At 33.3% G+C, this 72,089-nt stretch overlaps 3 protein-coding genes and 3 pseudogenes across 4 annotated transcripts in view; 2 read left to right on the forward strand and 4 right to left on the reverse strand.

Moving 5' to 3' along the window:
• Positions 1–13,458: 13,458 nt before the first annotated feature.
• SMC5 (structural maintenance of chromosomes 5) lies at positions 13,459–37,904 on the forward strand. Of its 2 annotated transcripts, XM_016314531.3 has the most exons (31): positions 13,459–13,813; positions 14,183–14,251; positions 14,802–14,979; positions 15,065–15,218; positions 16,463–16,536; positions 17,710–17,859; positions 17,945–18,049; positions 18,293–18,438; positions 19,480–19,591; positions 19,789–19,947; positions 23,687–23,811; positions 23,900–24,044; positions 24,130–24,195; positions 25,667–25,795; positions 25,868–25,966; positions 26,080–26,245; positions 26,348–26,493; positions 26,638–26,701; positions 29,576–29,700; positions 29,903–29,980; positions 31,252–31,324; positions 31,463–31,566; positions 33,076–33,192; positions 33,265–33,342; positions 35,620–35,719; positions 35,800–35,854; positions 36,604–36,652; positions 36,754–36,841; positions 36,933–37,005; positions 37,422–37,525; positions 37,638–37,904. In XM_016314531.3, the coding sequence occupies exons 2-31, from the start codon at positions 14,211–14,213 to the stop codon at positions 37,697–37,699; spliced, it is 3,165 nt and encodes a 1,054-aa protein (XP_016170017.1). In that variant the 5' UTR covers positions 13,459–13,813; positions 14,183–14,210; the 3' UTR covers positions 37,700–37,904. The 2 variants fall into 2 exon arrangements, with proteins under 2 accessions (XP_016170017.1, XP_088353315.1); XM_088497189.1 differs by lacking the exon at positions 13,459–13,813 and having other exon boundaries at positions 14,172–14,251.
• Positions 37,905–45,349: 7,445 nt separating this feature from the next.
• LOC107611397 (3-ketoacyl-CoA synthase 5 pseudogene) lies at positions 45,350–46,960 on the reverse strand (annotated as a pseudogene).
• Positions 46,961–48,045: 1,085 nt separating this feature from the next.
• LOC148549698 (secreted RxLR effector protein 161 pseudogene) lies at positions 48,046–48,447 on the reverse strand (annotated as a pseudogene).
• A 4,438-nt stretch (positions 48,448–52,885) lies between these two features.
• LOC148549699 (uncharacterized) lies at positions 52,886–62,210 on the forward strand (annotated as a pseudogene).
• Positions 62,211–63,381: 1,171 nt separating this feature from the next.
• LOC107635709 (protein REDUCED CHLOROPLAST COVERAGE 3-like) lies at positions 63,382–64,284 on the reverse strand. The gene is made up of 4 exons (XM_088495755.1): positions 64,258–64,284; positions 64,017–64,150; positions 63,821–63,905; positions 63,382–63,672 (listed from the first exon to the last, which is right to left on the reverse strand). The coding sequence occupies exons 1-4, from the start codon at positions 64,282–64,284 to the stop codon at positions 63,382–63,384; spliced, it is 537 nt and encodes a 178-aa protein (XP_088351881.1).
• Positions 64,285–71,497: 7,213 nt separating this feature from the next.
• LOC148549700 (uncharacterized) overlaps positions 71,498–72,089 on the reverse strand; it is a 2,466-nt gene continuing 1,874 nt past the window's right edge. Inside the window, exon 2 of the mRNA XM_088495756.1 lies at positions 71,498–72,089. This exon is cut by the window's right edge and continues 695 nt beyond it. Coding sequence (XP_088351882.1) covers positions 71,498–72,089 — 592 coding nt within the window.

The raw sequence follows: 72,089 nt of genomic DNA on the forward strand, positions 1-72,089 counted from the left end.
ATCATATGGGATAAATGAAAAAATCGAAGAGAATATAAAACATAGAATCCAAGTAAATTAGTTAAAGTGATGGGGTGCGATTTGTTTTATATGCAATAAAAAGATACTATTTTATTGCACTCCTAGTTGACCAATCTATCTATTATATAATCTATTAAAAGAGAGCTCAAAATAGTATTATAATGAATGTATGACATATAAGTTTTTATGTTTCATATAAAATTGTCATATTTATCTATAGCAACAACATAAGAAAAATTATTTATCTTAGATCTACATTTATACTACCATAGAAAATAAGATCTATATAATCAATTTAGCATTAATCTTATAATGTCATATATTAAATTATCTAATTCTGCAAAAACAAAAATTAATTCATATCAATAGTCTAAATTCTAATATTGCATATCCTATTTTGAGAATAAATTTTATTAATTATATATTATCTTTGTTATTTATATATCACTTTTCTTTCAATAATTTTATACTTTTAATATTGTTTAGTTATAATAATAATGTTAAAAATGCATGATGTCATGATTTAAGAATATTATTTTCAATTATTGAAATATTATATTCATATTTGCATTAAATCTAATAAATTTATTCTTGCACTATAATATTTAAGTTTGCTAAACATATGTATTAAGTGATGAACTCTTTTAGATGCTAGAATTTATAATCTCCTTACAATTTTATTTAGATTTGATATTAATTTTAAAATTTTTTATTAAATAATTTCTTATGTATAAAATTAATTAATTTTAATTCTGGGCATTGCCCAAGTTTCAATTTGTTATGATTTATAAAACAGAATTTTGGGCAACAAAGGATAAATATAAACACAAGTTACGTATGGAAAAACACACGTATAGAAGAAATGAAGATGCTGATACGGATGGCAACCAAACACATATAGACAAAAAGATATAAGAGAAAAAAATATAGTGTCTTTTGTTAAAATGATGGTAAAATCGAGTACACTGTTAAGAGTGTACTTGGTTTAGTGTTTGAAGCATCAAACATACTTTTAATTTTCTTAAAAGCTTCATTTTTTTGCAATTTTTAAAAATCAATTTCGAATTGGTCAGTCAAACTGTGAATCGACAAGAAACATGATTTAATTTAAGAAGAAAATCGGCCTATCAAAGAACAAGATAGAAACCGAGAAATTGGTCGAAAAACCAGTGAGTCAAACCAAACCAAAAACTGGACGGTTTTCAAATGAATGAAAGACAAAGAGAAGAAAAGTAAACAAAAAAGAAGCAAATCGGAAATCGATGATGGTGGAGAGATGATAGATCTGGAAGGCCGACTCAACAGTGTGGCAAAGAACGTTAGCGCGACAATGAAACGACGGCGTAGCGGAAGTGTGATGGATTTTGAGTGCTTGAATGCGTGATGCGAGAAAGTGCAATGGATTTGTAACGGCATGGCGGCGGTGTAAGATCCTGAATTTTTGAAAATTAAATAATAAGTTATTTATGATTTATTATATTTACGAAAGATAATATTTTTAGAGATTTTTATATTAATGGGACAATTTCTTATTAATGATTTAAAGTTTTAGTAATTGAAAAATAATAAGAATGTTATTTATATGCTTCAATTTGAAATTTCAGATTTTAAATCTTTTTTATAAATAAAAGAAAATTTATTTATTCATTTCTAATTTTAAATTAGACTATTTAATTAAAAATAAATTGTAAGTTAAAAAATAAATAATATTCTTAAAGTTAATTATATTAGATTAAATTTGATTTTAAATTAATACACTATCCAAATCCTAATTCCTAAATTAAAACCTTAACTTTACCCTAACCAAACCCTAACACACCGACCCACCCACTCTCACTACCCTCCAGGCGCCACTCCCCTTTCCAACACACCCTCACCCAACGGTTGAAAGAAAAGAAAAGAGAAAGAGAGAGTGAACCAGAGGGAGAACGGAGAGGGAAGAAGAGACGAAGGAGGGGAAGAGAACGGCGCCATCGGGGATGGGAGCTGCCGTTGTTGTCGCTGTCGAAGGGAAGAGAGAGAGAGATTGACAGAAGGCTGAACACGTGACAGAGCTTCATCCTCGATGCCCAGCTATCATTGTTCCAAGATCGTCACCGCCATAGCTACTGTCATTGTCGTTGTCCCATCGTCATCGTTGAGCCACCGTCGAGCCACCACAAGGACAACTTGACGCGAGAGAGCGGAGGCGTTGTTGTCGGGAATTGAGACCAGAGGGTGAGAGGCGCGAGGAAGAGAAGGAGCTCGTCCCTGCTGGTGCCGCCTCACCGTCGTTGCCACCTGCGAAGTTGCCAGAGACCGTTGTCGCCATTTTTTGGGTCGAGGTGGTCAAAGCCGCCGCTAATGGAGCTTACCGGAGCTGCTAAGGGGTTGCCGACGCCCCTTTTAGTTCTACTCTTGCTTGGCCGCTGGACGACACTGTTGTCGCTGGAGGTCATCATTGGAGCTGCTGTTACTCTGTTCTTAGTTCCTTTTTGTGCAGTAAGTGATTTTTGGTCCGAAAACCCTTTTAATCGTTGTTCCATTATATGTTGCTGAGGTTTTAGTGGCATTATTGCCATAGGGTTGAGTTCTGGTTATTGCATGTGGCGATTAAAGTTGCCGCTGTTGTTGCAAAAGTAGTATAGAGCTATGGTTGGGCTGCTGCTGTTGCAGGCCAAAAGAATAAGGGTCCTGACGCGGTTTGTGGTTTACAAGTTTTGACTATTCGAGGTAGGAGATTTTCTTAAAACATAATTTTATATTATAAAATTGTTATAAATCAATATTGATGCAAAAATATATATTTGGTCATTATGTGAGTCTTATAGATTGACTGAGTTGTTTTGGATAAATGGTGTGCGAAATTTTACACTCGCACAACTGAACCGGCAAGTGCACCGGGTCGTCTAAGTAATACCTCAGGTGAGTGAGGGTCGAATCCCACGAGAATTGTCGAATTGAGCAATCTGTGGTTATCCTACAGATCTTAGTTAGGTGAATAGAAGGATAGTAGTTGTTTGTTGTAGGCACATAAACAAGCAATAACAATTGAACGTAGAGACAGTAATTAGCAGTAGTTAAGGCTTCGGAGATGCTTCTCTTGAGTCAACACGTCATACTTTCTATTTCAACGATGAATGATTCCTTCAATAGCAAGGCTGTAAGTGATTAAGCCATGAGTTGTGGTCATTAATCTCCTCAGGTCCAAACCAAACATCCGAACAAACTAGATCAATCTGGGAGAGGGTGAAGCGCGCGCAAGTCAATCCCTTTGGTGATCCTACTCAAAATGCCACAGACAAGGTCGAATCTTCCAGATCAGATACTGCTTCTCTTTATGGTTCTAGCCCTTAGAGCCACAGGAACCTCAATTGCCCCTGACTAACGGGGTTATATGTCACATACCCAATTAATCCAGATAATTCTGTTAGAACCCCCGTGATGCATCCTCAAGCTGTAGCTCAATACTATCCGGGTCAGGACTCGTAAGAACTCATGTAGAATCGAGATTCATAAAGATGAAGAACGATAGTGCATCATAGAATAGAATCACACATTGATTGAAATAGAAAAGTACTTGTATTAATCCACAGGAATCAGCAGAGCTCCTAACCTTAACCTAGGAGGTTTAGTTGCTCATACTGTACAAAGGGTTCATACGTTCAAAAGTGGTGAAGATTAAAAGTCTAAAGATTGAACCCCCAAACAATGGTGATCTTTCTTCTATATATACTAATCTAATAATTAAGAATAATAAAAATGAAGTAAACTAAATAAAATGATGCGAAAATCAACTTCTGGACCCACTTGGTGAGTGCTTGGGCTGAACTTGGCTTCTAACTTGAGGGAGTGGGCATCCAACGCCTAATAGGGTGTAGATATGATATTTCCTTGCTCCCTTTGTGGTGTTGAACACGAGTATTGGGCGTTCAATGCTAGCTTCTGTCTCCTTGGGGCATTGAACGCCAGAAAGGGGATAGTTTGGGTGTTCAATGCCCGTTTTAGGCCTTCATTTCCAAAGAAAAGTATAAGCCATTATATATTTCTAGAAGGTTCTGGAAGTTAGCTTTCCAACGCCATTGAGAACGCGTCATTTAAACCTCTGTAGCTTCAGAAACATTCGTTTGAATGCACGGAGGTCAGATCCTAACAGCATCTGCTACGCTTTCCTTGACTCTGAATCCGGCTTTGTCAAAACTTTGCCAAAATCATCCAAAACTCACCTAAAATCATGAGAAAAACATAAAATCTCAAACTAGCATCCAAAAAGTAATTTTTGCATTAAAACCTACTAAAACATAATAAAATAGATTGAAAACAATACAAAAATGACACCAAAAAGCGTATAAAATATCCGCTCATCAGAACACCAAACTTAAACTGTTGCTTGTCCTCAAGCAACCAAAAACAAGTAGGACTAAAGAAGAGAGAGATAACAAGTTTTCAAGTTTTTCAATGAAGCTTAGTTCCAAATGATGAGCGGGGCTAATAACTCTTTACTTTTGAACAGTTTTGGCATTTCACTTTCCTTTGAAACTCAGAAGTAATGGCTTCTTTTGGAACTAGAATCCGGATAATATTATCGATTCTCTTAGGTTAGCTTTTCTTGATTCTTGAACACAGCTTCTTTTGGTGCTTTGCACCTTTGAGCCTAGCCGTGACTCTAAGCGTTTTGTTTTCCTGTATTACCACCGGATACATAAATGCCACAGACACTTAACTAGGGGAACCCTTTGGATTTGACTTTAGCTTTGCTTAAAGTCCCAGCCAGTGGTGTCCAGAGTTATTAAGCATACTCTTTTGCTTTGGATCATGACTTTAACTGCTCAGTCTCAAGCTTTTCACTTGACACCTTCACACCACAAGCATTTAGTTAGGGATAGCAACTCATTTGAGCTTTTGAGGTTGATTTTTAACCCTCCTAACTATTGATGCTCAAAGCCTTGGATCCTTGCTCTTTTGATTTTTCTTTTATGAGCATTCTTTTTCTTTTTCTTTTTCTTTATTATTTTTTTTATTTTTCTTTTTCTGTTGCTTTTTCTTGCTTCAAGGATCAATATTTTTTTATTTTTCAGAGAGTCAATAATATTTTTCTAAATCCTCTGTTCTTTCAAGAATCAATATTCTCAATTCCTACATCAAATATGCACTATTCAGTCATACATTCAGAAAGTAAATGCAAGGCCACCACATCAAAACAATGGGAATAATTCCTGATAAACTTAAAATTCATGCATCTCACTGTTTCTTTTTCAAATAAATTTTCCTTTTAAGCATGGTGGTAATACAATGGGTATTTTATAACACAAATAAAACATAAAATAAAACTGGAAAGAGACTACTTGTGATCATGACTTAGAAAAGAAAACCGACAGTAAACTAAAAGAACAGTGAAAACAGAAATAAAATAGAGAGGTATGATGGGACTCAACAACCTTAGTGGTAGCAACTGCTGCTTCCCCTTGAGAGTTCAATGGAGCGTTTGATCTCCTCTATCTCACGCCCTTGCCTCTGCTGCTCCTTGATAAACCCCAATTTTGTGGTTTATCTTGTGTAGAATTTGGGGGATTTTATCAATATTTTCCACATTTATTCATATAAATCGCATAGTTTTGTGTTTTCTTCCTCATTTCGCTTCATGGTTGAAAATATGCTTCTTTTGCCTTAAAATGATATATTTTAATCCTCTTCTATTACCATTCGATGCCGTGATGTATTTGTTGAGTGAATTTAGGATTTATAGGGCAAGGATAGCTTAGAAGATGGAAGGGAAGCATGCACAAGTGGAAGGAACATGAAAAATTGAGCTTTGCAGAATTGGCTGCGACGCGCACGCGTGGGTGCGAAAGGCTAGGAATGGCGCGCGAGAGTTGACGCATTCGCGTGGATTGGCGAAACTCCCAGCGACGCGTACTCGTCGATCGCGGATTTTGAAACCTCTGGTACAAAAATCAGAGAGTTGTGCAAGTTCTATGCTGCCTTTGTGCTCAACGCACAACTGTTTTCACGCGTGCGCGTCCCTTGACGCGTACGCGTCCTCTCCCCTTTCTGCTACCCACGCCTATGCGTGGGCAACGCTTTCACGTCATTACTCTTTTCTAGTCATCCACGCGGCGCACGCGTCGAGTCCCCGACGCATTTGTCTGCAGTGCGCCCTGTTTTCAATCCTTTCTTTAATCTTCTTCTTTTACTCCTTCCTCCTCTCTTCTCCACTCTTCCTACCACCTTGTCTCCGCCCACTACCAAGGCGACTTCATCCACCGGCAATCCCAATTTCTCCAAAGTACATATTCTCCGGCCGGCCTTGGCTTCACAGGTCGAGTCTAGAGTTTGGTATTTTATTTCCTTTGACATTCCGCTCTTATTATATATCTATAGGTCTTTACGTTTCTTCCTATCCAAGTTTTCCGTTTACGTGAGTGTTGCGCTTTTCGTTTTGGGATTTTTGTTTAAGCTTTCCTTCAAGACTCTTCAATTATTAAATTCTTTCAACTATTATTATGTATATATTTTATTTTAGAGATCGTAATACCACACCATCTTTGTTTTACAGCTTAAGCATAAAACTCTGTGTGGTAGAGTGTTACATTACCAATATTGCAGATTCAACAACCACATTGAGATACCCCCAGTTTAAAGTTAAAGTGCAAAATTTAAAAGAGGCTATAGATTTAACCCCTTTTTTAGGCCATAGAGAATATTCAAATACTTTATCCAATAACAAATAGATTATGATGTATTAAAATAATAAAAAATAAAAAAAATAAAAAAAGAAAGGAGATGAATGTAACAAGAAGAGTAACGAGTAAGAGTTTTATTAGGTAAACAATGTGGTGCGAACAATGTGAATAATGAGCTACACTCCAAGTCTACTAAAACAACAAATATTCCACCTCATTTATCCACCACAATCCTAGCCTCTCACCTTCTACCTTCTCTCCTTTTACTGCTGCCGCTTTACTCCCCTTCCTGTCGCCCCGTCACCAATGCACCTCACTGCCGCCATCGTCGTCTAAAGAAGCAACGCGTACGTCGCACCTTTCTTCTCCCCTGCGCTGCGCCTCCCTTGTGCTCCTTACAACCGACGCTGTTGCACCTTCTTATCCCATGCGTCGCATCGCCGCTGTTCTCCCTGCAAGCGACGTTGTTGTTACGCATCTTCTTCTCCCATCCGTGATGTCGCACCATCGCCGAGTCAGAGGTCTTGTTTTGCTGGTGCTCTAACGCTGCACCTCTGCCCTTGCTTCCATGCCATTGTGTCGTGTCTTCGCCACTTCCATCGCGAACTGCTTTGATTCGTTCATCCAAATGGTATGACTCAAATAAATATCCACATCTTGGTGAAAAGAATCATCCATATATATAGTAAAATGGACATCCTGCAGAACATGTGCATGCAGAATCAAGTAAAATACCAATGCTATATATGCCCAAATAAACATCCACTTTAAAATGAAAAGAACAATTCGCAAACATAGTAAAATGAGCATCCAACTTAGTTAATAAAAAATAAGTAACGAGGCAGCAGTTATGAGGGCATCAGGATTGCGTACAGCAACGATAGCAACGGTACAAAATTGCGAGATAGCAGTTATGGTAAAAATAAAAATAAAAAATATTTAAAATTATGATTAAATTTAAGTAGTTCAAAATTTAATTTTTAAAATTACAATTAACTTTTTTTTTACTTATTATTTACATTGTTAAAAAAAACCCGTTATTTCCTATACTTTTTCAATGAGTAATGATTAATGAGCAATGACTTGCTTCAGCAGACAACCAGCCTATGAGCCTATTGTGTAAGTATGCACCGTTGCACCCTCATAGTATACTTTTTCTTTTGTATTTTTTAAGCAATTTCAACTTTTACTGAATATATTTTTAATTATTTTATGAGTAAATATAAGGTAAAATTAAAAAATTTAAAAATAAAAATATATCTTAAAAATTATTTTTAATAGATAAAAATATTAAGGTTTAATTATTCTATTGGTTCCTATATGTTTGTTAAATTTTTAATTAGGTTCCTATACTTTTTTCTTTTTAATTGGGTCCTTGTATCAATTTTTTTTTAATTAGGTCTTTTTTTATAGTAATTGACTTAATTGTATAGGAACTCAGCTAAAAAAAATTGGTGTTAGGACTCAAATAAAAAAGAAAAAAAAATATAAGGACTCATTTAAAAAAAAAATTTAGTACAAAGACTCAATTAAAAGAAAAAAAAATATAGATACCTAATTAAAAATTCTATAAAATTATAAAAACCAACAAAATAATTAAAGTATTAAACTAAATATTAAATTATTAGTAAATATTTAATATTTATGAATCTTTAATATATATTTTTATCTATTAAAAATACTTTTTAAAATGTACATTGATATTTACGAATCTTAATATATATTTTTGTCTACTACAAATTTTGTGTGTATTTCTATCTATTTACTCTTATTTTATTTAAAATTTGTTATATCGATTATTTTTTTATTATATTTAACTTTCATCATAGATTTATAATTTACCGTACTAATAATCATTTGTTTTTTTTTTTCTTTTTGATTTAAATTTGTAGTACTTGGATATTGTATCTTCTAGCCTTCTAGGTAAACGCAGTGATGATTAATTAATGAATAAGTTTATAGGATGTTAAACTTTTGGACAAAAAAATTAGATTATTGACTAAAAGTGTTGGCTAATAAAAATTAAAATTATTATTTCTTAAACTTTTTTCTTAATTAATTTTATTACTAGATATGACTATCAAATTTTGGCAACACGTAGATAATATAGCTACAGTTAATTATAAGGTTACATTTATATTATTATTTTTTAATTTTAAGAAGTGTTAATCAATCTAAAAAATACTACCAAAGAGTAAAAGCCATATCACCTTTTTTTTTTTTTTAATCAACTTCTTAATTGAATATGGGGAGTCTATACCATTTAAACTATTACTCGTTGGAAGTTCAAGCGTTTGTTATTATAGCAGTTTATTAAACATTCACCGAAATTCGGTATATGTTGAAAAATTTTCGACACTTAAATAAAAAAGACTAAGTAAAGAGGTTGAAAGAAATCATAATAAAATTAAAATTTGTGATATTTCTTTCTTCAACTTTTTAGATTTAATTGCAATTTGTATTTTAAAATAGTAGATAAATATGATTTCTAAATTTTTGGGGTTTACTTGCAAGCCCTTAGGTAGCGTTTGTTTTCGGAGACAGGACACGGAGACAACATTTGTTTAAAAAGTGTTTGAAAGTAGAGACATGGATAGTGGATATATTGTTTCCGAGACAGTTTTTTATACTTTTGTGTCCACTCTTTCACGAAGGACAATGATGGACACGGACAATTTTATAAATTTTGTTTTCCTTTTCCCCTTCTTATTTTTCTTATTGCGTTGTTCAGAGATACTTTTTTCTTCCTGTTCTTTCTCTATCTCTTTCTTTTTCAGGTACTCTCTTTTCTGTAGAATTTTTTATTGGGGGTAGATAATTCTTTTCTTTTTATCGTTTTACTTTAATACCATTTTAATTTTATATTATATTATTTGATTTGTAATAAAAATAATAACAAAAATAATTAATCTTTAAACTTTTAAAAGATAAATATTATCAAAAGTAAAATTGATCTTTTAAAATATTAAAAAATAATTTATAAATTATAATTGATTTTATATAATTTAAAGAAAAATCAATTTTTTATAAAGAAAAATAAGTTTTTAGATAAAAAAATAGTTTTTTTAATAAAAATAAATTTTTATATGCAAAAACTAATTGTTTTTCATATAAAAATGGATTTTTTAAATTAATTTTTTATTTAAAATTAATTTGTCTTATTAACTTAAACAAAATTTGTTATTAATCAAAATCAAATTTATTTTTGTTAATCTTAACCATATGTATTCTTACATATTAATAATAAATTTTAAAATAAAATAATTATATTTATAAATTCTATTTTAATATAAATACTAATATATTTTTTTATTAAAATTTTTTGCCTCTTCAAATATTTTTTTCAAGTTCCGTCTGTACTCCTACATACTATCATTTTTTATTAAATTAATTTGTATTGATGTAGAAAATTTGAAATCACAGGGCTATTTTAGTTATTTCATATAATATTTTAGTCTTATCCATGTGTATCCAAATATAATACTAGACATTACATTAGTGTCTTGTCCATCGTATTCAAACACAATACACAAAAGATAATTTTTAGTGTCTTCGTCCTATTGTCTCCGTTTCAGTGTCATGTTCTGTACTGTCTCTAAAAACAAAGAAATTATTAGTATAAGTACTTTTTCACATTTATTTTAAGTTGTTTTCTATTTCAAGTGGTGTAAAAAATATTAGTATGTAGTTTAATAGTTTAAAGTTCGTCTATAAGTTCAAAAAAAAAAAAATTGAAGTACGTTTCTTTTAGGTAAATTTTTATCATTGATTTTATTACTTAATTCATTATATATTCTTAGAGCAATTCTAATAGAATATTTTTGGAGTATCATTTTTGATGTTTATAAGAGATAAATTAATTTAAAATTAAAATTTGTATTAAAATTAAAAGATAAAATAAAATTGGTCTAAATTTAAAAGGATAATATTATCTTAATTAATAACTAATAAAATTTTACTATTTGTATAATTAATTAATTATCTTGATAGAATAACAAAAAATAATATATTTAAATTGAATTGAGACAAAATATTAAAATGAAAAATATTATATTTAGACTCAAATAATTATTTGACATAGGATCTCATAAATATTAATGTGATGTTTTATAAGATCTAAAATAAAATAAAATAAAAATTAAAATTAAAATTAGTATTGGAATTGCTGTTGAGTACATTTGTGCCTATGGACAATTCGACAAACATGTTTTGAGGCGTTTGGTAACAAATACACCTTTTTTAGGTTATATACCTATTTAGTTTCCAATTAGCTACTTAGAAAAATATTATCAATCACGCTAGAGAGTGAATGGAGTATCTGTACAATGTGTATAATAGACTATTTATTTGGTCTAATATGAGTTAAAAATGAACATTCAGAATAAAATATTACTAATTTATCAAATACAATACACCCATATTATCCAGAATAACCATACGGGTACCAGGATAATAAACATCTGATATCATATTGAATCGAACACAATATAACCTATTGTACACATTATACAGATATTCCATTGGCTCCCTATATTTCTCAAATATTATTTAGTCCTTTAGAAAATGAACAAACTTTAATAGTGAATTAATGAAATTTTTAACTTTATGTTTATTCTTTATTGATCATCAAATTTTAATTGGACGCGATATATAATATTAAAGTTTAGATCTCGTTTCGTTATGGAATAATTCGTTAATATATTAGTAGTTTTTATATTTTTAAAATTGAGTCATTTATAGAAATTAATAGGGACATAAAAAATGTTGTATAAAAATTAATTGAGTTATGTTATGTGTACACTAAAATCAGCTATTAAAGTTAGCCATCAATATAAAATATATGTTAGAATATAAATACATATTGAAAATAAATTAAATCATACATGTATTATATACAAATACATTAGTGACTAATTTTAGTGGCTAATTTTAGTATACAAATAGTATTTTTTAAATTTTAATTATCATATATATATATATATATAATTTTTTTATTTAAATAATTGGTCATCATAACAACTAAACATGTCATTGTAGAAAATCAAACCTACAATAATAGAAAAATTAAACTTGTTTACAGTAGTATAATAAAAAGATTTAAAATTTAAAATATATATTTTTATACATAAATATTTTAGTTAGTAGCTGATTTTTAATGTATATATAATATAATTGTAGTTTCACAATGAGTAAAAATTAGCGATTAAATTTACCAACTCTAGCATCATAATTTGATAATACAAATAAAAAAAAATAAGTCTTAATTACTAAGTCTAGTTTTATTATTTAGAGTAAACTATTAAAATAGTACTTTAAAGATCATATTGCTAACAAAATAATTTAAAAATTGTGAATTAACAAATAATTCTTTAAAACACTTAAAAATGTGACAAAAAATCAAATATTAAATATATTCTCAAAGACTTTAAAATTCAGATAAGTCATTATTTAAATACAAAAATATTAAATATATTAAATATTTTCATGAACCATGAAATTTTTTAAAAGAAATAAAAAAACCTAAAAATTAAATTTTGCTATAATATTTTGTATGTAACATATAAATAATTATCTAAATATTTTACAGAAACTTAAATCAAATAAATAAATTATTATTTAAATACAAAATTCATTTGTCATTTAACAAATGATATTTATGATTATTTTTGTTATAGTTTTAAAGAAAAAATTTCACTATTCTCTCTGGAGAGATGTTAAAATAACACTCTCCTCTCTTTTATTTGTAAAATATATACTCCATTCTCTTATAACTTTAAAAAAACCTCATCTTTAATCTATTTTAAATTTTTTATGTTAACTAATGTTAACTTTATCCATTTTTTAAGAAAAAATAAATTATTTTTTATAAATTTTTTTTGTGATTAAATTTTGTTTACTAAAATATCCTTTAACAAATTATTTGTCTACTGATTAAATTGTATTTTTACTAAAATATTCTTTTAAAATTTTTTTAATAATTAAATTATTTTTTTCTAAGACACTATTCAATAATTTTTTAATTATTAAATTGTGATTTTATCAAAATTTTTATTAACAATTATTTTTACACTTTACTATTAATTTTTTGATATCAATGTATATTCTTTTAACATTAAATTAAAAAAAATCTTATCACTGTTTATATGTATAACAATTAATATTAATAAATAAATTTTTTCATAAAATTATTAAAAATTATTAACAACTTTATCAAAACTTCAAAATAAATCACGATGGATAAATTCTAAATTTTAAAAATTAATATCTCATTCCTTTACATATTTACAAAATAAGTTTCTTAATAATTAAAATATTATTAAAAGGTATCTTAAGAAAAAATAATTTAATTATTAAAAAAATAAAAAATTTTTTGAAAAAAATACAATTTAATCAATAAAAAATAATTTGTTAAAGAATATCTTGATAAATAAAATTTAATGAAAAAATAAAACTTCTGTTAAAGGATATTTTTATAAAAATCAATTTATTTTTTCTTTAAAAATAGATAAAATTAATATTAATTAATATAAAAAATTTAAAATAAATTAAAAAAATATATTTTATAAATAAAAAAATTATTATTTTAACATCTCTTAAAAAATTACCAAAAAAAAGACATCTCTCAAGAAATCTCAGTTTTAAATGATTGAAGAACTTATTTTTCCGTATCATTTAAAATTATATTTACTAGTAGAATAAACTTTTGAATTCTATTTGGATAGTTTATTGAATTATTTATATATATAATCCAAATTTTTTATAATATTCATTTTTTTAATCAAATTAAACAGTTAAACACCTATACGCTAGGCCATACGAGCCCAATCCCCGAGAAATCCGTCAATTTGGCGCCAAACGTGGTTTCAGTCTGTCACACTCAGACACGCATACCTTCTCCCTCACTCTAACCCTCCTCCTTCTTACTTTGTTCAGATAATCCCCAATTCCCAAATCAACCTTAGGGTTTTAAATATCTCTGTTTCGAGTCATCATCATCAAAAGTTCAAAACTCATCTCTCTCTCTTACTGCGACAAACCCAACCCTAACGTCCTAAACCCTTCTTGGAACCCAGCCACCATCCCATCGCCGAACTCTTCTCCTCGGCACCTTCCTTCCTCCCTCGTCGCTGGTAAGCACTGCTGCCTCAATTTATTTTTGGTTATTTTGTTAATTTAATTTATTCTGATTTCTGAGTTGCTGGTTGCTGATTTTTCTTATTCTGAATTGTTGATGCTGCTATGGTGCAATGCTTCACTACATTGTTTATGCTGGAATTTTTCTGATTCTGAGTTGTTGATTCTGGTTGCTGATTGGTCTGATTCTGAGTTGTTGATGGTGCTATGGTGCAATGTTTTCCTGCATTATGCTGGCATTTTTTTTATTCTGAGTTGTTTATGCTATGATTCTAATTCTAAGTTGTTTATGCTGATTTTTCTGATTTTGATTTATTGATTCTGGTTGCTGATTTTTTTGTTGTTGATGGTGCTATGGTGCAAAGAGAAAGATCCAAGTTTTTATCTCCTGCAATGGCTGACCCACCTCCACCCAAGCGCCATAAAATTGTCAGGTTTGTATACTACTTTCGCGGTTCTTAGCATTACTTAATCCAACGATTTTCATGTCGCCCCTTTTAGATTGCTTCCTCGGAAACTCCTCTTTGTAGGAGTTAGGGCTGTGGAGTGTGGTGTTTGTTGTAAGCTTTGTCATTAATCCGTTGGTATGTTAAGTAAACAATGTGGGATTGTTAAAGTTGGGAACTTTGAAAGTGTTAACCGTTTGGGGTGCCTTTTTTTTTTATTTTTTTTTTAAAATTTGTTTAGGGAAACATTTTAGAAATTTTCAAATGAGAGGAGTGAAAACGAACAACATAGAAGTATTACGTTGCATGACCTTGAATCAAAGCTTATTTGGTTTTACAAACATTTTTATTTTATTCCTCAATTTAGAAATAAGAAACTCCAGCTTCAAATCTTCCGTCCAAAGCTGATCATGTGCTATAAAATTTCACATTAAGCTAAAATCGTTTGATATATTTCTTATATACATTTAAAATCAATGTAGTACAACTTGTTATGAATGTTGTGATCAGGGAGCTGATGGTTCAAATTTTGTTTCAGAGGAGATGATGATTATATGCCCGGAAACATTCTTGAGATTGAGCTTTCTAAGTTTATGACCTTTGATCACGTGAAATGCAAACCTGGGCCTCGATTGAATCTTGTAGTTGGACCCAATGGTTCTGGAAAAAGTTCTCTCGTGTGTGCTATTGCACTTGGCCTTTGTGGAGAGCCTCCGGTTGGTTTGTCCTTTTCTGCATTCGAATAGGTTTCTCAAAACTTTATCTTTGAACCATTTTATATGAAATCTTTATTTCTTGCAGTTGCTTGGGCGAGCAACTAGTGTCGGGGCATATGTGAAGCGGGGAGAGGAGTCTGGATCCATTAAGATTACATTGAGAGGGAATAACAAAGATGAGTGTATTGCCATTACTCGCAAAATAAATACTAACAACAAGTCTGAGTGGTTGTTAAATGGTAGGAACCTCAACACTTTCGATACTCTTATTTTTAACTAGATGGTACTCTTTTTTTTTTTTTTTTGACATTAATCATTATGATTTGACTCATTTAAGACCAGTTGATTGAGGTTGTTTTTGACCGATATCTTAAATGTTTTAAAATTTGGTTGAACATGATATCTAAAGACAAAATATGTGTCGTGTTTGTTTTGTCATTCAAATAGTGATAATCACAATATAGAGCCCTAAACCACCTCAAAAGGAAGATTTTCTTGTTTGGCAAATTACTCATTCAATAGAGCACATTGTCTTTGTTTAATACATTTAGTGGACTATACCTAACGGGATAAGGCTTTGTTGTTGGCAAATTACCCATTAGCCTTTTTTTGTTCTAGTGTTTTTGCTCTCAAACCTGGTTTGACTTGAAGCCACATTTTAATGCAACTGCATTGTATAAAAACCAAGTCTTGACATTTTTGTCCTTTTTGTTTCACTGACCCTTTTTCTTTAAAATTTTTATAATTCTTGACGAAGTGATTTTTTGACCTTTATCATCCAAACATGATATCAAATTTACTTTTGATCAAAATCAATTCTACGGAATTACGTTTGTTTAATTTCAAATTTGAATTTGACAGTATGTTTATGCTCGTTATTAGATACTGAGTACAGTGACTACAGTCCATTATTTTCATTTGTACGTTGGTCTGAAGGTGCAGAATTTCATCTTAAAGTAGCATTATCTTCATCAGCACTTTCATTTTCTTATAAATTGTTATGCATTTCAGATTAAAGTCCAGTTTGGGTAAACAGTTTAATTAAGCTCCTTTTGACAAAATAGCTTAAACAATAAATGGCTATATTAAAAGTAGCTTATAAATAAGTATTTTGTGTTTGGATTTTTAGTTCTAAAAGTGCTTATTTTATAGAAATGTGATAAAAAATAGTAGTATTATGAGAGAAGTCATTTTTTTTAACTTCTCTATAAGCTCCTAAATAGCTTCCTAGAAAGCTGCAATTTGGTTTTGAAAATTGTACCAGACATTAATACTACTACTTTTCATAACTCAAAAGCTCAAAAAAGTTACTTTTAAAGCTTCCCAAATGGGCTCTAATTATTCTCCCACAATCCTCTTTGCAAGAATTTAAATTTTGGATTGCCACTGCAGTTGGTGCATCTCAATTTTTATGGGATGCTTAAACAATATGATAACTCAATATGATAACTAACTCTCTGATCTTTCATTGTGTTCATTTCAGGGAATATAGTTCCCAAAAGTAATGTAGCTGAAACTGTTAAAAGGTTTAACATCCAAGTCAGTAACTTGACTCAAGTAAGCACATGATCTGTAACTAAGTCATTTCATTGCATAGATTTCCTTTTCTTACTTTTTGCTTATATTATGTGACATTTTATTGGTTTATCTACTTGGCTTCACTCTAGATTTTCAGTGTTTTGGAGGATGATCCCATGGATTTAATTGGGATCTATTTCTAGAGATGTGGCATATTGAAATGTTTTGGTTCTTAAATAATCTTGTATGGGTAGAAGCATAAGTATTATAGAAGCTCTATGACCTGTGTTTTTGTCCCATCCTTCTTTTATTTTCCCCTCTTTTTTAGGGATGAGGATGCCATCTACTTCTGTAAATTCACCTATTCCATCTAGCCAAAATATTTATCAATTTAAGGGCTAGTGGTAAGGAATATAATAATATGATACTCAATAGCGCTGTTAAATTCTGTTTTTTGTGGGACCTTGTGTCCATATATAGCTGCTTGTATACTCTCTCTCTCTCTCTCTCTCTCTCTCTCTCTCTCATATATATATATATATATATAGAAAAATGATGTAAGAAAAATTTGGTGAGTGCTAGTTGTGTCTCTTTGGATCGTTGTTTACACTGTTAGACTTTTAGTTTTGAACACAGGAAGGAAGCCATTTATTTGTGACGATGTTGCTGTGTATGCCATTTTTAGTATTTGGTGGAGTTAGCTCTTGCGTTTTTTATGACAAACGTTTGGATAAGCAAGTTTATCCTTATGTTGTTTCTTTCTTCCTATGAACAAATCAATATTCCTCCAACTTCATAGTTGTTCTTCAGCAGTAATTTAATTTTGAGTAAGATCACTTGCAATGATCTGTGATGTACCACTAACCCAACCACAGACTCTTCCTTTCCATACAAGCTCAACTATTGAGGGTAAACAATGAGTGTTTGAGATGTTGAAAAATGTGTAGGTGTCTTAAGGCTGATGCTCTCATTTTAAACCTATATTTCTGTTTCTGCCAATATATTTGTTGAATTATTTTCTGTTCTCTTGGTACCTTGTCTTAATAGTGTAATTTTATTCCTTTTGGTATATTAATTTTCGGATATGGGATTTATAGCTTTGTTAATCTGGTTTCGAAGTTTAAATGTATATTTTCTCTCTGTGTAAATTTTTTTCTCCTTTTAATTTTTTATCTTACCTGACAATTTGTTTTGGACTCATGCAATTTGTAGTTTTTACCGCAAGACAGGGTCTGTGAGTTTGCAAAGTTAACTCCAGTGCAGCTCCTGGAAGAAACTGAAAAGGCTGTAGGTGATCCACAACTTCCCGAGCAACATCGTGCACTAGTTCATAAAAGTTATGCATTGAAGAATATTGAAGTGGTAAGTTAATCCTTTGCTTAGGATGGTGCTAATCATCTAAAAGTTTTTTGTGATCTTCAAAATGACTTAGCAAATTCTATTCCAGTCTAAGGAGGGGCATTTAGGTACCTTGAATCTGTTGAAGAAACAAAATGCTGAACTAGAGAAGGATGTTGAGCGTGTCCGTCTAAGAGATGAGATTCTTGCCAAGGTTTGTGCTATGTTTGGTTGATTACCTTCTTTATTAACAATCTGGTTTGCTAAGGGGTTATTGAGCCACTGGTTTTGATGCTTTCTTCTGTTTCTAATACCCTTAATTTTTTTTCCCTTTCCTAATCTAACTTTATTTTAGACCATGTATGATTCTGTTCCCTTGCCAATTATCCTCATATTCTCCTGAAATACAATTTTTAAATAATTTCTTAATATGTTGTACTTTTTTCTTTTCATGAAGGCTGAAACCATGAAAAAGAAATTGCATTGGCTTGAATATGACATGAAGAAGGCTCAATATTGGGAAGCTAAGCAACATGAGAATAATGCGGCAAAGGCAATGGAGGAGTCTGCAAAGTTACTAAATGATCTTAAGGATCCTATTAAGTACGAAAATCTTTATTATTTTTTAATTGCTGGATGAGAAGGTTGCATATTTTGGGATGGGTTGAGGTCAGTGGGCCTCCACTGTATTTCATGAAAGCTCATTGGCTCATCCTTTATGAAGTCTAACTGTCGGCTTGGTGTTGTGTTTCCTAACTGGATTCTTGATAACCTTGATTGAATTTGGTTAAATTTGAAATGAAATACATTAAAAGTGTATTTGAGGGCCTGGAAGAAGGCAAATGAAGTTGTTCCATAAAAATCAGCCATCTGGGAATACAAAATTTGCTGTGAGTTTGACACTGAATTCACCCCACACATAACACATACATCACAGGAGATAGCCTTATGTGGTCTTTGAACCTACAACAGGTCATTGGCATTAATTTTGTTAAGCACAGTTGTCCATATAAAATATTTGATTTTAGAGGGAGCCTTGGAATTTCCCCCCCAACCCCAATTTCTTATAGCACCTGACTACATCATATAATTTTTCTTGTCCTTTGTTGATGTTTTGATGCTTTGTAGGTTGTTTCAGGGTAGAAAATTTTGGGAGTTAAGGAAGATCATTGATAGTAAGGACAGGTTCCTTTTATAAAATAAACAATGGGATATTTGGTTCAATTGGATTCTGTTTACGCTCCAGTATGAGTATACATAAGGGCCTTCCTGTTCATTCTTTTAAAACAGACATTCAAGCGTCAAGAATGACACTCTACCTTTCTATTAAGATTGTTTGATAACATCTATTGTTGAGAAAAATGAGAAAACCAAAGATTCTGCACCTGAAACAAAGGTTTCTATATTTACCACTATCAAAAGGTTACATTAAATATTTTAGCATTTTCCTTGATGTATTTTGAAAGATTCGTTGTTGAGAAATCTCCCAAGTCACTTGTTCATAGGCTTTCACACTTTCATCTCCATCTTAAAGAATAATATTCTCTTAGTTCGGGAAGGGCTGCATGTAGAATGTCTGACCAAATAGCCTTACCATTTGTTGTTAAGATCTGATAATGGATTATGATCCATCATTCATTGCAGCAAACAGAAGGAGGAACAGACTGCACTAGATGCCAAATGGAAAAAGGTTGACAGCCGTATAAAAGAGAACTACAAGAAGCGGTCAGAACTTCTAGATAAAGAGAGCCAACTGGTAATTTTTCACTTTTGTAATCTTACTTTCTTTTCTTCCATCTACTTTGTTGACAGTCTGCACCCAATTATTTTTAACAAAGGCCACTGGAAGAAGTTAGTATTTTCCATGTTGTACTTGTGGGTTTATCCTGTGCCATGTAGCATAAAATTTTGTGTGAATTACAAGGTTTTTTTTTTCTTTAAATTGATTTATAGGATGTGGAGATGCAAAGGAATTACAAGGATATGGAAGATTTGAGAAGACAGGAGGAAACTTGGCAAAAAAAACTTGAAAAAATTAGGGAGGAACTTGCTGCTTCTGAACTTGAACTTGAGAATCTAGGTCCTTCCGAACCTCGTCAACAAGAAGAGCTGGTAAAATATATCATTTGATATTAATAACAATCTATTCTCATCATTTTCTTCCGTTTCATTAAGATCTTCAAATTACAGTTCTTCTTCCTCATCAATCATTTTTTTCTTTTCTTTTCTTACTCTTGGTCTTGTAAGCTTTGGAACCTGTTGCACTTGTTCATCACCACCACTTGAAGGTTTTTTTCTTTTCCTAGATTGTTGCCTAGTATTTGCTCTAGGCTCTCCTAATCCAGATGCCCTATGCACCTTCTCCAATCCTGACCACCATCACCATCACCTTCAAAGACCAAATCATTTTTTGGTCCATCATTGTCATCTTTCTCCTTGTCTACAACATTCCCTCACTACATTCATTAATATCATTGAGTGAAATAGGGTCAATTTCATCCCTAAAATTATATCTTCTATTTAGAGCTTGGTTATATTTAATATAAACCAAGTCATGCATTGTTTTGTTGTCAAGTTTATTCCTCCTCTTAGTATGAAGCTAAGACATCAAGTATAATCAATGTGTAAATAATATATATCCTGCCTAATTGCCTATGAATTAAAATTCTGAGGGTGTTTATTGTAGCTCAAACACACTCCAATTACATTTTCAACCAGTTGCACTACATGTCTAGCTTAAGGTCTTGATGGCTAGCTATTGTAGGTTTGGATTTCATTGTCCATAGGACCTCCACCATTGAGCTACAATTCCACGAGTGCAATGTAAGAAAAGTAGCTAAAAGAGAACAAAAGAAAAACTAAGATTATAAACTAAGAAAATAATGAAGTGGTTTAGTTGTTCTCACTAGGGGCAAAGGTCTTCCTTGATTCTATGGCATAGTTAGATCCAGAAAGATCTAAATCTTGCTTGTAAATTGGTAGTTACTTTACTATCTCTCCTTGCTCTATTGAATCACGCACCAATCTCTTTATGCAACTATATCTACCTTTTGCGATCTCAAGGCAATACTCAATGTTGAGGTTATCGTAGTAGAGTTCCAGGTTCAACAAGTGACCGGATGCATGCAATAGTTTATGGAGCTGCCTGTCCCACTTCTAATCAATAATCTTGAACACTTCACTGTATTTGCTCTCATTGCTGTTGAAGGACTTCTTGATTGCTTCTTTTGCTTTGTCCGTCGCTTCATATACATATAGAGCACATGTTTCCAAAAGGAAATCATTAGAACAATCTTTGTTGCTTCCATCCCTTTAGCCTCCTTAGATAACTTATTTTGTGTTCGTGCGTTGGATGTAAACATTCTTCTAAGGTTCCCCCTCTCTTGGTGAAGTCTTTCCAATGAAAGAAAAGAGGTTGCAAGTCTAGTATTCACATGTCTGATCAATCCCCTCTTGTTTGTGAAGTGTCTCAGCAAACTCAAGGTGCTTGAGTGGGAATAGTTGAAACCAACAAGAAAGATCACCCTCTTCACAATTTTCTTCATCAAAGGCATCCTGACAATGCTTTCAAGTATCAAATCTAAGGAATGGGCAGCAAAAGGTGTCTAATAGAGATGCTTTCTTTTTCCCTTCAACATCTTACCAGCAAGCAAATAATTGGAACTATCGTCTGTTATCACTTGAACGTTTTCTTCCCTAGTATCCTCCACAAGGGAATCAAGCAATTCAAATATCTTCTCACCCACCTTCACAAATTTAGCAGCATCAATAGACTTCATAAACTTTGCCTATAGGAGAGTTTACCAAGTTAATGATCCACCTTTGCTTATGCTCAGTCCATGCATCCGACATAATTGAGCAAATATGCTTCCTCCAAATATCCTTATGATCCTTGAACAAGTTTTTGGCATACTCCACAATGGATGGCACAGTAAGATGGACCAGGAAAATTTGGACCAAAACTGCCAATAGAGTAAGATGAGAGGTTATAAGAATAGAATTATAGAAGGGAGCAGAAGAATGAGTAAGAACAGAGTTGGATGAGAAACAGAGGAGCTGGAGGATATGAAGGTGATACACTTCATGTATGAATTGAATACCCAAATACTGAAAAGTAGAGAAGAAGGTAGCATTAGAGAGGCTACCACTCTCCTAAGGTCCTGCCAAGCCTAAATCTTTTATTTTCCTATTTGTTCCCTTCATTCCTCTTATGTACACTCTCAATCCTCTCTCTTATAATAGAATTCATCGCTCACAAATGCCCTCTCCACTATCTTTTCCAGCTATCTTATTTGTTACATTAGTTGATCCTACTTTATTTTCATTTTCAACTCTCTTTTCTTTCATTCTTCTACTGTAAATAAAAGGCAAATGAGCTATTTTAACACTCTTCTCTAACTAACTTAGCAACTTCTTCCCCCCACCCCACGCAAAATTCTTGTTTTTTTCACTCGAGTACTTAACACAGCTTTATATTGTCTCAAATATCAAGGTGAATTCTAGTAAAGTTTTACATCAAGGAGACATTTAATTGTGTTGCTGTTTTGTATACTCATTATTCGTATCTTTTTTTGCATTGCCTAATAGCTATTTTCCTATGGAACAATTTGTTTAGCATATTTGATGAATATTGGGTGTGCTCTGTATCTCAAGAACAATTTCTATCGACTAGGTTTGTTGGATTTGGTAGTAGAAAGGAGTCAAAATTTCTGTGGCCATGTGCAATTTTCGCCACTATTTGGTTGGAGCGTAATACACACCCCTTTAGTTACAGATTTTTTGACAAGCATGTTTTTTGGGATAGAATTAGATGCGTAGCATCTAGTTGGTGAAAAGCTCATGATCTTTATAGGGACTTTCTTGCTCGAACATGTTGAGAGATTGGAAAGTTATGCTTTATAGATAAATTCTGTTTTTTGCTTTTGTTTTTGCATAAGGGATCCATTATCCCTCAATTTGTATTATCCTTCTACTTTTCTAAATGAAATTCTTCTTTTATCCCAAAAAAAAAAAAAAATTGCTCCAATAGCTAGCCATAACCTAGTTCCTAGAATACAAAACTAGCTTTTAAGTAGTGTGTGGCTAGTTTAACTCCAAAAGCTTATACCAGCTAGGTGTAAGTTTGATATTAAATGTGAGCAGCCATACAGTTATCATTGTCCGCAGTGTAAGCTAGTTTATCTCCAACAGCCTATACCAGCTACCTGTTTGTTTCGGTATGAAATGACAGGAGCTATACAGCTATCATGCAACTGCTGTTTTGCCAGCTTATGATATAATCATGTTTTGTAGTAATTATATGCTCTGTGACCATTCAAACTACTGCATTTTCACTAGTTTAAGCCTACGTAAATACATTGTGCAGCTTTTACATGCTCTCTAAATATTCAAATTCAAACTTTATGTATACTGTGACTTTGTAATCCAACAGATCTTAAAGCTTTCAATGTTTTCAGTTTGAAACTGTTTTTCGTGTGTGCAATACTATTTCACTGGACTTTATCGCTAATGATCTCTTAAAAGCTCATGATCTCTTTAGAGTACTTTATGTCTCAAACATGTTGGGAGATTGGAAAGCTATGCTTCGCCAATCTTTTGTCTATATCTTTTGTTGAGACTTGAGAGGATATCTTGTCCTCCCTTTTCTCGAATTATTCTTTTCCCTGTCTTAGTTGTATTCTTCTTTTATAAAAAGAAATGAAAGAAACTATTTCACTTATAATTGTGTTTATATTTCTGTACTGATATGCAATCATATCACATGAATCAATTTCTTTGGACATTATTTTGTAAGTCTCTGTATGTCTGTACTTGGACTCTTATATCATGGTGGATTTTTTTTTTGTTCCAGCAAAGACTAAGAGCTAAAGCCTCTGATATTGATTATGAAGCTAAGCAAGTGATGAATCCTCGCATATCACAACTAGAGAGGGAAATAAGTTGTAAAGTGACATCCTTGAATGAATGTAAAAAAAGGTAAAAGTCATTAGGTATATGAAATGCTCTACATACACATTTGTTATTAGTGAAAATCTTATGTATCCCTTCTCTCTCAATCTTGCAGGTTGAGCGAAATGAACAATAAAATTACAAAATGTTTGCATGTATTGCAAAAAGCAGGGGCAGACAAAATTTTTGAAGCCTTTAAATGGGTCCAAGAACATCGTAAAATCTTCAATAAGGGGGTTTATGGCCCAGTATTATTAGAGGTACCTATGGTCAACATTTATGCTGTTCAGCTCTTGTAGCTTTTTGACTTTTTATTTAGTCTGTTAATTATGGGTGAAACTACAGGTGAATGTCTCAGATCAAGATCATGCTGCTTATCTAGAGGGTCAAGCTGCGCAATATATTTGGAAGGTAACCATAGATGTTATATGCAAACCTATTGCATTCTCTTTTTATAAAGAATGCGCGTTATATTTAATTATTTATATTAATAGAAATTTAGTTATTTGGTCAAGGAGGCTTATTTATTTTCTGATGACTTGTTAAATTGAGTTTCTTAAGTGTAAGCTATTATGAAATTGCTAGATGGAGTTTAATTTATGTTTTCCCTGTTTGTGGGGAAAATGTTAATAGTGTGTTTTGGGATGCCTTGTTTATTTCAGAGATGCTTCTCGCAGAATGATTTGTTCCTTTTTGTTTTGTCTTGTATTTTCTCTTTTTATGGTTTATTTGGGAGCATAATAGCTTCTTATTTTCTGTTGTAGTAAAATCATGACTTTTAACATGTCCCTCATTGCTAAGAACCACACACACTTGTACATCATCCAATTGGTTACTGAATGCCTTCCCTATGTGATTACCTCTGTATGCATGCCAATGCCAATACTTTTCATTTTGTCCTACTTCAACTATGCATTTTAAAATTTTAATTAGTTATGTTTAAAACAATTATGGTCAGTTGACAGAGAAGAACTATTTACTTCTAACTAGTAACTATACCCATGCATGTATAGAGAAGCTTGAGTGGATCTTGGCAAAATTAAGCAATACACCTTCAATGGATTGATTGCATACTTGCTAACCTTAGGGCCTTATAAATTTGCATTGTAACACTCAAGATAAGTAACCAAGGCATCTACAAGCACGAAGTACTCAACCAGATGAAGAATGTAAATCCTAGATTAATGAAATCAGTGCCTTAGTTGCAACCTATATCATCAACATCTGAACATTATTCCCGTAAGGGTAGCATCAGCAAAGACCATTATGGTAAAGCTCCTTTTAATTCAGATACAAACACACTTAATCATGTTACCAAATTTATGTTTAGGAATAGACGGACCCATTATGTGAATTGAGAGTGATATAAACCTTTAGATTCAAGCCAAGTGGATGAAATGATGGGTGCTTTTGGTGTTATTTATCATGAAAAGGTAGCAATCATGCTTGAGGGGAAGTTTGAAAGTACAGCTATTGACCAGTGATGTGCAGCTGAAAGTGGGTTATTGAAATTTCAATAATGCTATATAAACAATTGGAGCAAGAACTATACAAGAAACTACAAAAAAGCAGAGGGGCATATGTAATGTGTATTTATACATACACCTTTTGTCCTATTGTGTAGTTGTCTTGTATAATTGTCAAAATGAGTTGTTTACATAGCATTATTGCTAAAATTTTCTTTAGCTTCTCTGTTATTTGTGCAGATCTTTCTGTGTAATTTCACATTTTTTGCCCCTTATATCTACCAAGTTCTAAAGATAAGATTTCTGCTAAATTTTGATTGCTATAAGTGCTTCATTTTTGCTCACCTTTCTTTTGGGGCATGGTAGATGAATCATGGAGGCGCTTATAATGCCTGTTTCTCTGTGTTCAAATCCAGTCTTTCATAACACAAGATCCTCGTGATCGGGACCTCTTGGTGCAGCACCTAAAGTTCTTTGATGTTCCAGTTTTAAATTATACCGGTGAAGTTGACCAACAAAGAGAGACTTTCAGAATTACTGAAGATGTAAGTTTGGTGGTTAATTTTTGTTGCACTCCCCATTCTAGCTACCTGAAGTTTTACGATTATTTTAACTAGATGCATGCCCTTGGCATTCACTCCCGGCTGGACCAAGTTTTTGATGCTCCTAGTGCTGTCAAGGAGGTTTTGATTCGCCAGTTTAATTTGGATCATTCTGTATGCCTCCTGTGCTTCCTTCATAAATTAGTACTTCAAATTTATAGACTTCTTAAAATGCTTTAAGCTAATGTTGTATAATTTGCACTTTGTCTACAATTATTCTATTTCAGTATATTGGATCCAAAGATACTGATAAGAGGGCTGACGAGGTTCCAAAATTGGGAATTATAAATTTGTGGACACCGGAAAATCACTACCGGTGGTCTAAGTCTAGATATGGGGGTCATATCTCAGCCATGGTTGAACAAGTGGGAGATCCAAAGTTTATAGTGAATAGTATGCCACTTTGAAACTTGTTAAACAACAGGTGAATGATGTTGGTTAATTTTAATACTGGTCTTTTATTGTCCTCTCCTTTCCCTTCCGTTGTACTACTAGGTTCAAATGCGGGAGAAATTGAGAAGCTGGAATCCCGGGAAAAGGATCTTGAAGGAAGTATTGCTACCTTGGAAGAAGATGCTAAAAGATCTCGAGATAAGCTAAAGGCCTTAATTAATGAATATGCTGATCTTCGTAGAAAGATGGTAGGCCATGGACAATTTATAATTCAATTGCAATGTATTGGTTTCTCTCTAAGCTGGAACTGTTTGTTCTTTGGACACAGTTTGACTGATTGAAATTTTTATGTATTTTTGAAAATAATTATTTTTTCATTATAAAATTTTTAGGAGGAGATTAATAAATTATTTCAACTAGAGAAACAAAAACGTGAAGGTATTCACAACCGTATTGGTAAGTAGAAGTTGTCTGCTAATTTCTTTTTATCAGGTTGCTTGCTTTGTTGGAAGACTTTTTCTTGTTGTCTCTCTTTTATATAGCCTAAAAAGTGAATCTATACATAATTACAACATGTACACAATTAACTACTGTATTGTAATGGATCCTAAGAGATTGTAACTGCCCCTATTCTAATTCTACAAGGCTCCATGTAGTTTATGTACGCTGTGAGAGAGAGGAAGAGGAAGAGAGCGCTGATAGAGGACAGAGACAAGCAGATCCAACATTAGTAGAGCGATTGGTTGAGGAAGAGAGATTGGTGGCTAATGCAGAGGGATGCAGGAGGTGGAGGGTGGTGAGTAGAGGGAGGATGGGAGGGGTTGAAGGAGGCAGAGGCAGAGCTAGGAGGGTGAGTCGGAGTAAGGAAGATGAGGCATAAATGGGAGGAGGTATTGGAAGGGTGAGGCAGAGGAGGAAGAGAAAGGGGGGAAGAATAGGGCTTAGAGTAAAGGGATAAACTTGGTATTTTGAAAACTAGTTAGGGACAATAGTCGAAAAACTATCTCACGGTCTGTCTCATCATCCTAGCTTTGAGATGGTACCCAAATTTTGTGAATTAGTGTCTACCTGTGTGTTGGTAAACCAAATGGTGGACCATGTCCATGTGTTGGGTGAACACACCCACTATCGAAAGATAACCTTATATTCATACATATTTTTCTTTCCCTCAAGCTTTAGCATATAGATCATATGCACCAAGCTTTTTACATGGATAACTTATTCTAGGACCTTTTATTTCTTTGCTTAAGACATAAGCCAAATGATCCTTTGAATTGATGAAACTTGTGGTGATGTCTCCCTTTTGTCTAGCGAAATGATACAGTTAACCTCAATATTTTTGGTCTTCTCATGAAAAACTAGGCTAGAAGTGATGTGTAAAGTCACCTGGTTGCCAGATAAAAAGGTCGTTCATTTAATTGTCTCAAATTGCAGTTCCTTGGGTAAACTGTTTAAGCCATATAAGCTTACCTGAGTTGATCGATATAGCAAAGTATTATTCTTCTCCACTAGACTGTGCAACCACATCCTGCATGACTTTACAAAGAAATAAGTGTGCCACCATTGAGGACACAATAGCTAGAACTGGAATGTCTATCAATCAGACAACTTGTCCAGCATCACAAAATCCAACAATAGCTATGAGATTGTTATCCTCATTGAGAAGACCCTTTAGAATGTGGATCACAGTATCCTGATGATCTTTGCATAATGCATAGTGAGTTCAAAAAGATGTTAGGATGAGTGAGAGTGAGATAATTTAGTTTCCAAACCAGTCTTCTATATCTTCATGGTCAAATATTGGTTTCCCTTGATCTGCTAGAAGCTTAACATTGAGATTTGTAGTTAACTTTGTGAACGCTCCCCCGCAAGCTAAAGCTTACCAACCTTTTAGCTTGTTAAATTTAACCCTTAAAAGTCTAAAGTTACGTCCACTGAAGTCTACCAAGGCAACTCCAAAATGCTGGATAAATCTTAATAACTGGGTGGCTGGAATGACCATCGTCTTGCATGGTTTCTCGGAGTATAACATGATTAGGAAGAAGAGACAGGCATCTACCAGCGGAATTTGAAAACAGAAATTAAGGCTGTAAACTGCTACCAGTAATGATTATGTTTGAAAAGAAGCATTGAATGTAGCGGAAATTTCCTAAGCATGCAAAAAGAGTTCGCAAGAACAACAGTTGGGTGTGCTGAATAGCAAGGAAAACTTGGATATCAAAAGAAGCCATGAAAATGGTCTGAGTGAAAAACATTGTCATTGGTGTGATTTACAATGGGAGACGAAAACATAACCCAATATAGTTTCCACTTGTGCCAGAAGGAGACGACAGGAAAACCAAGGAGGCTTGAAACAAAAGGAGTCTTTTTCTCTTGGAAACAGGAACTCTTATCTTATCCCCTATCTTGTATTATTCTGCTTTTTCTTAATGAAATATTGGATGAACCAAAAAAGGACAGTTTTGGTAAGAGGCAGCAGGGAGGGAATAAAAATGGTGGAAGCTGCAGTCAGAGACATCATCAGTTGTGCTACTTGATGGGGCAGTGTGTGGAGAACTGCCAAAAAAAGAAATGGTGCATGAACGTGCTTGTGAAGCCAGATGACAACAAAACAGTTGTGGTTGGACTATGTTCAATGAGAGGTAACCGGCATTGTGGTTAGTGATTGAAGATGGTGACTGATGATGGTGTTGATTGAGAATTGCGGCTGGTGTCAAATAAAGCAGCGACCCTGGAACAGTATAGACATAGACAGGAAAAAAGATGGATGATGACTACCAGAGTGACAGAGGCACAGGAGGAGAGGTTCCACCAATCGGAAAGACACATGGTTTTCTGAAAAGAATTTTGATGGGATGGAAGTGGGTCCTCCTGGATCGACAGACTAGCGTGTTGGTATGGAAGAAGGAAAGAAAGAGTGCATGAATTCCATGCGTCTTAACTACACAACGGGGAGATTTATATAACTACTATGACTTAAATACATAAATATGAAAATGAATTAAATTAATGCTTGATCTTATATCCGAATTACATGATATCACACAGATTAGTAGTGAGTGACTATTATATTAGGTGTGTGTGATGGTTGGTGTAGTAAAAAATTAGATTCGAAAGGCACTGGGTTTTGGATATCTTTAACTTTTTGTATCTTTTTCTTTCCTCGTCATAGTCTTCTTCTAGACTCATGATATCACACTGATGTCAGCTTGTGTTCCATTATGTACAAGGGTTTCTACCTCTAATGACAAGGTTCCAATGAAAGCTTAAGGCTGTTTCACTATTTCATATTCTTAAATGAATGAATGAATGTCCTTTCTTGGGATTTAGGGAAAAAGAGAGCTGCACTGAAATCATTGGAGGAACCCATTGATAGAGATACTGAGATGGCAAAGCTTGTTGATCAGGCAAATAAACTTCACATTCTGAGATTCCGTAATGCAATGAAATTAAAGGTGATATTCATTTTTTTCCTTTTAATTTCATGTTATTTGCAGGTTAAAATTCTATTATTCTATGTTGTTGGGATTAATTTATGATGTTGGTTCCAACACATTCTAAGTTTTTCTATTTTAATGTCTTTCTCCCACTGAGGATAGACTTAAAATTTTGGATATCAAGTTATTTTGCTGTTGATGCTCCCCAATTTTTTGGCAGCAACTTCTCGTTGAGTGTGTTGCTTACAGAAGAAGCTTTATTGAACAACGGATGTCTTCGATTCAATTTGATGCTGAGGTAATCTGTTGATAAATTTAGTGCTGATGTTGCACTAGAAAACATTTAATGGGCTGTTGCCATGGATTAAGTAGATTTTCATGTTTTTTATTGAGAAGATAGAAATTTTACATAATCAATCACTCACAATCCATTTGGAATTTATTATTTTTTCACTTTCAATTCCTATGGTGTCTCGATTGACAAGAAAGTTAAAATAGTGAAACACCATTAAGTTAAAGCCTGTTGCCTGAAGTTTATTACTTCTGGTGTAAACATATTGCCATTGTCTCATATTTGCCTGTTGCCACTTCTGTGAACTGAGATTTCCATTTTTTTAAAGTAGCGGGTATTGGTTAATGTTGTTTTTCTTTTCTATTTTTTAAAAGCTAATTATTATTAAATTTTAATGATTAATTATTATATCTAAAGCAATAACTAAGCCTTTGATGCTAGTCCATTGAATCAAGAAGTCCGTATGACTATCAAGCTTTGACCAAGCTTTACATTGGTTGTTGGGGCTACCTTACAACAGCCATCGTTTATTCAAGCTTTCAATCAAACATAAAGATTTTGTAATAAACACGACATGTACAGAGTTATTAGGCTGTTATTGACTGTTACTATTCAATGATGGCTTAGTTTGGACTTGCAGACTATACATATGTAACATATGTAGGAGAAATTTTAGTAAAACATCATCCCCAACCGCATTAGAAATCTGACCTATAAACAAGGTAACAAATCATTGAAACTCAAATAAGAATGCTACATTCCAATCACTCTCTTCATGGGCTTTTGGTGTTGAATTAGGCCAACTTAATTCTAATATGGTATTAGGGTCTATCCTATGATTGTTACCAGGCCATTTGCAAATGTCATATCCTGCAAACTATACAGATGTCTAGCATTAGGAGTGTGAGATGTGCCCTAGATTTCATATTTTGTGTTTGGAAGAGCTCTTGTACTTTCTTTCTTTCAACCACTGTTAGCATTCTTCTTGATTGAAATTCCTTTACTGGGGACTAATTTGGCTAAATATGTGGTAATTGTTATGAATGCCACCATTTTGAGTATTTGGTTGGAGTGTAATCCTTGCTGTGGTGGATTTTCTTAGGTTTAGGCTTACGGTCTTTTTCTTGTTCTACAACAAAAGCAACATTACATTTATTATCTCTCCCCCTCCCCCCTTCTCTCTCTCTCTCTCTCTCTCTCTCTCTCTCTCTCTCTCTCACACACACACACACACACACACACACACACAGCAACATACTAACATTTTGAATTTATAGATTCGAAAATTGGAGGCAGATTTAAAGCAGCATGAGAGGTCTGCCATTGAAGCAACTATACAATTTCAGAACCGTGAGAAGCTACTATGGTTTTTCTTCTTATCTAGTAATCATATGCGCGCGTGCGCGCGGGCACACACATACACACACACACTCATACTCTCACTTGTGCTTGTGCAGCAAAGCTGATGGCATTTTGTATTTTATTCAGTTAAGAAAGAGACTGAGGCTTGTGAACGGCAGCTGACGGATTCTTTGAATCAAGCTGAATCAATTGCACCATTGACACCTGAGCTACAGAACGAATTTCGTGAGGTTTGTGTCACAGATGAGGAATGCAATGTGCACTTTTTCAAATATGACAATATAATTGATGTTTTGCATTTGAACCATTGCTACTTGTAGTTATTGAACTCTTATTTCGGTCTTAAATTGCCAAATCAAAGGAATATATATCAGAAAGCATGACAACTGAATCTCATTTATTCTGGTAATAATATCCTAAACAAGGAAGTGATCTCCTTATTAGAAGTCTGATCTACAAACAAGATAATAAATCATTGAAGCTTAAATAAGGAAGCAGCAAATAAATATTAATGTCCCATGCCACTCTTCTCTTGACTGAGCTTTTGGGTGTTAATTTCGGCTCACTCAAGTCTACTATGGCATCAAAGTCTATCTTGTGGTTGTTACTAGGTCTCCCACAAATGTCCGATCATGCAAACTTCATGCAACAAGTTTCCAATTTTAGGTGAGGGGTGTTTTTTAGAGTTCCAGATTTCCTAGAAATAAGGCTTAGATAGCCTTTGTAAGATCTTGAGCGTTCCTCATCTCATGAGCTAGCTTTTGGATTTGAATTAGATTCACTTAATTCTAATAACTAACATGGTTGAATGTGAGAGGAGGGAAAGACATAAAAATTCTGTGGGTTTAACCTACATAGCCTAAATAGGGAATCTGTACATTCTGGTTTAACGGCTGTATTGTAACTGATCGTATAATATCCTAATTTATTCTCAGATATTCTATCAAACATTGGATTTCTAAACTTTATGTAATGATACTAAATTTAAACTTGTCCCTTCAAGTTCTGAATAGATGTTAGTCACTCTCAGATTGCACCTTAAATTGGAGAAACAGAGTCTGAAAGTGTGTTTGATCCACCACTTGGAGGTGGCTTAGGGAGTTGATCAAATTTTTACAGTAATTGCAATTGATATATGTATTGAATGAGAGTACTTGACAATGTCTGAGGCAAGTCGGTGTGCCACTGGACAAATCTTGTACACTCCCTGGTGAACCCTAGAAATGGGGGACTGAGCTTTTTGTCTTTCATTAAGCTGCTGTTTGCATTTTGCGATGACCATATTGGCATGTTTTCTATCCGGTGGCAACACCATTAAACATGCCTGGTCATCTTGAATCTTAAAGCTTTGTCTTTGATGATCTGCAACAGGCTCTTAAATTCTTCTTTTGGTTCTTTGGGCTCAACCATGTGCTTTAATAACAATGTAGTGTCCTGGTAATGTTACTGTTCTATAAGCCTGTTGTTCAGTTTTTAGACATTAGCACTCATTTTGGATGCTCTTCTTATCTAGATAGTAGTATTGTTATGATATAGAATATAAAAGTCAGGAGGACATATTCTCTAGATACCACAACCATAAGCTTATTGTATCTGACAACGAAATGCATGCTAGTTGCAGTACACATTCACCATCATGATATTATTTTTTTATTTATTCTAACTGAAGTAGTTTCTATGTAATTTCTTGTTTACCTACCTATTGGGCACCCTGAGAGAATTTGGGTCTTTTTATGCAGATGCCCACTACAATTGAGGATTTAAGTAATGCTATTCAAGAAACAATCTCTGAGGCCCGGGCAATATTTACACTTAATAATAATGCATTGGAGGAGTATGAGTATCGGCGACAAAAGGTACTTGTTCTGTTCTTGCACTTAGCTTTGCAGTATGTTGATGTGCCAAGTGAAGTCACAGATTATTTTCAGATAGAAGAACTTGCAGAGAAAATTGCTGCAGAGGAGGAAGAATATGGAAGGTCTTCTACTGAAATAAAGGAAATTGAGGTAAGTTATATCTTTCTTTCGGCGCTTGATTGTTATGTTGGGACTTGGGAATGCACTATAATTGCAACTACTAAATTGACCTTCTTAAAAATATAATCCAATATTGATATTTGTGACTTAATGGGCATTTGTTTTATTGTCTCGACGTATTCCTGAATATAATTACAGGGCTAAGCTTTCTTCTAGTGTATTTACTAGTTTTATGAAAACGTTATGGGTACTAATCATTGGAATTATATTTCTGTGCCTTCATGGTATACCAGGCCTAAACTCATGCAATGCACGAGATTAAAATGTGCATTTTTTTCCATAAAAATGATACTTTAAAATGAATGAAAAGTCTATTTTATTAAGGTATTTGTAGATTGTGTTGATGTATAATTATTTCAATTAAAATTACATAATATACTAATTGGTTTAGTAGTTTAATGAGTTTTATTTAAAAATAATTGCATCTAAATGTAAATGTTTAAAGAAAGCTTTCATATGTAGCTGAAATTCTTATGAAATTTATAAAATTAAAATATACTAAATTTTTATCTAAAGAATTGAAACTTTGGAATGTAATAAGCATGAATGTGTTAATAATTATAACTTGTAAATAAAGTATTCACATTTTATAAGTTACAACTTTGAACATTTGTGAAAGATAATACAGTTTAGCAAAGGTTTATACATTCATGTTCTCTTCTAGCTAATGTGCGTAATTGAGTTGTACGATAGCTTTTATGTTTACATATAACTTCTTAATTTTCCTTCTCAAATAAAAGAATCATGATCATTCTTATCAAAGAACAACATTATACTTTCGTCTGTCAAAATTTTTGCAATCTTCTGTTGCATTTCAATCTAAACAACTTTTTAAAAGTTTATGCAATGCAATTGATTATAGATTGTATATTTTCATGTAGTATCTTACCTATTCTTCTCAAATTAAGTGAAAGAATAATTGTTATTCTTATCAAAGAATAAAATTATTCCTTCATTTCTCATTAATTTTTTCCAATCTCTTTTTGTATTCAACAAAAAAGCTTTTCCAAAAGAACTATTTGAATTGTCTTTATGGAATTGAGTAGAGCTTTGTATGATTTCTTTTAATTATTAGTTTCCTTCTCCAATAAAAGAGCAATTATAACTCTTATCAAAAGAAGAAAATATATTTTCACTTGCTGTTAAATTTTTGTTGCAATCTCTTTTGTTTATTAAAAAAGCTTTTCAAAAGAATTATTTGGATTATGTTTGTGCAATTGCCTTTGATAAAGAAATATTATGACAATAATCATATTATCATAACCAATTGTATAATTATCAGTTGAGAATGATCTTTTTAATTAGATTTAAGTGGTGTTAATTTCTATTTCTTAAATAAATTGGTTATAACATACATAAAGAATTAGTGTTTTTCTTCAACTAAAGTGCTATGAACAAACAACTTTATAAACAAGTCCACAACCAAGTCATATTATCCTTTAATGAATATCCCAATATACCTCAACTCTTATCTTAGAGCGTCAATTCACACATACATTTATGTGGGTGATTTTTGTTGTGCCAATGAACTATTAAGTTGACTTGGTTACTAAAAATACTTGGTTATATAGCATTAACCACCTTACCCCGGCACGTCTACCACCTTACTCCTCTTCCAACCACCATCACCTCCTCAGTCAACCTCCACTCTTGTCAGTCCATTGTCACATACAGTCCCCATCACCATAACCCATGCCACCTGAGTGACCTCATTAAATCTAAATTTCCATCCCCTTCATAAGGTTTGAACTTACCTCTTATTTGATTTTCCTGTATTATTTCTTCATCCACAGTGTTACCTTCTTAAGATTTACTCATATACCCCTCAACCCTAGCTACATCCTTTTCCTACTCTGGAACATTTTTATCCTCTTCCTCTTGAATGAATTCTGGGCTTAAATAATGATCATTGACAACAGAAACTTTATGCTTGTTAGCCCACAACTACTCCCATTGATTGATTGTATGAAGTGATTAAATGTGGAGTTGAATTAAGCTTTTTGGGAGAATTAGAGAATGTAATCTAATGTAACTTTGGATTGCAACCTTCTTACACCGAACTATGGCATGTCCCCTTTTCATGAATATATTAGTGAGTAGTTTTAATGGATGGACTCTGGATGTTGTTTGATTCTATACCCTTTTCCATGTTTACTGGAATGAAAACTTGCCACTTTTGTTCATGCTTTTGATTCTCTCGAAAATTTTGTCATGGGCAAAGCACCAATATGTTAGTTTTTTCTGCAGGATAAATGGCTTCCAGCACTTCGAAACCTTGTGGCACTGATCAATGAAACTTTTAGCCGTAATTTTCAAGAGATGGCTGTTGCTGGTGAAGTTTCACTAGGTATGTAAGTTGGTAATTAAAATTTAATATTGTTGGGTTTCATTGCCTTTTTATTCTAATGTCATGTTTGAACTTCTTAGATGAGCATGATAAGGAGTATGCCCAATATGGAATTTGTATTAAAGTCAAATTCAGGTGACTACAGTTTGAACATCTAAACCAATTTCTACCTTTACTCTTTATTCTCTTTTCTGTATCTGCTTTCACTTGAAAACCTGATTGTATGGTCTATATTTTTTTCACAGATGTAGCTGAAAACAATAACTAGGGTATTATTATCAATTTAATTTGACCATTTATTTTACACCATGGTAAAATTTGTAATTGGGGCACATACAGGATGTTAGAATTTAGGGGAATCATATAGTTTCCAGTATCCCCTGTATTTATGTTTATTTTTTATGATGAATTTTGTTTAGTATATGCATATGCATAGTTGCATACAAACCAGCTTATGCTATTTAGTTGAAGCAAATGAAATTCATGAAGTTGTTCACTCCTCTCTTTCATAGAGTAAGCTAAGCTAGCGTAAGTTAGTTGAGACGTGTGCTAGCTAGGTGAACTGCCACAGCTGGTGCCTGGTGTAGTAAGTTGTAACTAATGATTTCGGTTTCATAAACTACCCCCTAGACTAGCTTGCTGCAGATATTTAAGGTGCTGTATAAATACGTTTGTACACTTGGTTCATTTTGTTCAATATGTCAGATTCAGAACTGACTCCTCTCGACTCTCTCATTTCTCAAAATATAATATGTAGTTCATCTGTTGTAGGCATATGTACCACTCATGCAACTTAATTTGTTTATGTTGTCAAACTCCATTGCATCCTAGCTATTTTTCTGTTTTTCCCCCCTCTCAGCATGTCTTATCTCCATTATTGACAGACAAAATGGAAAACTTGAAGTTCTTAGTGCTCATCATCAATCTGGAGGGGTATTGTGAAGGGTTTTTTTTCTTTATTAAGTTTTCTTTTTTCATGGTGCTACTATATGAATTCTGAATTCTTCCTTAAACCGACTTTTTTTTATTAATAGGAGCGGTCAGTTTCAACTATCGTATATCTTCTTTCCCTTCAAGATCTTACAAATGTCCCATTTAGAGTTGTTGATGAAATCAACCAGGGTTAGTGACTGAAGTTAATTCTTTATGGATTGATCTTTTACAATGCTCTAGAGACCTTCATTGACAGTTTTACTTTATTTATTTTTATCAGGCATGGACCCAATAAACGAAAGAAAGATGTTTCAGCAACTGGTCAGAGCTGCAAGCAAGCCGAATACACCACAGTGAGTACTAACTGATCTATACTATACTTGATCTAAGTTCCTTTCACTCACTTAGCTTTTACGATATATAAATATGTCGGATCAGTTTGTCTTTTAAAGATTCCTTGAGATTAATAATATCTAGCTGTATCAGATATGATCATAGTAGTTTAGATGCTGATGCTGTACTTCAACAAGTGTGGTATTTTCCAAAATAATACTAACATTAGCAATATTGCAAGTCACCTGGAATTGACTAGTAGCAGAGGGTTTGACCAGTATGCACAAAATGATTGGTTCATACTTCATTACCTATAACATATAGGAAAAAGGACCAAATTTTGCAAGTATACCCTTAGTTCATAACTCTGATATTGGGAAATTATGGTTTATCTTTGCAGAATTTTAAATAATTTCTTTCATTAAATGTTATGTAGGTGTTTCTTGCTTACCCCCAAATTGCTACCAGACCTGCAATATAGTGAAGCATGCACTATATTGAACGTGTTTAATGGCCCTTGGATTCCCCAACCCTCAAAGCGTAACCTCTCAACCATTGGATTTATTATTATTATTATTATTATTATTATTATTATTATTATTATTATTATTTGGCTCACAGCTCGTTATCTTTTTATTTGATTTTATTTTAGTATGGGAGGAAGGTGAACGATGGAGTATTGTCACCGGTCTCTTGGGGGAAACCCATTGTTGAAGTAAAACTTAATGGTATATTCACCAAGCAGGTCTATGTGAGCTTTTTGGAATGTGCTTTGTTTTAACTTCCGTATATATTTTGCGCAGTAACTAAATACACTGCATTTGAATGGTCCTTTTTTTTGGTTGTTAAGCTGTAATGTAACCGCTATTGTGAAACACTTGATCCTTATGCCATTATGATAACGTATTTATTCCCATCATAGCAAACTAGGGTATGGCAGCGCGGGATGAGTAGTTAATGTACTTTATGCGTAGTTTGCTTACAAAAAGATTTATATTTTCTGAAAGAGTTAAATTTCGTCATTATTCCCATCATAGCAAATACGGCAGCGGAAAAGCTTAATGTGCACCTTGTTTTAATATAGAAAAATTAAGGTAAACAAAATTTTGCCAATAATCTCGTTTTCTCTCTGGTCTGCTCCCTCCTCTTCCTCAATATTTGCCTGCATTCTCTCCAACTCTTCCTTTATTTTTCTGGGAAAAAATTACTATTTTTATCCACGAAAATTGAAAATGTTGACATGTCTATCTATAAAAAAAGAAAATTATCATTTGTATTTATGAAACATGAATTTTTGCTAACAAAACTATTTAAATCTAAAAAAATTATTTGAAATTTTTAAATTATCCTTTAATATAACTCATCTCTAACTTTTCCTTTTAATCCACACTATCATTTTTCCAATTCTAAATTCTATCACGACCCAAATTCTAACTCGCCACCACTCTTATTTTTAACTACCACCATCACTCAAAACGGTACAAGAGGTGCAAACAATAATTTCTTGTACCTAAGGCCACACGATCTTCAAGCTATCCACACTATTAACCTTATTGTTCCTCCTTTTTGAAGTCCACAATTTATCAAACACAACACCTACAAAGAAGAACACGAACAAACCAGCAACGTTGCAGTTAATTGGCGGCGGCGGAAATGGGTGAATTACTCCTAATTGCATTATGAGCTTATCAAGAAGAGGATCCTCCTGGAAATTTGTGAAGTTGGAACCCGACTGAACATGCTGCGATTGTTGCGACCCTTGGTGTTGATAGGGTAAGAAACTAACGACAATGGTGAAAGCTAGGGTTTTGAATTTGGAAATGGAGAAGGAATTAGACACCACCAACAACACTATGCTGTTTTTCACCCACTCAAGCTTCCTCTATCTCATTCTACTGATTTAATTTCACATTTTCATTGATCTATTTACTTTAGTTTGTATTCATGATTGAATTCCTAATTTCTATGATGCAGCACAAAATATTATGGTACACTTGTAGAACACCTGAAGTTCAAAATCACAAAGACTTGCCTCTAGAGATGGCAGCGGCCGTTGTGGTTAGGCAGTGGTGGCAGCCAAGCCTCACCTCTCCGCTGTAGCATCGTTTTGCACTAATCAGTCCAGGAAGCTTGCGGATTTTAGATGACTAGTGATGGTGGTAGTTAGGAATAGTGGTGGTGAAGAAGAGTTTGGGTAGTGGTGGGATTTAAGATTAGAAAAGTGGTGGTGAAGATAAGGGTAATTTAGGGTTTTTAGGTAATTTTTTAGTGTTTGGATAATTTTGTTGTGCGAAACTCATTTTTTATGGGTATAAATGGTAATTTCCTTCTTCTATAGGTAAATATGTCAGCATTTTCAACTTTCATGGGTAGAAATGGTAATTTACTCTTACCCTAATAAACTAACTAGCACTACTGAATTGTTTTTTTTTTTTTTTTCTTAATATAAAACCTGTGGGGTTTTTGGAAAATTTCATGGATACAAAGGTTTTTTCAACTTTGCACCAAACGGGTGGCCATAACTTTGTCTTTCAACCTACAAATATCTAGAAGTTGATTATCCGTCCCCAATACCGCATACTTATGTGGCTCTATTAATTACCATGGGAAAGGAACTCTAAAGTCTAAACACAAATGATGGCAACCGGGTGAGAGTATAAAGTAATTGAGTCTTGAGCGGATTGATTTTCTTCGCGAGAAGCCCTCCTGACATGCTGTGTTTGGACGAGGTTTGGTCAGATATTCCAAAGTTCTCTGTACACCATCAATCATTCTTCGGAAGAAACATGATTGGAATTTATGTTCATAGGAAGTTTAGAATGGTTTATCTTCCATGGATAGACATACATGCACACACGTAGTAGAACGAAAAAAATTTATTACATTTTCCCCTTTTTATAATTGAAATATAGTATTTTGATCTTTTATATTTGTTATTATTTCACATATGCTGTTATATAATATCAAGGGTAAATTGCCTAACTAAATTGTGTAGGAGAAAACTGTAAGTAAATGTTCTTATTTCAATTTGGTTATATTTTTGTCTCATTTTTCTTTTATGTAAATCATTGCAAAATATCATAATTTACAATTTTCATTTAAATGTTGTACTTTGCCACTATTTATTAGGTGGTATCTTTTTACCGTCGCCTCCAACGATTTAGTAGGAAAATACGTTACAGTTTACGATGATTAAGTACGGCACATGGATAAATCACCACTCTGCCATGCATAAATTACCAACCACAATCATAATAATTTTTATAATTGTACTATGATATTATAAAATATGATTACTTTTTAAATTATTTAATTAATAAATTAAAATAATAAAATAATAATTTAAAATAATAATAAATAATTTAAAATTTTATTTTTTTGAATTTTATATTTTAAAAAGATTAAATAATTTTTTCAGTGTTAATACAATTAAATATTTTTTTTCTATTTATATCATTAAATAATTATTTAAAAATTCATCTTTCATACGATTACAAAGTCAACTCTTTATGATGTTCATAATAGAAAATTTTTTTTTCAACTGATGCAGTTGCTACGGACAAAACTAAAATCAACTTCAAAAGAAAAAATAATAATGGATAAATAATATTTTTTTGAGTCTTAGCCAATTTCAAAAAGAGCACCAATCCTATTTAAGCCCAAGAATTGATTATCAAGTGCCAAAAGTTGAGTGGACAAAAATTTTAATAGAAAGAATTGAGTTAACTGGATCAACTTCTTATCAAATACAAAGAATGAGTATCTTGGATTCAGACAAGCTACACAAAGAAGTAATTCAGTATTCACATTTGTAAAATGATTATTGAGTTCTTGAAGTTGTCTATCAACTACTTGATAGAATATCTCAATGAAAAAATGATGCAAATTTGAGATCTTTTGATCTTTGTGTGTTGATCTTCCTTATGACAGAAATATATCATCCATTTTTTAAACAGTAATATGTTTGTCACAAAACAGTAAGACTTCGTCGAGTAAAAGAGACCAACCATCATTTCTTATATTTTGCAACCATTGCTTAGACACTTTAACCAATGCCATATTATTTATAATATCTTGATCATTCCTTTGTAATGCTTGAGATAACTCTTTAGTAACTCCCAAGATATTTTTGATCAAATGCAAGTTGAAAATGAATTCAAAGGATTGAATGACATTCAATAAATGACATGCTTCAACTCTTTGTTCTGAATTATTTTTATCTTCTTCAACATATTCAAGAATATTGACCACGGAAAAAAAAAATCTAAGTATAATTTTATAGTGTGAACCCCATCTAGTATCTCTGCTCTTTTTAAAGCTATTTCTTGATTTAAACTAAGTCCACTAGAAATTTTTCTACTTTTTAATGCTTCAATTACTAAGCATATCTCTTCGTTTACACAAAACTTCAACAATATTACACAAATTGGTTAACAATTAAAAAGCAAACCATTTCAACTTGGTTTTTTTGCAACTGTTATATAAGCTAACTAAAGTTGGTGGGTAAAACATAGTTCCATAAAAATTTAAAAGTACAATATAAAATTATAAATATAAAACATAAACCAAACAATAAAAAAAATACACAATAATATAACTTCAAATTAAGAATATAGATAGTCAAAAGAAATCCAAAAAAGTAAATGTTGCACTTGCACAATACAACTGCAGTGACAGTGAGCCACCAATGCGCAAACCACCAATTAATTGTAGTGAATCTCAAAAATGACTACTCCACAACATTGTACCTTATCTTATAGCATCTTTCAATAAGAAGATCCACTATAAACGTCATTCAAATTAATTTTCAGCAGCAACAAAATGTAATATCCTAATTCAATTATTCATCAATATACACAAACATAAATAATCCAATTATTCGAACAACATCAAATTCACAAGTTTCACATAATCACAATTTACAGTTTCACACGATCTTTATCAAACTCAAATTCTTATTTCTAAATAAGATAAAATCAAATCCTTACTAGAGAGGCGAGAGAGTCGAAGACGCAGAGGCAGAGCGGCAGAGATGACGACAGAGTGGCGAGACACTTAGAGACGATAAGTCGATGACGAACAGACTGAGTGGCGAGAGATGATGATGGAGTGGGCCGTGGGCGAGAGTGCGAGACCATTAGAAACGATGACGGGGCAACGAGCTAACGACTGGCGAGAGAAAAAGTGAAAGCAGAAATAAGGAGCAGGCGAGCAGGGCAGGTTAGGAGCTAGCGACTGGTGGGAGACAAAGTGAACGCAAAACAAGGAGTAGGCGAGGTTAGGAGACAGCGAGCCAGCAACGTCGGCGACACCGCGACAATAACGCAGGCAAATCAGGAAGTGGGCGACGAGCTGCGCAGTTATGCGGGGCTGACACAGACAAAAATTGAAAAGGAGAAAAAGGAGAAGGGTTAGAAATTTCAGTTTTGGGTGTGGAGTCAAAATTATTTTAAGAATGTGGCAACTAATCTTTTTGATCGAGAAGTATTTAATAATCTTTCAAATTTTACTGTGCCCCCATTTAGCAGTGAATGAATCCGTCCCTGGTTAATAGTTTTGGAGTCTAACCATTTAGTAGAGAATATGGATCTATAAATAATATATTGCATTTTTATAAAGTTTAAAATTTTTTATGGTATTTAGTTACATAACAAGTACAATAAAAATTTTAGGGCAAAACACTAAAATAAGCAAGGGGAAGAAATTTTTACGCAAATCTGCCAAACCAAAATCTGGTTCATGAATCAACTAATGCATGTTTATATGTAATTCGAATTAATTAGATTCGAACTTGATCTACAGATAATTCGAATAATGTTACTTCGAATTATACACAAAACTTACACACACTAATTCGAATCAACCTAATTCGAATTACACACATACAATAATTCGAATCAGGTTGATTCGAATTACACCCTCATTTATTAAAAAATTAATAATTTATACAATACTCTTCTGCCCATTCTTGATAACTCATGAATATTTTTTAATAAATTTATTTTAACTATACCACAAAAAAATATTTTATTCTATGAAAAATAATTTTAAAAACTGATTAAAAAATGTTAGGAGTACTATAAAAATTTATAATGTTCTAATGACTTAGGTAAATACATGCATGTACACAAATTTTAAATAAAATACTCTACATAGTCAATAATAATTTAGAAATAAAAAAAATTATTTTATTCCATCCAAAACAATTAAAAAATATATTTTATTCTATACAAAATAATTTTAAAAAATGGCTTAAAAAATGTTATGAGTACTATAAAAGTTTGTAATATTCTAGTAATTTAGGTAAATACATGATAAAAATATATTTTCTTTAATTTCTAAATTATTATCGACTATGTAGAGTATTTCTTTAATGTCCTAAGTCATTACAAATTTTTATAGTACTCCTAACATCTTTTAAGCCATTTTTTAAATTATTTTGTATAGAATAAAATATTTTTTGTGGTATGATTAAAATAAATTTATTAAAAAATATTGATGAGCTATCAAGAATGGACAGGAGAGTATTGTATAGAATTCGAATTGCTCACCATATAATTCAAATCAGAGTGATTGAACTTTCCATGCGTAATTCGAATCATGTAATATCTCACCATATAATTTAAAAAAATTTATTAAAAAATATTCATGAGCTATTAAAAATGGACAAAAGAGTATTGTATGATATTCGAATTGATAGCTCATTAATATTTTAAAGAAGTCTCGTAATTAAATATTTTGTTAGTTTTTTTTAATGCATGAAATAAAATATATATTTTTTAATTTTAAATTATTTTTTTAATAAATTTTTTAATAAATTAATAATTTTTTTAATAAATGAGGGTGTAATTCGAATCAACTTGATTCGAATTATTGTATATGTGTAATTCGAATCAGGTTAATTCGAATTAGTGTGTGTATGAGTTTTGTGTATAATTCGAAGCAACATGATTCGAATTATGTGTAGATCAAGTTCGAATTTAGTTGATTCGAACTACATATAAACATGCATTGGTTGATTCATGAAATAATTTTTTGTTTGGCGAATTTGTGTAATTTTTTGCTCCCCTTGGTTTAATACAGTGATTTGTCCAAAATTTTATAAAGTTTATGGAAGTGCTTACCATGGTTATAAAATATATTCACAATAAAAATTTAAAATTTTATAAAACTAAATATTTAATTATGTTGTTTATTTTCAAAAGAAATTAAAACTTTATAAACTTTATTGGCAACCTAATATTATACACAATTGTCGATTCGACTAAATTAAAGTATTTACAGAAAACGAAATAGGTATATATTTTGAGACAATACATAAAACCAAGGTGAATTTGAGTTTAGACGTGAGGTCCAAACTTCTTTGGATGAAGGATCAGATTTGTTCGTCGAGATGGTGGATTATTTTGACATTCTCGCCAGGACGGTAATGAAGAGTACCTGTAAAGGATTTTGATATTTAAATTAACAAAAGTTTTAAGTAGAATTAAGTGAATTGAAACTGAGAAATCAATGAGTTTAATAGGATATTTATAGAAGTAGGTGACTGCAGTAATTAGAATAATTTCTTCTTCAATATTTAGAAGTTATCCCATGTTGATGAGATAGTGGTTAAGTTGTGAATTTTATCTGAAATAATTAACGGATGACAAAGTTTTACTTGTTATGTAAATTGGGTTGGACATGAGTTAGGACTTATGACATTCGTGCTCTAAGTAAATCGGATAGGTTAACTTATATGACTTTTTGGACTAATCTGATTGAATTTATTGAGCTTCTATAGATCTTTTAAAAAATTAGACTAATTTATCTAGACTATAATTTTAATTGGCAACTACTCAAATGAAGATACTAAAAATATCTTTTTATGAAGATTCTTGTGTTAAAAGTGTATTTTGTTTGTTTAGCCACACTTTAAAAAAAATAACATTTTTGTAACACATCAAAATCAAACCATACATTTCATCATCTAATGGTAAAAAAGAAGCATTTTCATATGAAGACAATAATAAAATCTTTATGGTAGTATCCACCATTTTAATTTTGGGCCATGATATGTATAATATACATGTATCTCATTTATACAAAATAAGTAACAAATTTATTTTTATACTCATTATATTCTGAAAGAAAATTTACAGTGTTCACAATGATTTAGTACTATGACCAACTGCTATTAAATCGACGTTGGATGAAGCGATTTATTTATGAGGCTTAAATGGTTATAACATGCAATAATGTGAGAATTCAAGTGCAATCGACTTCACAAGTTGATAACCGAGAGCTGAAATAGAATAAATATGTAACTAAAAACGATTTAAGACCTTCGTGTAATATTAAATCTCATTTATTTAATTTGCGTATTTTACTTATTAATATTAGAGACAGGACCTTTTATCGGAGAGACAGAACGTGATAACTTTAATTAATTAACAAAGGGTAGTGTTGAATACAATCTGCCCATGGACCATTCTTGGGTTCACCAGATAGAAGCGTAACAGACTTGAGAAGCACGGTAGTGCACTTGGGACCACTCCCCATACCAAGCAACCAAACAGTGTCACCTTTTTTAACCCTTTGTTTGGCTTCCAGGTACGCAAGTTCATACCACAACGACGAAGAAGACTGGTTCCCGAACCTGTGCATTGTGGCCAATGCAGGTTCAATATCTCTTTCAGAAAGCCTCAGCGCTTTTCCCGTTTCCCTTATAACGCTCATGCCCGTACAAGGCAAGCAAATATGTTGTATCACGCTCATGAAATTCGGAACGTAAATCCCTTTGCCTTTGGAATCCTTCTTCAAGATCCTCAACTTAAAGAGGGACACAACATACCGAAGCGTTTCCGAGAGAGGCAACACTTGATAACCAAGAGCGGTTATGTTTGAACGAAGGGCTTCTCGAGCCACGTGAAGCACGTTCTTCCTTACGCTAAATCCGCGTTTTCCGACGGAATCTTCTTCCAATATAGCAGAAAGATAACCGTCGTCTAGGAAGGCGCTTTGGGTTCTTAGTGTCCTAAGAACCCTGTATTTTGCATTTTTCTTTAACTGATTCTTGTTGGAGAGAAGAATGGCTGCGCTTCCCATCCGGAAGATGCAGTTGAGGATCAACTTGGGTATCTCGTTGCCGGTATACCAACCTGTTGACAGAATCTCTGTGCTTAGAACCATGGCGGTTGAGTTCTTGTGTACTCTCAGAAGTCTCTGAGCCATGTCTATGCCGAGTGCACTTGCACTGCAACCCGAACCAGAGATGTGGAAGCTCTTGATGTCGCTTCTCATGGAGTACTTGTTGATGACAATGGAGGACAGAGAAGGAGAGGGACAAAAGCAGCTGCAGTTAACTATGAGTATGTCTATGTCAATTGGTGAAACATTGGTTTTTGCGAAGAGGTCGTCAATGATGGGGAAGAGAAGCTTGTGAACCTCTCTAATGGCTTCGTTCTGGTCTGTTTTTGGAGGGATGAAGTGTAATGGAGAGGGAAGGTAAGTATTTTCGCTTTGTCCAGAAGCTTGGAGGGCTTTGGCCATGAAAGTTAAGCTTTTTGGTTCAAAGAGTTTAAACTGTGAAGCGTTCTCAATGAATGCCGCAAATGGCACTCTGCAATGGTTAGGAGGTTTAAGGCATGAGAAGTCAACAATGTAAACGGGAGAAGGCCTTGAGAGAAGCCACTTCAATAGGAAACAGATAAGTAGAAAACATAGAGGCAGAAAATGGAGCTTGGGTTCCAGTTTTTGGAGGATTAGAAACAGTTCAGAAGATGCAACAAAAAAGAGGGTACAAGACCACATGATGTGTGAGAGTTTTGAGAGGAGAAGCTTTGATAAGAGAGAAGCATGGCTTTGCTCGGAAATAGGTTCCATTGTTGCGCCAAATTGAGCTTATAGGTGCGCTCTACACAAGTAAAAGCTAAAAATAAATAGAAGTGTAGAATTACATAAATGATAACAGATCAGACAGAGAGAGAATAGAGAAGAGAGCGTGTATGTATGAGGTATTATGAATTGTATTGATTGATCTCAGTTACTTAACACACTAATGCAAAGCTTTATATGTTAGAAATTTTATAAAACCAGTAATTTACATACTCTAGCAAATTGTCAATAAATTCTTTAATTTAATTTAAAACTTCTAATTCTTTAATTATAAAGTTAAATAAAATTAAAATGTGTTTATTTTATTGTTATATGATCAAAATTGGAGATCCAAACTTTATAAAGTTTATGAACAATCGTGTTCTTTCCATAAAAAAAAGACCAACAACCAATATAATTAATTAATAATTACAATACCACCTAAACTAATTTCTACATTAACAAATTGGACTACAATTAGAATAAAAATTCTAATATTTTTTCACTTGGTCCAACATTTATTACGTATAGTCTGTAATTACATACTATACTTAAACAATTAAGACAAATTACACAAATCATAGTGATAGGTTCTCATTAATTGAGTATTACCTTCTATGTATTACAATGTAACATCTCTTAATCGAATAAACTCTTTATGTGGTATTTCTGTAGGAATAAGCCCAATGCTTATTCTAGTTCCTTCACTGAATTTTGTTTGTCATTCTCAATCATGTATACACATATATACTAACCAAATGAAAAACAAACAATAATAAGAATTTCATATCTAAATATGTCATATAATATAACATAAGTCATATAAGTGACATTACAGAACATAAACCCATACTAGTAACATGATCCTTAAACAATCCTTGTGGTATGTCTTTTGTCAAAGGATCAGCTATCATCTGTTTAGTACTAATATATTTTATTTGTATCTCATTAGACCTAACTCGGTCTTTAATGACTAAGTATTTAATATCGATGTACTTACTTCGACTACTACTTCTATTATTTTTATCCATAAATATAGCAGCTAAATTGTCACAATATATTCCCAATGGCCTAGAGATACAATCCATAATCTTAAACCCAGAAATCAAATTCTTTAACCAAACACCTTGTGATGTAGCCTCAAAATAAGTAATAAACTCGGCTTCCATGGTAGAAGTAGCTATAAGTTATTGTTTTGCACTCTTTCAAGATACTGCTCCATCAGCAAGCATAAAAATGTATTCTGACGTTGACTTCCTAGAATCAACATATCTCGCCAAATATGAATCTGAGTATCTAATAATTTTTAAATTATCAGTTCGTCTATATGTAAGCATGAAGTCCTTGGTCCCTTGAAGATACCTTAAGACCTTCTTTGTAGCTCTCCAATAGATAATTCCTGGATTACTTTGATATCTTTCTAACATGCTAACAGCAAAAGTAATGTCATGTCTTGTACAGACCTGAACATACATTAGGCTTCCAACGGCTGAAGCATAAGGAATATTTTGCATTTGTTTCTTTTCAAGTTCATTTTTGGGACATTGATCTAAGTAGAAATTGTCATCTTTCACAATAGGTGCAACACTTGGTGAACAATTTTGCATTTTAAACCTCTCAAGAACTTTATTAATATAGGCTTCTTAAGATAAACCTAAAATTCCTTTATGTTTATCTCTATGAATCTTTATGCTAAGGACATAAGATACATCATCCATATCTTTCATATCAAAATGTCTAGAGAAAAATTGTTTCACTTCATATAACAACCTTAAATCATTTATTGCAAGCAAAATATCATCTACATATAAGATGAGAAATATGATCTTACTCCTACTAACCTTGTAATATATATATATATATATATATATATATATATATATTGATAAGAAATATTCTCAATGAACCCAAATGAAGAAATCACATTGTGAAACTTCAAATACCACTATTGAAAAGCCTGCTTAAGACTATATATATTGCTCTCTTAAGCTTGCAAACTAACTCCTTACCAACACTTGAGATAAACCCTTCAGGTTGTCTTATATAGACCTCTTCTTCCAAATCTCCATTAAGGAAGACCGTTTTGACATCATTTGATGTAATTCTATGTCAAAGTGTGCTACTAATGCCATAATGATGCGGAAAGTGTCTTTCTTTGAAACAGGAGAAAATGTTTTTCTATAGTCAACTCCTTCCCTTTGAGTAAATCCTTTGGCAACAAATCGAGCATTGTAATGCTCAATATTGCCTGATGAATCCTTCTTGGTTTTAAAGACCCATTTACTGCCAATGGCCTTTTCTCCATCAAGCAATTCTACAAGATTCTAAACTTGGTTATCCGCCATAGAATTCATTTCATCCTTCATAGCATCTAGCCATAAATTGAAATTACGACTTTCAATTGCTTGTGAAAATATCGTTGGGTCATTTTCATCACAAACATCATAGTCAGACTCAGCAAGATACACTACATAGTCACTAGAAATTACATGCCTTCTTATTCTTGTTGATCTTCTTAATGTTGCATCATCAACCTCTTGTAAAGGTAGTGGCATAATAGGTTCTCCTTCTTCTTGAAGTTACTCTTGAGCAATATGTTCTTGAACAACATTTTCATTATGAAGAGTTTGATCCTTCACTATATGATCTACTTGAACATTATTTTCCTGATGTAAAACATCAGTAATAGGTTGTTCTACATTAACCCTATCTGTATTGGCATTGTATTTGAACAATCACTCTTGTACATGGAGAGGTTTGACAAGCATTATCATTCTCAACAACTTTAAGAAGATGATTTCTCCAACTTTTCACATCATGTTCTAAAAACCTTGCATTTCTAGATTCAACTATTTTACTTGAATGGGAGAGATAATAAAATCTGTAACTCTTGGACTTTTTTGTATAGCCGATAAAATAGGCACTTATTGTCCTTGAGTCCAACTTCCTTTTTTGCGGATTATAAACCCAAACTTCAGCAGGACAACTCCAAATACGTATATGATTCAAACTAGGTTTCCAACATTTTCATAGCTCAAATGGCGTTTTAAAAACTGCTTTTGTTGAAATTCTATTTAATATATACGCGACTGCCTTAAGGGCTTCACTCTACAAGAATAAAGGAAGATTGGAGTTGCTAAGCATACTCCTCACTATATCCAGCAAAGTCCTATTTCTTCTTTCAGCTACACCATTTTGATTTGGTGTACCAGACATGGTGTATTTTGCCACAATACCATGCTCTTGAAGATACTTTGCAAATGGACCAGGTGCTTGTCCACTTCCAGTATATTGATGCGTGAGCATCTTTCCTATTTTTTCATAGTGAATTTGCATTTAAATTTTTGAGTTTAATCAAGAATTAATTATCTTTTAGCCACTATGGATGCTACTTTGAGTCTTGTGCAAAATTCTATTTATTTTAGGTAACATTCAGCTGGATTTGATAGAGTTTCTGCAGAAGAAGAGATGAAGGCGAATGATGCTGTCAACCCTGACCTCTCTGCACTCAAACCTGAATAACTCGAGCTACAAATGTCCAATGGACGTGATTTTAGTGGCGTTGGAAAGCTAACTTCCAGAGCTTTCCAACGATATATAATAGTCCATATTTCTTCTCCGAACTCACTGCCAAGGCTGTGCCTAACTTGAGATTTCTCAAGTTAGGCGCAAGACACAACAACAATACGCGAGATTGGTCCTGCCCACTTCAAGTTAGGCGCAGCTTCACTCAACTAAACTCCAATTCATGCTGCCAAGCCCAAGTTAGGCGTGGATCTTAGTGAAGCCAAGTGGTCCCCATCCATCAATTGAAGATTTGCTGATTGCTATAATTAATTCTAATTTAAATTCAAATTTTAAAAATAGGAAAAGATATTATTTTTTAGTTTTAGAAGATAGATTTTAAATTTATTAGGATTAGATATAAATAGGGGGATTCCAGCTCTACATTATATCACCCCCAAACACAACATTATTCCATTCCAATTTACAATCCTTATTTTCTACTTTGAACCATGAGCAACTAATCCTCCATTGTTAAGGTTAGGAGCTCTGTCTATTTCTATGGATTAATTTTATTGCTTTTTCTCTTTTAATTCATGTATGGATTTATAATTTAAGGATTGTTTTCGCTCTTTATCTTATGAATTTGGGTGGAACGGAAGTATGACCCTCTTTCTATTTGAGTTCTTGTATAACTTGGAAAAGCTCTTTACTTGAACAACAGCTTGAAAACATATTCTCCTAAATTTTAATTATCTGGATTTAACGGGATACGTGACATATAATCCTTTTATTTTTGGGTAATTAGAGTTTTTGTGGCATATAAACTGGAATTTGATCATGTAGCTTCTAATTGGAATTAATTGACCAAGGAATTGGCAGTTAATGAATTTTAGAGGAGACTAGAAAGGTCTAAGGAATTAGGGTCTAGTCACATATAGTTTGCCATAAATTAAATCCTACATAATTAAAATAGTTAGTAAGAAAAGTAAATCTGGAAAAATAGATAACTCTGAAGCCTTAACTGCTTTCTCCATATTTTATTCCTCACCTATTCACTTGCCTGTCTTCAACTTTGAATTTACTTTTTAATGCTTTTGAACTTCCAAACACTATTTTCTGTTTGTCTAACTAAGCCTATCAAACACTATTGTTGCTTAATCCATCAATCCTCGTGGGATCGACCCTTACTCACGTAAGGTATTACTTGGTACGATCCGATGCACTTGTTGGTTAGTTTGTGGTTAGAAATTCCGCACCATATATCTTCCGTAGAATTCTCCACCTCTATCTGATCTTACGATCTTAATTTGCTTTTCGCATTGTTTCTCTACTTCAGCTTTATAAACTTTAAAATTGGTCAATGCCTCATATTTATTATGAAGCATATAGAGATACATATATCATGAATAATCATCAATAAAAGAGATGAAGTATTTCTGACCACTTAAGGACATATCAGGACAACATATGTTAGTGTGAATTATTTCTAATATGTCAGAACTCCTCTTAGCATCTTTTTGAGATTTTTTGGTTTACTTCCCCTTAATTCATTCCACACAAGTATCAAAATCAGTAAAGTCTAGAGGTTCAAGAACCCCATCACTTACTAATTTTTTCATTCTCTCAATGGAGATGTGTCCCAACCTTCGGTGTCACAACATAGAAGATTTTTCATTCATACCATTACCATGCATAACCATAAAACCGATGGAATATTATTAGCTAAATGGACTTTAAATAAATTACCAATTAAAGTAACACGTCCAATAATATTAGAATTTTTAATAATGTCAACAGAATCATCATAAAAATTTATACATAATTTTTGTTTTACAAGCTTATATAAAAAGAAATCAAATTTTTAGAAAAATCTGGAATATAAATTTTTTTTTCTAAATCTAAAATACAACCAGTACTTAATACAAGCCTAAATATTCCAACAGCTTCCACACATGAACAGTGAACACATTCGATTACCTATATAGATGCTCTGTTCACTTCCTATCGGTTTCCTTTTCCTTATGAAATCTTGCATGGTATTTGAAATATGAATTTTAGCACCAGAACCAATTCGCCAAGTGTCATGACATATTTCAACAAAATTAGATTCAAAACACACTGAAGGAATCAGATCACAAAGGTTAGTACCTTTCTTTTTAAGCCAACTTTAAATTTTGGGCACTCCTTCTTCATGTGTCATTTCTTTTTACAAAAGAAACACCGTGCACCTTCTTTCTTCATAGGATGGGATGCAATACCCCTTCCTTTATTCTTATGAGCTTACTTTTTACCACCCTCATTTGTCACTAATAGTGCACTTTCACAAAGTTTCTGAATTAGCCTTTCTTCCTCTTGCACATACATCACCAGTAATTCGTTAATGGACCATTTTTTCTCATGTATGATATAGAAAATCTTAAATGGTCCGTATTGGGTAGGAAAATAATTCAGAATAAGATGCATCAGAAATGAGTCAGAAATCTCAACCTCTAAAGCTTTCAGTTGTGCTGCAATGTCTCTCAACCTCATGATATGTTCATGCATACCTCTTACACCGGTAAGTCTCATGGATGACAATTGTGCCATTAGGGTGCTTACAAGTGCCTTACTAGAAGACTCAAACTATTTATCAATAGCCTTCATGTAATCCTTGACATTCCCGTAATCAGGAATTGAACCTCGGATACTAGCTGAGATACGAGACTTAATGAACATCATACTTAAATGGTTGGATTTCTCGCACCGTTCATATAATGCTACCTCGGCTCAAGAACTAGCATCAGTAGGTGCCGGAGGCTCTTCCCTACGAAGAGTATAGTCAAAGTCTACACACCCTAAGTGAAAGAGAACCTTATCTTTCCATTCTTTATAGTTGTCACCACTTAACAAATGAACTTCAGATATAGTTTCAGATATCATTACTGCTGCAAATAATAAATCATGCTAACATTACTCAACTTTAAATAGGCATATTAAAATCCATAACATATGATAATACATGCCAATGCAAGTCATATCAAAATAAATATGAATCATAGTGTCATTAAAATCTACCCGTGGACAAAGATTTTAACACACATAATATTCACTATATTAACTAAAGTATTAAAACTAGAAAATAAAATACTACTTCTTAATGCCTGTAGGCTAATTCAGAAGTAAAAAATATTCTCTATTTTAATCTAATTATATGTGAATAACATAATAAATTTCTGTGGGTAAGTTCATTATATAATTCACAACAATTACAAATATATCATATTAATATTTATATGATTTTTTTAAATATAATTATTATCAAGAATGCTGTGGCTACTCCTTAATAAATTATATATTAATCACAATATGATATGCAACAGAAGAATTTATATTGCATGCAAATATAATCATCAAATAAATAAACTCAGTGACATGAATATTATCAAAGTGAAGATGATCTAATAGATAAATATGTTGGTAATATTTAGAAGATCTAAGTTCAAACCTCACTCCTAACAAATTTTGCAATTTTATAGCAATTCAAATGAACTCCAACGTAAAAATTAAAAGAAGTGGGCCAAGAAACTAACAAAACTATATGTAAACATAGTAGAAAAAAACCACTAAAACATAAAGTAACACACACTATATATACCAGTTCTTCTTCACTTTTTCGTTCTTGTTAAACAGCGTTTCCCATTTCATTTTTTTTAATTTAAAAATGAGAAAACCTATGGGAATCATGGAAATCATGCCATTATAAAGAACAACTACTACACAAATTTTGGAGAATTTCTTTTAGGAGTATGTTCTATTATTTCATCTTCTTATGGTGCGTCAATTTCAATTTCAATGATTTTTCTTACTTATTCCAAAATTCATACTATGCATTTTTTTTAAACAATTAATCAAAATAATACACAGTAATTAAATTTTGAAATGGCAAGGCAGAGATAATTTTACTCTAATACTACATGTTAGATATTTTATTTATAAAATTAATAATTTACGTACCTCCAGCATTGCTAATAAATTCTTTGATTTAATTTAGAACTTCCGATTCTTGAATCATGAAGTTACTCTTGAGCAATATGTTCTTAAACAACATTTTCATTATGAAGATTTTGATCTTCCACCATATGATTTACTTGAACATTATCTTTATGATGTTGAATATCAGTAATAGGTTGTTCTACATTAACCCTATTTGTATGGGTATTGAATTTGAACAATCACTCTTGTATATGAAGAGGTTTGATAACATTATCATTATATAGCTGCATGCACCGACTCTATATAACTAGGTCAATTCGTTGGTACAAGTTAGTGTCTTAGTGTCTAGTTTTTGTTTAATTTATTTTTTATAATAAATTTTAAATATTTAAAAGTGATTTATTTTTATATTTTTTAAATTAAATATTAATTTTTAATTTTTTTACAAGTTTAACTCCACTTTTTAAGCATTATGGTAATTATTGTATAATTAATATATCAATTCTATTAAGTAATCAACTAGGACCAACTAATAAAAAAAATCACAAAAAATTAAAAAATATCTAAAACGTAATAAAAAAATATTCAAAATATAACAAAAAGAAATATCTAAAATTATTGTAAAAAATTATTCAAACTTTTAAAATTACACTAAAGAAGAATGCATCACCTTCGAATACAGAAACATCTAAAACTTGACAAAAGAGAGCATCTAAAATTATTAAAAAAAATCTAAAATCAAAGTGAGACATCCAAAATTATTAGAAAAAGAACATCCAAAAATTAAAAAAAATATCTAAAATTATTAAAAAAATTTAAAATCTAAAACGAAAAAACATAAGAAAAAAAACCAAAAGAAAATAAATCCAAAATTATTGTAAAAAATTATCCAAAATTCTTTCAATTATAATAAAGAAGAACGCATCACTTTCGGATATAGAAACATCTAAAACCTAACAAAAAAGAGAGAAACCCAAAATTATTTTTAAAAAATTTAAAACTTAACAAAATAAGACATCCAAAATTAAGAAATATCTAAAACTTGTAACTAAAATCGTTCAAATTTAAGAAGAAGAATGAGAAGGTTCGGAGGGAAGGGTGCAGCGTCATGAAACGACAAGTTGCAGGGAAGGCACGCGCATTGTGGCGAGAGAAGGTGGGGGGAGCGAGCGGCGTCGCAGGACGAGGTGTTACATGGATAGGCGCGGTGTCGCAGTGATTAGGGTTGGAGAGGAAGGGATGCGGTGCCGTGGAGAAAAGAGCTGTGGGGGAGGACGTAACGGTACGCAAGGGGCAATAATGAACCTTGAGAGCGTTTGAGAGAAATCGCAGTCGTGGGAGAGAAGAATTGAAGAGAACGCGTTAGGGGTTAAGGTTTGATAGCGCGTATTTTTTTATTATAATATTAATTTTGAGAATTTTAAAATAAAATTATTCAAATGGATTACATATAGAAAGATTTGGATCTTCTAAATTTTGAATTTTATTTTAGAGGATAAAGTGTGATCTCTCACAATTTATTTATAGATAAGACTAAAAAAAATATAAAAAAAAATCATTCAAAAATAAAAAATTACATTTTTTTAAGTAAAAATTTAAAATTTAAAAAATCCAAATTTTATATGGGATGGTTTACATATATTTTTTCCTAACTCGTCTAACAATGCAACTTAAACACTGATTCCTAGTACACCTAACTTCAGGTGGCTACTGTCTACCTATTTTAATTCCTTACTCTCATTTAAAACTTCCTCTTTCATCATATTAAGAATATCATAGTTTGGCCCTCCTATGGTAATGCACATGCATGTTCAGTGATATACGGGCTATCCTTTATTAATGAGAAAAAAAAATTTATATGATGGTTGGAAAAAAAAAAATAGAATATGGTTGAAAGTAATTATTATTCCCGCATTTTAGGTGAGATTTGTTCATTGGAGCCTACAACATTTTACCCCAGGGATGCTAACCTGCTATGAATTGGGACAAGATATTTAATTTTGTCCTGAAATTATTTAACTTGTTTGAACAGTTAAAACTGAAAAGAATAAAGGATATATGAATAATTATTATATTTTTAATATGTACTATTGTACTAAGAGTTTTTTTTTTTGAATGTATAAATTAAACATTTGGGATCAAATCCTTCTAAAATGAAAAAATAAGAATATAATCACTCTTTTAATTAAAATAGAAAGAGTTATACACGATATGAAGTTATAAATTTAATAGTAATTAATCTTTTATTTTATTATTTTATCAATTTTTTTATTTTATAGTTTTTTTTCTTTCGCAAAGGTTTTTTCTTTTTGTTTTTGCTTTATGTTAAATTTTTTCTTTTGTGTAATAAAAGTCAAATTCTAAGTTTTTTTATATTATAAAAATTTTAATATTATATCATAAAATTACATATTTTAAAAATTAAAATTAATAAAAAATATATAAATAATTATATATTTAACAAATTTGATGACATTACTCAGATTCATCGATATAATGATGTCTACGACTAAGGATAACCCTTTTTTTGAATTTTTATAATTGAGGACTTAATTCAACTTAAAAAATTGTGAGCACCATGTTCAATCACTTAGCTTATTCATATCTTTCTTTCTTTCTTTTTTTTCCTTCCTTTTTAATAATCGGAAATGCTTGATTTTTTCTTTTAAAAATTAAAGAAGCTAGTCAGCTACAGAAAGAGGTCGTCTAATACAATCTGGACAACCAAAAAAATAAGAAAAAGTATAAGTAGACAATGAAAATATTAAATAATGTGAATAATAGATATATCGGATGTTCATTTTACTAGATGTACGAATGGTTATTCTAATATTAAAATTTAAGTGGGTAATTTAGAAGTATAATGTGTTTTTATTTGATTGGTGGTTGTTCATGTTATTCAAAAAAATCATTGATTACCTAGCATAACCCAAAAAATAATCTAAAAAACAAGCTTATTAACTACCATAACTCAAAAACAAAGAATTTAAACAACAAATAACAAGCAAACCCAATTATTTAGTAGATAATGTATGATTGTTTAGTGTGTGAAGTTTGCAATGCTCTGCAGTTTTGGATATGGTCCAATCCAGTAAGAATTTCAATATAGATTATATATCTCAAAATAATGTGAACCTCTTAAGAGGGGAAAAAAACCCTCTCAAACTTACATTTAGAGAAATTATATATTGACTAAATGTATGTTTAGCAGTATAGGACTCTTTTCCTTAATTATAACAAGTTTATAAAGGGTTAAAGATATATGAATAGTTTTGAATTTAATATATATCATACTATGAAGTATAGACATTTTATTGAGTTATTATGTTCGCATGTTAGACATATTTTGGATATAACACTCATTGACATTCGTCCGACACACGTGTGTATCTGTTATGTCCAACTATGTCTTAATAAAAGATAAAAAATTATTCTTCGGACACGTTTGTACACATTAAATATCATCATGTGTCAATGTATCCAACTTTATTCTTATTCTTAAAATAAATTTAGAAATAGTATATATTTTATTTGTTAAAATAAAAAATATTTTAAATACTTTATATAATTAAAATAAAACATTAAAAATAATTAAAAATTAATTTATGTTTTAATATCAATAAAATATCAAAATATCATTACGATTTATTTAAAGAATATTTTATATTTTAATATATATATATATATATCATCGTGTCTTATAAAATTTTAAAATTTGTATATCATCATATTCCGTATTATATTGTATTCCATATCTATGTAAGTGTCTGTGCATCATAGATATCATATAAAGTTGGTAAGTAAAGCAAAACTTTATTATATGTATAAATCATGTGTGTATGCTGGGGATAATAAGTTAAAATTATTTATTTAATTCAATATTTATAATTATATATTATTATATTTAATATTATTTAATTATCCTAGTAGTAATTAAACTAATAAATATAAAATAAGATAAATAGTAATTAAAGAATATAAATAAAGTTATTTTAAATTATTTTAATCAGATTTTTCATTATCTCTTAGTGTAATATGTAAAACAAAACATTTAATTTGACTGATTTGGACCATAAATTTTTTTTACATTATTAATTAATATATTATTAAACTAATTAAATAATTTCTTTCAAAAAGTACAGGTATAAAAGTGACTATAAGCTAAGACAAATTAAATAACATTTAAATTTTAAGGACAAATAGAACGAAACTTTGAACATGCAGTCAGTGGTGACTGTCTTTAATTTCAATTGGCCTACAAATTAAATAGGCCGATATCAATTCAACATGATGGGGTCTTATCACCATAAATAGGCACGTTGAACACACCAATAATATGATAATAGCAATTACAAAAGCCTCAATTATCTTTCCTTATATAGGAAGTCCTTTTTTTTTTTTGGTTGAAAAAGAAGAAATTAAAAAACTCAACATAATTAAGTGGACTAACAATAGAACAAATAAAAAAAATATAAGAAAAAATATTAATCTCAAAATTATTTTTAATATTATCATCAATAATTAAAAAATTTATTATTATTATTATTATGTGCTTCTATTCAATTTTAAAAATATTTTTTATTGTGTCTGGAACATATCATAATCTGTCAAAGTCATAACTATGTACACTATACTTCCTAAGTAAAATTATATCTAAAAAATAAGTGGTGAATACTGAATATATTCAACTTCTTTCTTACACAATACACAAATCTTATTTTTATGGTTTACTATTTCTATTCTATTCAGTCTTTTTTTTGTATTCACTCTGTAAATTAAAATAAATCAAACAAAGTGAAACTAATTCTTTCTAAATAATTCTAATAAAACTATAATTTATTGCCTTTTTAAAAATTATTTTTGCCTATAACACCTACACAAATAAATTAAGGTGTTTGCTACGGTACGATCATAAATTCATACGTACCAATACGTTTAATATATGGACAAATAACAATAAGCAATGTGAAATTTATTTTCCACGTCGACATTTAATTTTTTTAAAAGAAAATATATATTATATCACTAATTTTACTAAAATATCCTTATAATTTAATAAAAATAAAAATAATATTTTTTATTTAATTTTTTAAAAGACTTAAATATCCTTTTTTAAATAATTATCTTTTTAAATTAATTAAATTAAATTAAATTGTTTAATTTTATAATTTTAAAATTTAAAAAACAAAAACAAAAACACATTTAATTATTTATCTATACTAAAAAAAATTATTTCAATCTTATTAACAACTTTCATAAACTTTAATCATTCATTCATACCAAAAAAATAAATAAATTTAAAAAATACAAAAAAAATATCACTTTGTTCTTTCTTTTCCTGGGTTTCTCCCAGAACCTTCGTATCTCTTCTCTGTCTCCCTCTCTTCTCTTCGCACTCTCTCTTCTCTCCAGTAAAGAAGACGAAGAAGCTTCCTCCACGGCGCCCTGTCACCACAGCATTCGTTGCGCGCCTCATCCAGCTGAGGAGAACGTTGTCGTGTCAGAGGGCGTCGCCGTCTTCCTCGTTCATCATCACCGTCGTGAGCCTCTCCCTTCCGGTAACATCCTCTCTGTAAGAAAGACTTTGACTTCAGAATTTGTGGCATGCTTGTGTTGGCCCTCTTGTCTCTTTACAAATAATAGAATTTGTGGCATGGTTGTGTTGGCCCTCTTGTCTCTACAAATAATTTTGCATCGTTTGAGCTAAAAAAGACAAATACAATGCATAATATGAACTAAAGTGTGTGATTGCATTATTATTATTCTTGTTTCTGAACAATCTAATTGACAAGGATGTATTTGGATATAAAGGTTGAATCTTAAGACACTGATGCCTAATTGGTGGTTAAAAACATGGAAGATGTTTTGTTTATTCTTTAAATTTGTTAACATCAATCAATTTCAAATAATCAAATATTGTTGACGATTTTATGATGTATGTGTAACAAGTTTCAGGTTCTAGTTCATGTGATTTTCCATGTTTATATAGTCTTTTAAACACTTTAATTTCTCTCGTTGTTGGATTAAGCAGAAAAGAAAAGAAAAAGCATTCCCAAATTTGATGTGTTCTTGTTGCCTTTGAAGAAGGGGGTGGTGTAACTAGAAATTGAAACCATTACATTATGGATTTGGATACCTATAGACAAACTTCCTATGATGGTCTTGGCTTTGGTTAGATCTCTGATTCATTCTTTTTATTTATTGAGTGTGTAGAGGCTGAAAAAGGAAAAACTTTAAACCCTATCAATGCCAAACTTAACTACTCAAGGATGGCAGATAAGAAGAGCTCAGTTACTAGTTTTGACTTTCAATTATTATAGGCTGCAACAAACAGCTTTAGCAAAATTAAATGGCTTTGTTGTCTAAATCCAACACGAAGTTTAGGTCTTGTGAGGGATTGTACATAAGTTGTGGTGGGTTTGGTTATTTGGATAGTGGTTTTGCTACTTTCTGTATCTATAATCTAATATTACTGCAGCCATATGCAAGACTTGCTAGCTCACCTTTGCAATTGTGTATTCACAGAGCCTCTTAAGTCCTTCTAATAGATATTGATCAGCTGTTTGGAGAAGGTCTTGAGCTATATCTAGAGTGATTTCAGTCGATCGTGTATATAAATCTGGTCATCGATCAAATAAAAAGAATATTAGTTGCTCAAAAACTACTAGAAAGTTTATATAAAAGATATGGCTGCAGAATTTATTAGACCTCATCATCAGCTCAAAAATTTCCCATCTAATATTTAGAATCTCAATATCCTTTGCATCCTTCTCCTGACATGAATAGAACATTTGTATATTAGTGCCAGAAATCTAATAATCTATCTCACTTACTGCTTGAAATTGCAATACAAGTTTTATCAATTATATAAATTCTAAAAAAACAAATATTGCAGTACAAGTTATTAGAAGGTTGAAAGAATATAACAGCCGATATTGGTGATTTTAGGAATATTATGGGGTGTGAGTGGTGCACTGGTGAAGGCTAAGTTCAAGAATGGTGGAAGTGGTGCCGAGTTATGGTTCGCTTGCATGGTTTGACCTGTAGGCATGTGGATTCGATGGTTCTTAGCTCGGCTCAACCGTCGTGGATTAGGAAGGGCAGGGTTGTTTAAATGGATGCCATTTGGAACTCTTATTGCCAATGTATCAGCTGCTTGTGTAATGGCTGCACTTTCCACCGTAAAGGAAGCAGTAAGTTTCTTTTGTGCTGCTCTGTCTCCCAGTACTCCAATATTTGCTGCATTTGCTAATCTCTAACCTAATAATAGTAATAGGATTGCAATTAAATTAGATACCATTGAGAAATTGTTACAATTGTGTCTAGATACATTAATTTATGAATGTACAAAAAAAGGTTAGTACAACCATCAAAAGTACTGTGTTAAACATACAAGAAATAGCAAATTAGAATCATTTGTACATCAATATATTCCTGATGTAAAGATTTTATTGTTACAAATCCAAATCTTCAACAACCTCTAAAGGTGGATTCATATGAGTCATTCACAAAAAAGTTGTAGTGTGATTGATGTGATATCTGATGGCTGGTACGAAGTCTATAAAGGGTTTGTGATATAAAGTTTAGCTTTAGATAAAGAGAAACCAATTTCACATTGCAAAAATAAAAGAAAAACTCATTTTTCTCATTACAAATTTTGTAGGTCAATACCAAAGATTGTGACACTATTGTAATCGGAACACAGTTAGGTCTCTTGGGGTGTTTGAGTACTGCCTCAACTTTTGCAGCTGAGTTCAATGCAATGAAAGAAAGCAATCATCCTTGGAGAGCCTATGTGTATGCCATTATCACAATGTGTGTCTCATTTGTCCTTGTAATCTTGATCTACTATGTACCTGTTTGGGCAACGGGATATGACACTAGCACATAACAATTGGGGCATAACAGAAGGCAATATCTACTTTTGACCTTTGGACAGTGTGTTTATTGGTGGAAAAGTCCAAGTTTGACCACAAGATCCTTCTTAATTTTAGAAGCAATGAAATTTTTCTACAAGGAAGGACTCGAGTATGGAGAAGTTGAGTGATGCACTTTACCACTTTTCTTTTAGGCTCAATAATTTCTATAGAACTGTATGCTGATAGGACTTTGATTAATGTTTGATCAGCTCTCAAATTTTTAATTAATTTAGATGAGCCATATCATAAGGAGAAAAAAGATGACAATGATACATATATCATTTCTGCAAAGGAAACTATGGTCTATGGCTAAATGAGTCTCCAAGGTCTAATACAGTTGCTGCCAGAGATGATAAGTTTATCATTAGAAAGAAAATATGCTATTAGAAAAGAGGAAAAGGGTGACAAGAAATTGAAGCATATATTGACAAACTTGCCAATTAGTGATGCTCTTAGAGCTAGATTTACAAAACCTTGGCCTTGCTTATTATCTTCATAAGTGTACTTCTAATTAAAGTAATAGACAGTGATAAAAGCAACAGTCCTTTTCTATCGTTGATTGCTTTCTAAATCAAATGTATGGATTTGTATATGAAGACTTCTTTTTGTTTTCTTTCAACTCTCTCTCTCCTCTCTTTTACAAAATTATCTCATCTCTAAATTTATTTTATTTAATTAGAAAAGGAAAAATAAATATTTAAAATTGATCGGGAGATAGGTGTATACTATACTTGAGCAGAGGGTCTTTGACATGTAAAGCTATCATTTGTATATTTTATTCACGACACCTAGAAGATATGAATTATTGAATGGTGATAAACGTTTATGAACAAATATTAAGATGTTAATATGAATGTATTTTACATAATTAATTAATTCAGATGAGAAAGCAATGATGAAAGCACACAGTCAATTATGTTAAAAAAATCACGGATAAATCAAATAAGAATTTTAAAATGTATCGATATCCTGATGTTTCAATGATTTTTAATCATTGATCTTAATTATAAAAAATATATATCATTATATAATTAAGATGCTGGCTTTTCATTGTATTTTCTCTGTTTTTCTTTATGCAGAGTGTAAAGTAAAAAAAGAACCTTGTTAATTATGTGGTTATAGTTCAATTCCTTTGTTATTTTATTAAATAGAAAAGAAAAATTTGTTCCTAGATCGCCCTTTTGAATTGGCTTCTTGCCAGCCCTCATCTGATGATGTCTCCTCCTGGTGAATAGATTCACTTGACACTGGTGGACTATACATAGGGACATTATTGCCATTTTCGTTCATAACTTCATAATCCACCATGCCAGATCTTTCTTTTGTTTTGTTTTCTGCCGTACCAGTAGCATATTCCAAGCCATTATAGACAACACCCACATTGCTTGGTGCATCTTCACGTTGAAGGTTTTGTTCACTTATTGGTAGAAGTATCTAAAAGATTAGAGATATAAACGACAACTTGCATAATGAGGCAATACAATAGAAAATTTTACAAAACAAAGGTAGCAGCAGTTTATAATAATAAAGCAATTAATGTCAAATATATAAGGTAACACCATGTAAAAATTTGGCAGAGAACCTTCCCACGCTGCTGTTTTCTCTGAGCTTGTTCATTTCCATTAGAATCAAGCTCGGGACTTATAAAATCCAGAAGATCTGACACACTGCATTAAAAGAGTCACAGTTTTTTGGTGCCCTGAATACAACAATCAACAGAAATTCTTCATGGCATAGGCATCTAAACCATTTTGAAGAGGAGAGTCATTGTAACCTACTTCAAAGCGAGCTCGTATTGTTGCATACGATAGTAAAAGACAGAAAGGTCCCCATAGCTTTTTATTGTGTCAGGATGATCAAGCCCAAGCTCCCTCTCATTTATATCGACCACCTTTTGCTGATATATTGTGGCCTAAATAAGCAAAACTCGAACAAGTTCATTGGCAACAATAATGATGGATAGACTCTACTTTCTACACTACATGAGAAGCAAATATAACAGAATCTTCACATGATTACCATAAGTTGCTTGGTAAAGAACCACATCTAAAAGATTATAGGCACTTGCAGTAATTCGATGATAGGTACATCAAACAGCCATCATCTTCACCAATGCCTGCAATTAAATAGACAAGTGTGTATAGAAAATAACAGATCATGCTTATGGCAGATAACAAACAAGATGATAATAGTCAAACCACAAGATGATAACCCAAAATAATGCTTTAAATTGCAAGTTCCAACATTAATTTGAGATGACCTAAAGCATAGCTGGTGCAAGAGAGGTAAATTTATTAAGCATAAGATGATGATAGTCAAACCACATTATTAGGTCATGATTAATAAAATTTATACAAGGCATAAATAGGTGGGAAGATAATTCATGGCAGCAACAATGCCAGGAATATTTTTCTGAACACAAATAAAAAAAAAAAAGAAGCAAAAAACATATTTAGGAATGGCATTAAGCAAAAGAAGAACTCATTGCAAGATGGAGTGTTGGGAACAAACTGTGCCATTCCTCCAAACTCAAACTACACATACAAGTTTCAAACCAAGGATCAGATTGGCACCTTTTCCTACTTTCCATCAACTGCATTTCACAAAGCCGCTGGAGGATTTGGAGGACTCAATATCTATCACAGATCTGTCATCCCAATCCCTTATCCAAACCCTGCTGGTGATTTCACTTTGCTCATTGGTGATTGGTTCAAGACCAACCACAAGGTAATTAACCAACCAGGATTATTACATTTTGCTCCATTCTTGATGAATCATAAAGAAATTGAATGTTAGTCTTCTTGATTGCAGACATTAAGGCAGACTTTGGATTAAAGCAAGAATTGACAAAATTAACAACAACGAATATAAAATCACAGAAATTAAAGTAAATCCCATTAATTACAGAAATCACTACAGTGCTATAATAATTAAAAGAAATCACAGAGGGGGAGTTACCGAAAGGGAGAGGCTGATGACGGTGATGAAGAACGAGAAAGATGGCGATGCTCTCTGGAACGAGGAAGACGGCGACGCTCTCTGACGCGACGACGTTCTACTCGGCTGGGTGAGGCGCGCGACGAATACTGCGGTGACCTTGGCAGGGCGCCGTGGAGGAAAAGAAGGAAGAGGATGGAGAAGGGAGCTGTCGAAGAAAATCCGGAGCCGAGTGTAAAGGAGAAGAGACAAAGAAGAGACTATGGCAGTGAGTCTGAGATTTGAAGGTTGGGTGACCCAGGAACATTTTGATATTTTTTTAGTACGGTTTAAATTTGTTTTATTTTTTTTTTGTATGAATGATTAACTAGGGTTCATGGAAAATGTCAATAAAATTGAAATAATTTCTTTTAGTATAGATAAATAATTAAATGTGTTTTTGTTTTTGTTTTTTAAATTATTTAAATTTTGACACAGTAAAATTAAATCATTTGATTAATTTAAAAGTGTAATTTGTTGTCTAACATAAATAAAAGGGTATTTAAGTCTTTTAAAAAATTAAATAAAAAATATTTTTTTATTTTTATTAAATTATAAGGATATTTTAGTAAAATTAGTGATATAATATATATTTTCTTTTAAAAAAATTAAATGCCGACGTGGAAAATAAATTCCACATGGCTTATTGTTATTTGTCCATATATTAAACGTATCGGTACGTATGAATTTATGATCGTACCGTAGCAAACACCATAAATTAATACTAAAAATATTTTGTCTATCAAACTTTCACACAAAACACCTGCATAATTGGATTGATTGATCTCAGTTACTTAACACACTGATGCAAAGCTTTATATAGCTGCATGCACGATTCTATATAACTAGCATATCTAACAGTGCAACTTAAACACTGATTACTATTACACCTAACTTCAGGTGGCTACTGTCTGCCTATTTTAATTTTAATTCCTTACTCTCATTTTAAACTTCCTCTTTCGTCATATTAACATAGTATGGCCCTCCATTTTGGTAATGCACATGTTCAGTGATACATGGGTTATCCTTTATTAATGGAAAAAAAAAATAGAATATGGTTGAAAAAAAATAGAATATGGTTGGAAGTAATTATTATTCCCGCATTTAGGTGAGATTGTTCATTGGAGCCTACAACATTTAACCCGTGCTATGAAACCCTTCAGAATATCATAAATTGGGGCAGGATATTTAATTTTAAAATGAAATTACTTAGTTTGTTTGAAAAGTTAAAACTGATATAAAAAAAAATGGAAAGGTATACGAATAATTATATCTTTAATATATACTATTATACTAAGTTTTTTTTTTCGTGTTTGTATGAATTAAACATGTGAGCTCTTTTAAAATAGAAAGTTGGTAAAATAAGAATATAATTACTTTTTTAATTAAAATAATAGAATTTATATATAATATAAAATTATAAATTTAATAGTGACTAATCTTTATTTTATTATAGTTCGGTAGCTCGTGTATCGGACGGGTCGGAATGATGCTTCAGTTGGTGAAATGAGGTGTCGTCTGGCTCCGAGTTACTGGGTTGGAGGTGGAGTAGCCGACGTTCCGAGATCTTTGTGTAGAAAAGGGGGGTGTCACCTGCAAAGACACTCCGACGCTCTAGTCAGTCAGGTGTGCAGGCGAAAAAGGCATAAAGTGATGTGTGTCGTACCTCGGGGGAGGGGTAGGACCCTCCCCATATATACCGTGTCAGAAGTGGGTCCCACAAGGGCAGACCCACCTTCCTCGAAGCTTCCCCCTACAGCTGTAGCAGAGCTGTCAATGACGCGTGTCCGGGCCGGCGGTTGGGCGCCTCGCACCCGACCGTTCGGGTCGGATGGGCTACGGGTCGGGTCGGCCCGAGTGATGTTGGGCCAGGCCGTAACAGTGCCCCCAACGCGTTAGCAATGGTCGTGAGCATCGTTGGTGGTGCGTTATGTCTTCTTTCGTGTGTTGTTGCTAGGTCGGCCGCTCGTGGAGTGAACGTGTCTCTTGTGCGCGTATCCGTTCGTTGCGGGGGATAGCCGTTCGTCGCCTCGTTCTTCGCGTTGGGCATTTAATGCTCATAATAGGTTATTTCAAACCCTGTGAGTAAAGACTCTTTTACCCTTACCTTTTGCTCTTCAAGTCAGTTTCTTAACTCCCCTTCCCTCTCAGTTCTGCACTTTATTTTCTCCTCAGTGCCTAACCTCTCTCCACTTATCTTCTTCCCTCTCAAATTTCCTATCACGATTCTTGCATCCTTGGCGCCTTCACTCCTTCTTACTTCCTTTCAAGTTATTGCAATAAAATCAATTCTGGTAAGCGTTCGCCCTTCGCTTTCTGTTTCATGTTCGTTTTATTTTCATTGCCCATGTTCCTGTGTGCATGCTGCTCTTCTGGCTGAATTTGTGTGTTGAATGATATAATGTTAAATAGGTGTGTTAGGGGGTTACCATTCTAGGGCGTTAGTTTTAGGCTTTACTGAGGATTTGTTTCAGCTATGCTTGATTTCAGTTACTGAATAGGCTAAACGTAGTTTCTGGACTTTTCCCGAGCTCCCGACCTCGTAGACTAACCGAGTGGTGCCCCACTGTAGGTATGCCTCGTATCGTCTCACGAGCTTCCAACTCAGGCGCGGGTTACGACTGGTATGCTTGGGAGACCTCGGACGTGAAGGACTCCCCGAACCAGATGGGTGAGGAGGAGCTTACGGAGTTCCGTAAAGCCGAGTACTTATGCGGCGGAACCGACGAGGAGGCCAACTACGACGTTTTCTTTTCCGCTCCCAACGAGCAGTTGTACGAGATCAACCTTCACTCCCCCCAAATTGCCGACTGGATATGGTTCTATAAGGCAATGTTTACCCAACTAGGGGGTCCTTTTTCTTCTTTTCAAATGGCGCTCCTAAACTGGATCTCCGTGGCGCCGTCACAGTTGCATCCAAACAGTTGGGCTTCCATTCGCTGTTTCGAGATGGTGTGTGACTACTTGGAGCTGCCGGTGTCTGTTGATGTTTTTCTTTATCTATTCAACCTCACGAATCCTTTTAAAGAAGGGAAAGTGAGGAAGGGGTTCATGTCCTTCCGATCTTCCTAGGGTCGTAGGATTTTTGGTTTGTTCGAGGACTCTTACTATGGGTTCAAGGACAAGTACTTTAAAGTTCACCCAGTCAAGGGTCGCCACCCCTTCTGGTTGTCGTTAGAAGGGCAGCGCCTCATCCCGACGTATTGGAGTTTCGGGGCGGGGTCCAATACCATTATCAAGGTGACCTACAAAGGGATGTCTCCTGTGGACAAAAAGATTGCCGACGTGTTGTTGGCTGTCTTTGGGAGAAACCATGTGAACCTCCATCTCCTTATGGGCGACCGGGAGGTCGCTAGAAATTATGTTTGTGAGTAGCTTTAACTTTGTATTTCTCACATTATTGTTTCCTTGATTTGTTACGCCGACTTCACGACTAACCTATTTATTTATTTGCTGCAGTAGGAATGTCTGCCGAGGTGACAGGCCTTGAGAGTTTGTACAAGATCTTTTTGGAGGAAAGCGATGAAGAGAAGGCTGACGGGAAGTCGGAGACCCCTCCTGAGAATAAGGAGGATCCGGCGGTGCCTTCACCCCGTGACACCGAGATGTCGGACAAAAATTCTGATGGGGCGCGCGTCTCTCCTATTCATGAGGAGGCGGCCGGTACTGGGGATTCGACCTCCGCCCAACAAGTCGAGGAGGATGACTTGAAGGTTATCCTCAATCCCAAGAGGCAGAAGCCATCCTCCAGCACTGAAGGAGTCCTCACCGTGATGGAGAGGAACTTCGACGCCGGGACCTTCATAGACTCCCAGCTGCTTTCCGGCACGGAGGAACACTTCCATGGTTCCGACCTTGCGAGACAGGCGAGGTGGATGTACCGTACCCTCCTCCGCGGCTGCCATAGCTCGGAAGGCCGAGTTTAAGCTGTCGGGGATGCAGTCACTGCATAGGAAGCTCGAGTCTGCTGCTAAGGCCAATAATCAATTCAAGACTCAAGTTGAAACACTTCGTGAGTAGCTGTCCAAGGCGGAGGAAAAGCTTAAAGCTGCCGAGGAGAAGGCCGCGTCTGTCGAGGAAAAATTGAAGACCTCTGATGCTACCGTCTCCCGTCTAACTGAGCGGGAGATGACTTTGGAGAGCCAGCTCAATGCCGCGCAAGGTCGGGTGGTCGCTTTGGAGAAGGAACGTGATGTGGCCGTCTCGTCGGCTAAGACCGCTCAAGCTGAAGCTGAAGAGTTTAAGAAGAAGCATAAAGAGACCGTGAAGCAGGAAAAGAGCGCAACCCTGATGACTGAAGAGGCCCTTAAGGCTCAAGTGAAAATTGTGGCTCCTGACTTCGACATGTCGGCAATCGGGGTTTTCAAAACAATCAAAGATGGCAAGATTGTTGATATGCCGAAGAAATAATGAACTTTGTAGATTTGTTGTAGTTTTGTTGTAGAACTTGTCGCGCAGTTTGATGAACTTTGTAGGACTTATATCTAAACTACTTTGATAGCCGCCAGGTCGGCTTATAATTACCGTCCTTTTCTCGCTTACTCAGCAGCACGTTCTCGTTTTATTTTGTTACCGTTTTGTTGGTGTTGGCTTGTCGCTTGCGTTTGCTTACCGTTGTGTTGGTAATTTAACGAAGCCAAGTCGTGGCTTTACTATTGCTATAGCCATTTGTTATCGTGTTGGTTTTGTTGGTTCCCGGGGTGATCAGTCCCGGGATACCGTGTCATCATGAAAATTTCGTTGTCGCGGGACGTATAAGAGGGGAAAAGTAAACTTAACAAGTGAACATTAATCGACAGTTGAACAAGTCTATTGCAATGATAAGTTCTTAACAAAATTAAATCGTTTGATGGTAAATTATTTGAGCTCGTCAAATCGCCTACTCGGCATGTTTAAACTAAGAGTAAAATCTTCTTAAGTTACCTGTGTTCCAGGTTCTCGGGACTTCCTTGCCATCGAGCTTTTCCAATTTGTAGGCACCCTTGCCGATCACTTCTTTAACCCTGTAGGGGCCTTCCCAGTTTGCCGCTAGCTTGCCTTCCCCTTGAGTCGGCAGCCCAATGTCGTTGCGCCGCAGGACGAGGTCATTTTGTTCAAATTCTCCCCTGCGTACTTTGGCGTTGTAGCGCAGGGCCATTCTTTGCTTTAGCGCCACCGCTGACAAATGGGCCATCTCCCTAGCCTCATCTACTAAGTCCTTCTCTACAGCTTCCTCCACTCCCTGCAGAAGTAATCTTGGGCTCGGCTCGCCGACCTCCACGGTTATCATGGCATCCACCCTGTATGTCAGGCGGAAAGGGGTTTTTCCTATGGACGATTGCTCGGTCGTTCGGTAAGACCAGAGAACTGAGGCGAGTTCGTTAGCCCATACGCCCTTTTTCTTATCAAGCCGCTTCTTGAGGCCTAGCAAGATGACCTTGTTCGCAGCCTCAACTTAGCCATTCGTCTGGGGATGCTCTACAGACGAGAACTTTTGCTTTATGCCCAAACCGGCGAGGAACTCCACGAACTTCTTGTCGGTGAACTACGTCCCGTTATCAGAGATAACGACTTCTGGGATGCCGAATCGGGTTATCACCTGTCTCCACATAAACTTTTGACAATTGGATGATGATATACTGGCCAGTGGCTCGGCCTCTATCCACTTGGTGTAGTAGTCGATAGCAACAACGAGATACTTGACTTGGCCTGGACCGATCGGGAAAGGCCCCAAGAGGTCGACTCTCCACTGTGAGAAAGGTCGGGAGGACGTCAACAGGCTCAGCTCGGAAGCCGGTGCCTTATGAAAGCTGGCGTTTTTATGGCACTTGACGCATTTTCTTACGAATTCTTTGGAATCCTTCATCATTGATGGCCAGTAATAACCAGCTCTGATGAGCTTTCTTGCTAGGGCTTTTCCCCCGATGTGATGACCACAGCACCCCTCATGGACCTCTCTAAGCACATAGTCCGTTTGGTCAGGGAGTAAACACTTCAACAAAGGTTGACTCAGTCCCTTTTTAAACAACTGTCCTTGTATGGTCGAGTATTTGGCCGCCTCCCTTCTCAACGCTTTGGCCGCCTTTTCGTCGTCAGGGAGCTTGCCACTTTCTAGAAAGTCAGTTATCGGGTCCATCCAGGAGGGATTTATCTTTGTCAAGTGGAGGGTGACTGCTGGTTCCTTTACCAAACTCTGAATAAGAGACCGGTTGTCAGCCCCTGGTTTTGTGCTCGCTAGCTTGGACAGGAGGTCCGCCCATGTGTTCCTTTCTCTCGAAACGTGTTGGATCGTGACCTCCTCGAATTATTTGCTCAACTCTTTGACATTCTCTAGATACTTCTGTAACAAGGAGTCTCTAGCCTGGTAGGTCCCGTTGACTTGAGAAGTGACGACCTGCGAGTCGCTGCATACCTCTAGCCTGCTAGCGCCGACTTCCCGTGCTAAGATTAAGCCGCCCAGAAGGGCCTCGTACTCCGCTTGATTGTTTGATACCGAGAACTCGAACTTGATCGACTGTTCATATATGACTCCAGCGGGACTCTCCAGGATGATCCTGGCACCACCGAATGTCTGCTTGGAGGCCCTGTCTACGTGGAGCCTCCACCGTATGTCCGTTGCCTCGGCTGGGTCCCCTGTTACTTCCACCAAGAAATCGGCCATGGCATGCGCCTTAATCGCATTCCTGGGCTCATATTGCAAGTCGTATTGGGACAACTCGATGGCCCAAGTCATCATTCTTCCTGCCAGGTCGGGTTTCTGGAGTATCTGGCGGATTCCCTGATCCGTCCTCACGACTACTTGATGACCTTGGAAGTACTGTCGTAATCTACGGGAAGAGGTTAGGAGTGCAAGTGCCAACTTCTCTAATTTGCTATATCTCAACTCTGCTCCTTGC

This window comes from Arachis ipaensis, chromosome B8 (genome assembly GCF_059453495.1).
Source record: "Arachis ipaensis isolate K30076 ecotype BB chromosome B8, ASM5945349v1, whole genome shotgun sequence".
In the NCBI taxonomy this organism is placed as follows: domain Eukaryota; kingdom Viridiplantae; phylum Streptophyta; class Magnoliopsida; order Fabales; family Fabaceae; genus Arachis; species Arachis ipaensis.

Bases quoted from the DNA above. Each gene is read 5' to 3' on its own strand.
- SMC5 (XM_088497189.1), top strand. From the start codon at position 14,172: ATGGTGCAAAGAGAAAGATCCAAGTTTTTATCTCCTGCAATGGCTGAC. The intron at 33,343-35,619 runs GTAAGTTATATC...TTTTTTCTGCAG, and splicing joins CTGAAATAAAGGAAATTGAG to GATAAATGGCTTCCAGCACT. The intron at 35,855-36,603 runs GTGACTACAGTT...CATTATTGACAG, and splicing joins TGTATTAAAGTCAAATTCAG to ACAAAATGGAAAACTTGAAG.
- LOC107635709 (XM_088495755.1), bottom strand. From the start codon at position 64,284: ATGTGGTTCTTTACCAAGCAACTTATG. The intron at 63,906-64,016 runs GTAGGTTACAAT...CTTTTAATGCAG, and splicing joins CAATACGAGCTCGCTTTGAA to TGTGTCAGATCTTCTGGATT. The intron at 63,673-63,820 runs GTTCTCTGCCAA...CTAATCTTTTAG, and splicing joins GAAAACAGCAGCGTGGGAAG to ATACTTCTACCAATAAGTGA.